At 28.8% G+C, this 72,089-nt stretch overlaps 4 protein-coding genes across 6 annotated transcripts; 3 read left to right on the top strand and 1 right to left on the bottom strand.

Annotated features, from left to right (window-relative positions):
• Window positions 1-14,144: 14,144 nt before the first annotated feature.
• On the top strand, window positions 14,145-20,145 carry LOC126900121 (uncharacterized). The gene is made up of 5 exons (XM_050675615.1): window positions 14,145-14,299; window positions 14,841-14,988; window positions 16,972-17,121; window positions 19,452-19,580; window positions 19,845-20,145. The coding sequence occupies exons 1-5, from the start codon at window positions 14,297-14,299 to the stop codon at window positions 20,003-20,005; spliced, it is 591 nt and encodes a 196-aa protein (XP_050531572.1). The 5' UTR covers window positions 14,145-14,296; the 3' UTR covers window positions 20,006-20,145.
• A 13,559-nt stretch (window positions 20,146-33,704) lies between these two features.
• On the top strand, window positions 33,705-35,785 carry LOC126900119 (facilitated trehalose transporter Tret1-like). Of its 3 annotated transcripts, XM_050675610.1 has the most exons (6): window positions 33,705-34,323; window positions 34,480-34,516; window positions 34,576-34,828; window positions 34,917-35,135; window positions 35,192-35,446; window positions 35,524-35,785. In XM_050675610.1, the coding sequence occupies exons 1-6, from the start codon at window positions 34,014-34,016 to the stop codon at window positions 35,743-35,745; spliced, it is 1,296 nt and encodes a 431-aa protein (XP_050531567.1). In that variant the 5' UTR covers window positions 33,705-34,013; the 3' UTR covers window positions 35,746-35,785. The 3 variants fall into 3 exon arrangements, with proteins under 3 accessions (XP_050531567.1, XP_050531568.1, XP_050531566.1); XM_050675611.1 differs by lacking the exon at window positions 34,480-34,516 and having other exon boundaries at window positions 34,572-34,828; XM_050675609.1 differs by having other exon boundaries at window positions 33,705-34,516.
• A 1,739-nt stretch (window positions 35,786-37,524) lies between these two features.
• LOC126900118 (zinc finger protein 3-like) lies at window positions 37,525-63,038 on the top strand. Its single transcript, XM_050675608.1, has 5 exons — window positions 37,525-38,019; window positions 50,389-51,219; window positions 51,623-51,974; window positions 52,131-52,330; window positions 61,986-63,038. The coding sequence occupies exons 1-5, from the start codon at window positions 37,740-37,742 to the stop codon at window positions 62,180-62,182; spliced, it is 1,860 nt and encodes a 619-aa protein (XP_050531565.1). The 5' UTR covers window positions 37,525-37,739; the 3' UTR covers window positions 62,183-63,038.
• A 5,740-nt stretch (window positions 63,039-68,778) lies between these two features.
• LOC126898305 (hexokinase type 2-like) lies at window positions 68,779-70,373 on the bottom strand. Its single transcript, XM_050672247.1, has 3 exons — window positions 69,639-70,373; window positions 68,919-69,566; window positions 68,779-68,832 (listed from the first exon to the last, which is right to left on the bottom strand). The coding sequence occupies exons 1-3, from the start codon at window positions 70,371-70,373 to the stop codon at window positions 68,779-68,781; spliced, it is 1,437 nt and encodes a 478-aa protein (XP_050528204.1).
• Window positions 70,374-72,089: the final 1,716 nt, after the last annotated feature.

Below are 72,089 nucleotides of genomic sequence, written 5' to 3'. Positions count from 1 at the left end.
TAAACTAATATTTTATAGAGCCGTTGACACGTGTCAATTTACTTCTATTAACGTGTACCAATTACCTTTATTTCGTTTTTTTAAGTTTAATTTACAACGTACATAAACTTACATTAAAAATTAATTAGTATTTAGAATTTTATAGTAATTACAGATGTATTTATTTAGAATTTGTATTAATACAGAATAAGTAAAATATTTTTAATAAAATGAGTTATGTTAGCGCTATCTAGTTTATAACATTCGTTTTAGTTTACAAATGGGGTGTGGATTTTTGGCCGCCAGACTACACCCTTATCATTTGCGCTGACTTTATAAGTTCAGTTGTACGATGTTAAAATACAATATCTGTATTTTATTAAATTTTATAGGAGAACCGCACAGGCACGTAGATGTGGTTGGGCCTGGCCCCTCTTAGATTTAATGTGGCCCAGGGCCTACCCCCCCAAATTTAAAATCAAATTATTTTTACTAATTATCAAAAACGTGCTAGGCCTTATATACATTGAAATTATTATTAATTTGTGATTACTATTGGGTAATACAGTTATTATTATGGCTGTATTTTCATTTTTATATTCATAGAAAACGTTATTTGAAAAAGATAACGTTCTAGACGTAATAATGATAATAATAATGATGTTCACATCATTATTTTATTTATTTTTCACAATTTAAAAAATTCATCCCGATAGTGAAGATGAAAGTATTTTTTTTTTTTTTTAATTATAGGTACTATCCATTTTTTATAATACTGTAATAATTAGTATACTTTATATGAAAACAATTTGTTTTTAACCAACCAATGGTAAAATTTTGAACTTGTAAGATTTATAGTATGGGAGGATACTGTTTAAGGAGGAGTGGAGGGAGCCCCCCCACAAGCTTTTCATGGGAAACAAATTATGGAAAATGATACAAGTGCCCAAAATTGTTGGCCCCTCCAATAAATATTTATGGTTACGTACCTGGAACCGCATCTAGGAGAGATACTGAGGGTTGTATATTTTAAGGGCGCCACTGAAGAAAACACTATTCAGCAATATGAAATGGTTTGGTTGGGTTTAAAATGATTTGGAGATCCTTTTTTTTTACTTATTCAAATTAAAAGAATATAGCGATGTATGAAAAATGTTTACGCATGTTAAGTAGACGCATGGGGCAGATGACCTTGTTGAATTCAAAAAAATATTGTAATGTTTGTGCACTTGTTATGGAAAAAATTTAAAATATATTAACTTAACAATGACAAATATTTGTTTTAAATCACATTTATATCTTTTTGCAAGAATAATAAAATAGTAATGTTTTACGGCGTGAGGTTATATTTAAGATTGAATAAATAAATAAATAATTTTTTTATTGTAATAGCTAAAGAAAATCATCACGAAGGAGTAGTATTTGATATATTAAATCGTATGAGGGTAGTACTAGGAGGGATTTTGGAATAAAAATAAAAAGGGAAAATTTTATTTTTCATTATTCGTACAAAGTGATTTAATTATCATGAACCAATTAATTAATCGACAATTGAAAACAATATTAAAAAATTGTATTAATTAAGAATTTTTATTTATGGTTATTAACATAATATAACAGTTAAAATATACACTGGAGGTAAGATTGTGGGTATTAATATTTTTAACACTATTTATTTCTCGGACGCACTTTTCTTCACGCCTAAGTATAAAAATAACATACATTTCCCAAACTCTGGTCCATAATAAGTTTTTATCGAACAGTTATTTTCTTAATTAGATCATTATCTATGTTGCCATTTGAAAAAAATTAAGTTGATACTCCTATCAGTTACAATGGGCGATTCTAAAAAGTTTTAATTAGCTGATAAATCAAGAAATATATGTAACCAAAAAATTTCTCCATTTTATTTTATTTTTTGATTATTTAAGTGATAAATGGACTCATCTACACATAAAATTTGTTAATATAAAATAATTTGATTATAACTAGCTCAGTTATTGAAAAAATAAACCTAATAATTATTCAGGAGTATACCTTGTCATTAAGATCGATTTTCCCTAATCAAAATTTTTACTCTTTTATTATTTTTAATTAATCGGTAGATTAATCAAAATTTCTTAATTTCCTCTTCATTGTGGAAAAAAATTGTTATACATTTTTTGAGCATTACCTAAATTAAGTTAGGTATGTTTACTTGCTCCTTTAAAAAAACATCTTGTCCCAGGCCTAGTGCAAAATGACTAATTTGATGACTCAATATATCAAGTGCTATTTCTACCAAATTTCAAGCCTTTAAGAGATCCAATTAAAGCGCAAGGGTGACAACTTGTTCCTTACTTCCCTAATGCAAAACTATTAAATGTGTAAAATAAATTGCGACTTATTACCATTTAAATAATTTTTTTGTTTTATTAAAATTTATTAAAAAAAATGTTATTTTAAACAATGAGCACATATGTTGTAGTTTGTCTATGTGGCATAATATTAATATTAAATTTGTCAGGTTTCAATCTGTTTTTATATTTGAAAACAATTTATTATAAACATTCAAATTATATTAATTGTTAAACTAAAGTGAAATACATAAGTTACAATCAATATATTAAAATCGTACCTAGATTTAAACAAAAGTGAATAATTTGAATGCAATTTGTAAAAATCAATAACACATTATCCAAACCAATTTAATTGATATCTGGGTGTCCTAAAAGTGGTATTTTGTTGGTAAATTAATTTGCTGTATTAGGTCAGTGACTATGTGTCTAATGACCGTGACATAATATTGTTTGCATATCAAACTTATAAAACTTATTGAAAATACAGACAACTGTTATAGTTAACAAGATAATAATAACCGATTTTTAGATTCGTGTAAATATGGAAATAAATCTTACAAAATTCAATAAAATCACTTTTAGAAGGAAAAACAATTCAATTATAGTATCAATAGCAAAGCGATTAAAAACAAAATTACAATCAAAGACCTTGGTGTTATATTAACCTTGTAAGTAGGTAAAGGGTCAGATTTATAAAAAAAATAATCCAAATAATAGGTAAAGACACGGTAAATGAATACAAAAATTCAAATGCCATTTACTATTAAATTAAAAACTCAAACATTTTATTAAATTAAAAATATGTGTTACCATTTAAAAAAACAAAGTTGACCCCCCTCCAAGGCATAAGGGATGAACTTAAAAAGTATTACATAGTTAAAAATTCAAGAATAATGTGTAACTAAAGATAATAAAAAAAAAAATGTTTAAATTATTATTATTCTGCAAGTAATTGAGTGGGTTATGATAAAAAAATCACCCTGTATAAAAGTGTCAGTATTTCTGGAACACTTTAAAAAGTTAAATAACTTTTGTGAAAAAGTTGTCATTTAATTCCTCCCTGTGGGCAGGAAAAGGGTACAAATTTATAAAAAAGATATATCAAATGATAAGTAAAGACATTATGCATCATTAAAAAAAAATTATATTGATATAACCATTGTTGAAAATATTATGGCAGTTTTAAGTAAAAAAAAAACTCAGCAAATGTAGAAAATGATGTGAACAATTCTTTTTACTATATCAAATATGTTCATTTTTAAATTTCTGTTTGATTTAGGTTCAAATATTTTTGTCTATTGAGAGCATGAAAAATAAATAATTTTTTTAATCAGTATAATCAAATCAATCTAGCATAACTATTACACTTAGCATAAGTTAGACACAGTGGGGTCGTGGCATAGTTGGGTCCAGTATAGATGATATCTGACAGTGATTAAAATCACTATCATAAAAAACGCTTCGATGCAAATCTGTAGATAGCGTTTAATTTACAAAAAAAAAATTTGTCAAAAAAGTAGGTCAAATGAGAGCTGAGAAAATAAATGATAGCAACAAAAAAAAAAAATCACATAGTAAAATAATATTAATATAATTTCTTCTCACGAGAGGAGACTACAGTAATGGAATCCTTGATATTTATTGAAGTTTTTGAATCTAAATGAGATANTTGATATTTATTGAAGTTATTGAATCTAAATGAGATAAAATTTTTTTTTTTAATATTAAAGTATATTACATTAGCTTTAATTTAAGATATATATAAAAGTGTCAGTATTTCCGGAACACTTTAAAAAAATTTAAGTTTAATGAAGTTAATTTTTGATGAAAAAGTTGTCATTTTGAATCCCTCTCTGTGAGCAAGTGTCAAATTTATAAAATAAAATACATCAAATGGTAGGTAAAAACATTATGCATCTATGAAAAAAAAATTATATTGATTTGTTAATTTTTGAAAAATGTATGGAATTTTTTTGGAGATTTCCGCCATTTACGGGGAACGAGTGGAATTTTTCAATTTTTGAGGGAATTGTTTTTGATTAGATACGATTTGTGATATTTTGACGTATCTTTGAAAAAAAATCGATTCGGTGAGAGCTGAGAAAAAGTGGTAACAGACAAAAAAAATAACACATCATAGTAAAACTAATATCTTTTCAGCTTTGCATCAAAGCTAAAAATATCGAAGTATGATATAGTATTGTTCTAGTCTATCATTATTTAAATAATAATTGCTCACCTTTGATATCATGAAATAAACATGTAAAAAAAATTAAAAAATTCAAATTTTCACAAACTTTATAATTATCTAAAACTTTAACAACAAAAGATCAATAAAAAATTTTGTTATCCAATTTTTGTTTTTAGTCTACTTTATAAAATGGTTATTTTGAAATTGTATTAATTTTTATTTTATAATAAATTAAAAAAACATCTTGATTTATATTAAAATTTTAGTCTAAAAGCTTAAAAACATTTAAAAAAAAAAGTACTGCAATATAGATACTAAACCAAAAGTTATAGGATTTGTTAGAAAATGTGAGACCACTCTGTATACATATCATTTTGGTGTTTGTTTTGGATATAAAAAGTTTGTCGTTGGATTTAATAAAATGAAATTATTGCGTCGCAAATGAATGTACAAAGTCAAGAGTTGCTTAATTTAGATAATTTAACTTTTTGGGCTCTCTTCAAATATCAAATTAAATTATAAATATAAATCATCGTTAAAACAATATATAAATAACACGTGGCTCACATATTATGCGAGTTACAATTTGATATAGTTGGTTTGTTTTTAATTTTACTATGATTTTTTTTTTTTAGTTTCGATGCGTAACTGATTTTCTCTGTTTATACCTATATCCATTTTATAGGATATCATTTTTTTGAAAATGTGATCCTTTACTTGCTCACGGGAGGGATTCATAATAAGACATTTTTGAACAAAAGTTAACTTTTTAAAATGTTTCAGGAATACTGTGTTCTTTAAACATATGTTAAATTAATGCTTATTTTACGTACTATAAATTATTATATATATAAAGCTTCTATGTGCAAGTGGCAGTCGAATTAAATAAAAAAATAGGATTTAATTTTTCTTTTGGAATAATCCACCAATTTTTTAAAATTAAACTTTATCTACAAATTTGCATCTAAGCGTTTCTTATGATAGTGATATTAATCACTGTCAGATACATCTATACTTATCCTAACTATGTCACGTCTTCATTGTGCTACGATCCCACTGTACTAGAGTTTTTTTCTTAATTCTTTATGGAAATAAATAATTTCTCATTTTATTTAACCAAAAAAATAAAATCAAAAGTAGTCCAAATAATGAAACCGGTTTTCTAAGTTTGACCACCCGTATCTTAAATTAGAACATGTAAGATACTGTTGGTGTATACATAAACGTAACTGGTCTAAATGGGCCTCAAATCAATAAAACACTGTAATCTTCTCCTTGATTCAGGTATAAAATAAACCTTGATAGTGGTTCTGGTTACTAAATTCCACCCAAGATTAAATAGAAAAAATTAATTTCATAAAAGACTGTTCGTTTTTCTAAAATGTGTATATATATTATAATAACGTTTAGACTAATATTTTGGAAGTTATTGACTTTAAAATATAATGAAAGTGCGGGTCTGTTTATTTTTATCACTAAAGCCTAGAGATAAATTAGAAGTAGTGTGGAACATTAATGCCACGATAATGAACCGCTCTATCAATTATTTTCTTAGATAGATCATTTTCTATTCTGTATGTTAGTTAAACATATATGTTTTCGTTAAAAAAACTGAAGTTAATAAAATTTTAAGGGAGAAAGAGGGAGATAACACAAAATTGTTTTATGAAAGTAATAGAATATAGAAATATTATTAACCTCTGAAAAGAAAAAATATTATATTATTTTATATTTTTAAAGATATTACGCAATTCTTAATTATATATGTACACAATGTTTTATACGTACATTTCATGTTTTATTGTTCATGTCAATTGCAGTTGGGTTTACTAACTATTATATTATTTTCTAACAAAATTTAAAAAAAAAATAAGATCTAAATTATAATTTTCACTAAATTTTTAGTTCGTTTGATAATAGTTGTCAGGAAGATCATTTATTGGTCCAAAAACTTATTTACTTATATTTAAATGAATGTGAAACATTTCGGCCGATATTTATATTTATGACTGATGTTATTAATATTATAGGTTAACTTATAATTTTGTAGGTTATGTTTGCGAATTTAAAATTCATGGAGTCCTATTTTTAGCAAATGAGTCATTCAATTTTCGATTTTCTTTAATTTAAGTAAAAAAAATTTAGATTAACCTGGGGATAAAAATGCGCACTTTTTTGTCTACTGCATATAAAACTTATATTATTAGGTAGATTAAACAATATTATTTTTTTTAAGTTAGACGAACTTTTAAAAAATACAAATTAAATATTGGTAGTAAGATTATAAAAATATTAAATAAGTAATGAACTGAAATAAAATGCAAATTAATGCGTATTCTTATCCCCTTTATTTCAAAATAAGTATAAAATATTTACTTTAAGAGTTAAATTGGAATTTTATGCTGAATCAAACATTTTTCATTAGTTACATAACAAAAATTCTGTATCAATATAAAATTATGGCATTGCTCAATATTGATTCATGACAATTTTCTATATCCAATAAAAAAAATTCAAGGCTTATAAAGTTATTTTATAAACTTAAAATAATAATAAACTAAAGAGTAAATTATAACTTAAAAGTATGACAAAATTTTATAATGCCTTCGATTTTATATCTATGGTTTTTGAAAATTAAAAAAACATGAAAAGTTATCTAAAATTTGATATTTGAAACTATTAGTTTATAACTGTAAAATTTAATTAACTAATTCAATACTGAACAATTATCCTGTTTGGAATTTTACCTCAAATTATTCTACATTGTTTCTTATATCAAATCCCCAACCTTTAATTTGAATAATTCGTTCTTTAATAAAATTATTTTTTTTAAATGTAAACAATTAAGGGATAAATTTCAACATTATCGTAATATTTCAATGCGAATATTTTAAAACTAAAAATTTCATAAAATATTTGAAATTTGATAATGGTTGAAAGGCTGATATATATATATACAGGGTGTTCAGTAAGTCAGAAAACGGGTTTCTATTGTGCTCATTGTTACAAACAATGAGAACAATAGAAACCCGTTTCCTGACTTACTGAACACCCTGTATATATACAATAAATATATTCATACAATCGCAATTTGAAGACCATCAATAAAATGTATTTTATAATTCAATATGATGAGAAATGTACAAAATAACAATTGTGTATATAAAATATGACAAAAGAATAAAGTGTTGAAACAATATTAATAGATTTATCAAACATTTTGTTTAAGCTTTCGTAAAGTAGTACAACGATTAAAATGCAAATATTATGTCAGCTTATGTTTAAAAGAGAAAATAGCAGGTCGGGTGAAGTGGGACGCAATATATTTTAAGGGACTTAGCTCGTTCTATTCGGCTCTGGATGGGAAATTTAGAAGCTGTTGTGTTATAAAAGAGAAAAATAAGGCCACCGTTTTTCCTTTGCCATGTAAATTTTTCAAAAATGGAAAAGGCCGTTGGGCCGATAAGTATGAAAGTCTCTTTATAATCTGTTGAATCGTTTTAGAGCTTCCACAAAAATCTTCAAGCCCCGCAGGCGTTCTGTACATTGTAGTATCAGAATCACTCAATTCACCACATCAAACGACCGTTAGGGGAGACTGGGGGAATGACATAACTTTAAACATGAACAATAAATTCAGTTTCTTTTGAACCGGGTTTAATTTTTTTTTTTATGTTTACCAAAATAAAATCTCCATAAAATTTTTTTTAGTTATTTGATAGTTATTAATTTCTTAATTGTTAACATAAAAGAGAAATGTGTTCGGTTTCATCTAAGGTTTTGGCTAATGTCATACATTGATGGGCCGATAATAATTATCAGATAAGGACTTATTGAGTTATAAGCATTTTAGTGCTGATAGAGCATGCATTATATATATATACACTAGATGAACTGTACCCGCCCACGCAACATACTTACTTATATACTAAAATGCTTGTGATTTAATAAATACTTACGTGGTTATCAACCCATCAAAATTTTTTGTAAGAAAAGAGCTAGAAAATTGTTATTTTGAAAAAATTAAAAATAATTATTTTAATTTTTTTTAGAAATAAATAATAAAAAATGTGCTTATAACGTACTCAATAACTATAAAAATTATTAAAAATGTCAATTTCTGTAGGTATACTTAGTATATACATTTGGTTACTCAGTTGTTCAACTAACCTTAAAGAAAAAGTCACAAATATTTTACAAATTTCGATTTGTCACTTAGTTTGGAAGTCAATAAAACCAGCTAAATTATGAAATAATTGTCTTATACCAAACTCACAAAAAACTGCAATAAAAATAGATTTATAAAATGTATAAATCTTTATAAAATATTTAATAAAACTAAAGTTTTATCGAATTTTTGAACTTTTTTTATTCATAATTACACTATTGTCAGTGTTATTTGTCATGTAAAAATAAAAAAAGCATGTATTTTTGAATTTCTCACAAAATTTTCTATTTATTGGTAGTGATTTCATAATTATGAGATTAACCCAAAAATAATTACGATAGAAATTTTAGTTTTTTTATGAAAAACGTACATAACGCTGAAAATTATTTAATGCTTAATTACTAATTAGTAATTATCTCAAATACTAGTGAGATGAAAAATCTGAAATCAGATTCGGCGGAATTGGTATCAAAATTCTATATAGATTTCATCTAAATGGCCATTGTTCTGTGTAAATTTCATCTAAAAACCAAATTGTTTCGGTGGTTCAGTTATGAGATATAGTGATGCGCAATATTACCCTATGCACGTTATTCTCCCGGTCTCCTCTAAACGATTTCGACCAGCTGTCCATGGGAAATTGACTATCAAACGTTCCATAAACGCAATTACGATTTCCATATTGAAAACTACTTTTTGCCCATAGAAATTACATAAACAAACGCCTGTACCGCAGTTTACAACCTTTATGATTCTTTAATTTTTTTTTTCATTTTTGGTACTACAAAGGAAACTACAAAATAATATTTTGGCTAGTAAATTAATGTTCAATGAGTTTTTGAAATTCATTATTTGGTAATCACACTTATATTATTCATATAAATACATATTAGATCAAATTGTGTCATTCGACGTATTTGAATTCATATCATATACCAAGAGAATGGTTATGGAAATGAGTGTGCTCAGAACTAACTAGTTTTTAATATTAATCTATTTAGTAACGTATAGTGTTTTACATGCTCTAAGTATCAGAGTAGTAAATTTATTATAGTTAGCAATAATTTGAATAATTTTATACATAAATGGATTGATGCGTTTTTATTATAACTAGAAATAGTAATTTTTTTTTAATGTGTCATTGACGATTCACGTGAAAATTATTCGTAGGATTTATTACGTTATTAAACTTGATCACATAATAAAGATGAAATATTCAAAGTCAGTCATCAAACACAATAATGTCACCAATTTCCCGTGAAAGCTTTTTAATAAATATTTGCTCGTTTGTTTTATTGTGTTATTAAAAAAATGACGTTTTTTTATTTTTAATAATTTTCAGACTTAAATAAAAGTAACATAAGGATGAGGGTGCAGAGTAATGTAATTTAAAAAGTCGAAGTAGGAGTATTAAACTGACTAAATTTTGTCTTTGGCGTGGGCGGTGTTTATTAACTTAATAAATGTCAAAAGTGAAACGGAGACGTAGCATTCTTCCCTTTTGTATTTTAAATAAACTAAGTTGGTTAAATGTTTCTGTTCGTCGATAGTTTAAAATTCGGTCTAAACTCATTTACGCCCAATTGGTATTTCCACGTATCATAATTACATTTTATTTGGATAAAGAGTGCCGGATTAACTTTTCGGCATAATAGTAATTAAATACAATTTACTTAAATAACCAATAAATCATATTAAGTAACTCGTTTCAACGTTTTTAAAATTATTTTTTTATTTTTAAAGACGTTTATAAAAAATGTGTGAACTATATTCAAACCCCTCTCGTATATTTATTTCTGTGGAATTTTGTGTTAAGCGAAAGATAGTTAATTTAACTACCAAAAAATAATAATTATAATAAACATTCTTAAAAATATGTTATTGATGTTTAAAGTTGAAAAAATAAAAATATACCTAAAGTTGACTAATTTTATTTATTCATTTAAAACTTTATTTTATCGATAAATAGTTAGCGTATCATAAAATTGAACATGGAGAAATATAATTAAAACTTTTATTTAATACATTCTCATGATTATTCATCGAAGTATCTCAGAGATTTGTATAGATTAAATATTTCAATTATTACAATTTTATAATCATATTTAAATGATTATAGTTCTATTCACGAAATAATTAGTTTTTCTATCAGTCGATACACTAAAATTAAATATAATATTTCTAGAACAACTTTTAAAAAGAAAAAAAAATTTCTTTTTATAGCGTATCAAATAGATATGATTAGATAAAAAAAAATATTATTTTTGTAAAATTTTATAAAAAATTATTAAAATAATCTGATTATTTGTTATAAAATTGGTTACTAATAGCAAAAAATACAATGTTATGATTTATAATTCATGTAAGCTATATGTAAATTATTAATCGCCAAAATATGTGTAAGCTAATAAGAAAGCCATAAAATCAAATTATTTATGCGCGACTAAAAAAAATTGAAACGTCTCTAATTATTTTTAAGGAGATTTTTCCTTCCCTCTTGATAAGCCACACCCAAAGAAAAACCTCAATCAAAATTGAAAGAGAAATTTTATCAAGGGTTTATAATAATGTTTTATTAATACGAACAAAATAACTATTCTTATAAATAATTATTGTTCAAGACAAGAAAAAAAAATAATATATTGATAAATATATCATTGATTCAATAGTAATGATATATTTATCAAATTGAACAATGAATTTATTATATAGATCGAGGTTTTTCTCTGGGTGCATTGACAATTTCAACATATTAATATTAAAATGCTCATATTTAATTCTAGTACAATAAATACAAGTAATGGATTTTTAAAAATAATTTCTATACAAAAGTATTGTAATTTTATAACATTGTAATACAAGTTTTAATTTTGGTAAATAAAACGTGAAAAGTTCAGTAATATTATGATTTTAGAACCGCGAGGCCTTAAATATGATTTTGAACCACGACTTTTGGGTAACTGCCGTCTCTATTGCTTTCCTACTTTTAAGGCCGTCCCTGCCTAGAGGTGTAGTTGTAGTTAATTTTTTATTTGTTTACAATATAAAATATAATACTAATAATGTAGTTTTAACAATAAATACTAATATTATTATTGTTTGTATTAATGCAATATATAATTGTTATAAAAAATAATTTATTCATTTTTATATAGTAAATAACTATTTAGACAAAAAACATAAAATTTAGGAATGATAATTTTATTTTTGGCGACGTGAAGCAATTATTTTTTAAAAATAAAATTCAATACTGTTGCGTGATATATAAATGAACACTTTTATGAGTATTATTATAAAATACTTAAAGCACTTATAACTTATTATTGATATAAATTTAAATTTACATACAAAAAACAAACATGATAAATGACAATAGTCCTTAGTAATTAATTAAATTAAGCTTCACTAAAGCAAATATAAGAGCTCAAAAATGTGTTTTTAGTTTTATTTCACTAATATCAAATTGATACCCACCACATTATAACGTTATTTAAAAATACAATGAATTATGTGGATGTATTAAATTCACTAGTATTTTATTTACTTAAACGTCACAAAAATATATTAACCTTATGGTTTTCATTTATTTAAAAATTTTACATAAAAAACGCCTATAAGTAAAAATTATACTAAATTATTATAGCTTTTAAAAATACAATATTTTCTAATGAGCTATTTGAATTCGAAATAAAACTTTGTGTGCTTAGCTTTTATTAGACAGGCTCGTATTTAGAAAAAATGCTGCCAGGGGCAACACTAAAATTTGCCACACCGCATTATTAAAGATACAACATTTTTTCATCATGATCTCTGTGATGACTTTCGTGTAATTTTTCTGTTTCCCTGTTACTCAACATCTTTTCGTCTATAGTGTCCTTCGTTACATCTTCCTCTAGTGTCATATTCAGTAGTCTTTTATGCTGCTCCCAGGTGTTACACTCGAAAATCGTACCATCATGGCTGTTTTGACAGTACCATCATTGCAGGAAGCTGTCACTTTTCCCTTTTTTTTTTTTTATTATTGGCCTTCACTTGGACCTCCTTCTTTTCCTCTCTTTCACTGATTTGTTCAAAAAATTTTCTTTCTTTGGCCACCGTGTCTGCTGGTTGTTACTCCATTAATACAAGCAACGCTTTCTTAGAAAGCGGTTCTATATGCCGACCTAATCCTCAGTGCCATGGCCATTCGGCACTTTTATAGGATTGCGTATCCTTTATGCATATACGGTCTACCCATATAAGTGCTCTGTATAGGATAACTGATCTTGCTACCATATCCAATAGTTTTTTTGTTTTCGGTCAAAATGCCAGTTGGCATTAGTTTAGATAGTTTTTTGGTTGTAGCATCTGCTCTTATTGCTATTTCCAATGTGTGTTCTATCAATTTGAGTTTGCTGTCAATCTTTAAGCCTAAATACTTCAATCTTCTATTAGACTCTGTCTCGGCTCCTGCTATATCTAACTTTACTTTGTTATGCTTTTTTCTATTGGTTATAATTAGTATCTCTAAATTATGGGCTACCAGTTTTAGTCTCGTTTCCTTGAGCTAGTTTTGTATTCTTGCAGTGGTTATCTCTATTTTGTCATTAATTTCAAATGCATATTTGGCTTTACAAACTACCGTAACATCATCTGCGAACGCCAGCAGTTCAACGTCTGATTGCATGTTGACTCACAGACACATTATGTTCCACATTGTCGGACCCATAGAACCTTATAGCACTACAGTGTGAACTTCTATTCCACTTTTGTTCCCCTTATATTGTATTTTTCTTTCTGAAAAATAGTTATTCACTATTCTTCTTGTTGAGTATACAGTAAATGTATGGAACGTGTGAATAAAGGGATACATAGCTTTTCCAAATATTGTCTACATATTTATTGTGAAAGCTTTATTTTAATAAAATTATAGAGAATAATAATAGAAAATGTTTGCATTGCAATAAAAAAATGAATCCTTCAATTTCATGTTTTGTTCATTGCGCCATATTGTTAAAATTATAATGAATATTTCTTGTTTAATTAATATACACGGAAAATTAAAAATTTCTGTCTAAATTTGTTACTAAAAATAGTGGTACATGTTACCAATGAATATGTTTATAATAATGTATATAATAATTGTGAATATTAATTAAATGAAATCTGTGTTTCAATTCATTTTACAATAACTTAATAATATATTAATATAGGTGTAGTTTAAATGTTTGGTAATAATAAGAACCCATAATTAAATAAGTAATATTTATAAATTTGTTACATTTTCCAATTTATGTTCTAAAAGCAACATTTTTTTTTCAATTTTAATAAAAAAAAAGTATTATCAAGTAAATTATTCTCTAATAGTGAGAAGTATCAGAATAATAATTCAAGTATATTCATATACATTGCAAGTGTAATTAATTATTTTGTATAATAAAAAAATGTTTTTTATAAATATCAATTGTAATGTCTTATTTTAGAAAAATATGTTAGAACTTTTATAACTACAAAAAGTATTTTTGATAGTGACGTAAAACTACTTTTATATATATACATACAGCAGTATAATAAACTGCTTTGACATTTAACAAAGTAGTATAGCTACGAATTCCAACATAATTAACAAAAAAACTCATCATGGTACGTAACAATAGTTATTAGTAATTAATTAAATTAAGCTCAATTTAGACAAAGAGCTTACTTTTTTTTTTTTTAATTTATTTCAGCAATCTCAAAATCAATTATCGCACTACTATATTTTTTTACAATATAATTTATTATTTCGTTTTAATAGAATAACAAGATTTAATTTTTGTCCACGTCATCATACCTACAATGTGAATTTTCATTTATTTTTCGAAAAATAGTTTTTTGTTTTTCCGTCTTCTCTGGCACTAACAGAAGCTTTTAAGAGTTGTTGTTAAACATAAAAATTATAATATAACAAAAAGTAGTTAAAAAAAAAACCATTTCGAGTATTATTTTTCAAATTCTAGTTTTTGGTTTTAAGGTCATAATCTGAACTGTTTAACTGCAAATTATCAAAAAAATGATTTTCATTTAGAAACCTTATATTCACAAGTTAAGTGAATTTTGTTAGTTATTGTTAATTAGTTGGTTTATTTCTTACTTAATAAAATAAATAAATTACTTTTATTACATTGCACATTATTTTTTATAGCCTTCAACTGTTATATTTGTTATTTTATTGGTTTTCATACAAGGGAGTGAGAAAGTATTAACAATAAGCGATGATACACCTAATTTACCAAGCTCAAGTTCACAAGATGAAAGTGTACCTATGCTAATAGACTCAGAAATCATAGACAGTAAATATTAACAAATACATTTTTTTTAAAAATTTTATTCAAGCTTTTATTTAAAAGCTATTTATTTTCTTTACTTTTCTTATGCTTAGTGTCTGTTTTATTTCTTATTATGAAACAGAAAGAAAATTACGATACTGCAGTATCGTTTTATGATTTCCAAAAAAAGTATGTTCTAATCCCTTCTTTTACCGATTAAATTTTATTAATTTTAATTTTATAATATAGAATTAAATTTGTTTAATTAATTTAAAAACTAGAAAATTATTCATAATCATCTATAAAAAGCAAAGCATTGTCGTTGAAGCTACTCCTCTCTGTTTGACGCCAAATTCTTTAGTAAAACAATAGACGCACAGTTCATGGATATATTCTAAATAATGTTTCCTTGGGCTTCCTCTTGGTTTCTTCCTAACTATATTTCCTTTGAATATGTTGATATAAAGTCATTGTGTCGGATGATGTGTCCAATTAACTTTATTATTCTTGATACAACCACCTTCATCATCTGACTTTCTTCTCATACTGCTTCTAACACTTGTTTATTTCCTTTCTTGTCAGTCCATTTTGTCTTTGCCATTTTTCTCCATATTCATAACTCTAATGCTTCTAGTTTGCTTTTGTCTTGCTATTTAATTGTCCATGTTTCATTGCCATATGAATGCATACTCCAGATAAATGTTTTGACGAGTCTTTTATGTATGCCATTGCTCAGATATTTATTGGTGAGAAGCTGATACTTGTTTTGGAATGCTTGTATTGCCAATGCCATTCTTCTTCTGATGTTTGGTGTTGATTTGTTATTGGAAGCTATGATACTTCCAAGGTAGCAGAATTCTCTGACCTGTTGTAACCGTGTATTATCTATTTGTATATTCAGATTGCAATTTGAGTAATTCTTACTATAAGCATTGTTTTGGTTTTCATATAATTTATTTTCATTTTAAAATTATCAAGTGCACTAGAATTTTTTCCATATTATATTTGTCATTTTCAGACTCTGCTAAGATGACAATTTCATCCGCAATGCGGATACAGTGTATATGCTGGCCATTCATTTTCACTCCATTTTTTTGCTAATTGATTTTTTATGACATCGATATTAGCAGGTACACAGCATTGTTATTATCAATGATAGTAAGGTACATTGTTGTGAGTTTATAAATACACTAACTGACAATACAAAAAGTATATCTATTGATAGTTATAATTGATAATAAACAATCTGTGGCTGTGACAGCAATATCATAGAAAACCAATTAGCTACCTGTATTTATAATCCCTTGTATATTATACCTGTATATTAACTCAAAAATTTGAAACTTTGAATGATTATATCTAATAAACGAATTGTTATATCAAAAATCCAAATGCCATTTACTATTAAATTAAAAACTCAAACATTTTATTAAATAAAAAATATGTGTTACCATTTAAAAAAACAAAGTTGACCCCCTTACAAGGCATAAGGGATGAACTTAAAAAGTATTACATAGTTAATAATTCAAGAATAATGTGTAACTAAAGATAATAAAAAAAAAAAAATGTTTAAATTATTATTATTCTATAAGTAATTGAGTGGGTTATGATAAAAAAATCACCCTGTATATATAAATATTTGTATGTGTAATGTGATTCTGTATAAGTAATTAAATGAAAATTTTGTCCTTATATTTAATAAAGTACGTTTTTATTATTTTTTCTATACTTTGATTGCAAATTTTGAAAAGACTTATTGACTTGTGTATATTACAGACATTTTTAGAGGGGTCAGGTGTGGAATTTAAGGGACATTATTTAATTTTTCTGAAAATTAGATTTGTTCAAAATATTTTAATCACACAAAAATAAATGAAGGCTTTAGGTTGACTTATATCACTATCACTCTAATCTTCCTCTTTACACATATATGTAATAAAATAACTCTAATTAAATTAGTTAATCTTATGTTATTTTTTACACTTTGAAAAATAATTTTTTTTTTAGCTTGTCCAATATGTCTTGACGACATGAAAAAGCGTCAGGATATTACGCTGGTCGATGAGTGTTGTAGAAAGTCATATCATGCATCATGTTTAAATACATGGAAAGAAAAATCAAATACATGTCCAAGCTGTCGAGGAAGTCTAAATCAAAGTGAAACATTTTTACTTTATTTAAATTAATTCATTAAGCAACTATATATCGTATTGCATTTTATAGTAGTATAATGAAGAGCATATTTTAAAATTAGTGAAAGGGGTTATTAAACAATGCAATTCTAAATTTTTTAAATGTTCAAATCGATTCGACACAAAACACAATACAGACTGATTCAACAATTTTGTTCTTATAATTATTTTTGTACGATCAACTGTTTATTGTTTGCAACATGTTCAAAATTTAAATGTTATTTTTCTGTTTTAAATTCATTTTTTTATGATGTCACATAAATTAATTTTTATTCAATAAGAAAAGACAAATAAGATAGTAGTAATAGTTTATGATACGCTAAATGAGAGATGAAAATAATAAGATTATTAACGACAAATTTTTATTTGAAATCCAAATCTATAAAAAATCTAAAACGCAAACGGTTGATTGTATAAAAAAAATGATATGAGCTAAGATGTTCGTAATTATTTTACATATTTATCATATTACTAAGTTAAAAATATGGGTTTTCATCATTTAAGAAAAACAGTTAAAGTATTTGATCCTTGAATTTATGAAAAAAAATGGTTTAACTAAATATTATTGTAACAAAGTTTTTCTTTTTACAAAAATTTAAAACTCTTAATAGTTTTTGAGCAAATGAAAGTTTTACCGAATTTGGATCACTTTGTATAATATATATAAGATTTAAAGTAACTCAATGTTAGACAAACGTTTACAAATCTTAGCCGATCGAATATGAATAAATCATTCCCGACCGTCTCAAATTCGCAAACGTTGACAAACTTTAGTAAAATTTCGTGAAAATTCGACAAACTAGCAGTTTGTTTACAATGAAATAGAATACATAAAACATAATTTTAGATTTGAAATACTTTGAAGTTTAATTGTTAAAATTATAGTTATGTATAATAGTTATTTCAATAGTTTCAAAAATGATTTAAAAGTATGCCTATAAAGAAATTATAAAGAATCCGTTAAGTAAAATGATAAGAAAGGCTACAAACGTTACCAATAGTTCAAAACTAATAATTTAAAAAAGTTCAAGTTTTTCATTGAAACTTCAAACCCTAAAATACTCAAACTATATGCTTTGCTAAAAATATATAAACTGGGTAATAATATAAGTACTATTGTGTCAAATATTACTGTTCCAACTTATAATTTGATTAAATACTTAGTAAAGGGGTTTTCATTTATTTAAAAATGCTATAGCATTTAGTTAAACTTAATATTAACTTAGATGAAAAATTATCGGGTTACGCTTTTCAATATAATGATAAATTGATTTCTTTCAACGTAGTAGTATGTACAGCAATGGGAAATTCTTTATCGCCATTTTTAGCAGAATTGTTCATAAGTAAGGTTCAAAAAAAAAAACTTGTACTTTTTTCGAAGTTTGGGTTAGGTATGTGGAGGAAATTTTTGCAGTAATAAACAAAGATTTTAATACGGAGATCTTCATACAACATTTAAATTTTCATCTATCAATTAAATTCTCCTAAGAACAGGAAGTATAGTGAAAATTACTTTTTTGGTTTTATATTAATTAAAAGTGTAAGGGTATTTAAATTTTGAAATTTATCAGAAAAATATACTTATGGTCAGGTACATTCCGAACAATTTGAACGACAGCTGGAAACAAAAAATGGTAGCTTTTAATAGTATGGTTTACAGATAATTAATATTCCAATAAATAATGTAATTTTGATAAATAATCGGGAGCTATAAAAGAAATAGTTTGATAAAATGGGTATGGAGAAAACGTAATTTAAAAATTAGTTCGAACACAAAAGTGGAATGTATGGGTTAGGGTTAAAATCGCTTAAGAAACTAAAAATCAAGAAGTTGATAAATCCTGTGGCTTAAAATTTATTGATAACACATAATTACTCCATTAAAACTATAAAACTAGCTAAAAACGTAAATATTTACAAAAAATTTATTATAAGGGAGGCAAAAGAAATGTTTAAAATCAAGAATAATTGAATTAGCTATACTTAAAATGCTCATATTTGTACACAAATAGATTAACAAACATAACAATATTTAGCTGGTTAGTCCAATAATTAGAAATTCAATTTATTCTATCTATCATAAATGTTGAGAATAATTTATAATAATTTATAGAACTATAGTCCTATAAGTTACTATAGATTTTACTTTTATGATGTTTTTGCACTATTTTGTCAACTAAATGTTGATGGGACAAATAAATAAAATTGAAAATAATTATTGAGAAATTTTATGTGTAATTGTAAATTAAAATTATAAGGTTATCATTCAATTAATATAGATTCATATTTTTTCAGTATGTTCTTTATGTAATGCGAAAACAAAACTTACTACAAGATTGTTCTGTTGTGGAAGAATCTATTGTGACAAATGTCTTTATTATAGTTATAGAAAAACGTGTCCATGCGGAAGTGATATAGCAAAAGGTACATTACAAAGAAATATAAAACAAATTAATTAAATGCATTCGTAAATCGAATAAATATTAGTTTAAGGGTAAGGTATTTGAGGATACAAGAATGTAAATTTTCTTTTTAAATGATTTTGTTGGTATTCTTGAGCTAGTAGCATTTTATTGTTTAATCTTTTGTTTTTTTATTGTAAGAAAAAAATATTATTTTTATAATAAGTTGCAATGATACTCTAAAATTGTAGCTTTATCAAATTTAATTGGCTCGATAATATTTTAGGTATTCCTTACGATGGTTTCCGCAAATGTTCGGATTGCACAAACGTTGGGGTGAGAAGCTTTTCTCATCGCTGTCCACATACTTATTGTGAGGAATGCTTTAACAAAATGAGTAATAGCCCTATGAATGCCTGTCTGCATTGTGGCGAAAAAGAACTATAAAATCATGTTTAAAATGTTTAAATAAATTCTATAACTTTAAAATATTTGTCTTATTTAAAATTATTAAATTTTTAAATTCATTAAAAAATTGAAATAAAATAAAAATTCAATAAAATTTTAATAAGATGATTAAAAACTAATTGGTAACTATTATTTTTTCTACACATTTCGTGCATGTATGTACCGAAGGAAAAAGCTTATGTAGGTTTTCTCCACATTGTCCATATAGATATTGTTTTATGTGCTATTTAAGAATAAAAAAAATACTACAGATTATTGATTGAACTGCGGTATGGAATCAAAAATCGATTTATTTTCTTATTTTTGTTAAACACGATACATAAGTATAACAATAAAAAGGAAAGTAACAATGTTAGATTCAGCAAAGTGAAGTTCGATGCATGTTTTAAATTAGTATTGGTTGATATCTGATAGTAATTAAAATATCACTGTCGTAAAACGCTAAGATATCGCGTGCATATGAAACAAATTTAAAAAAAATTAAACATATTTACCAGCAATTGCAAGATTTTTAAATTAAGAAGTAAATTACTTATAGAGAACTAGTCACCGGCACGTTTATCTTTTATAAAACTTATATTGCATTTGCTTTATTTTGAAATAATTTAGAATGATGTAAATAAATCTGTTACTATACAATAAAATACAAAATTTATTGATTATTAGCTTTAATAAGTCCAAGTCCCAGTTACTCCTAAAACTAGAAATTTCGGATAATTTTTTTCACCTCTAAGTACATTGTATTAAATTAAATTTAATATAGTATTAAAGAAATTAAGGATTTTGGAATATATTAAAACATTGAAAAAGTAAAATAAAATATTACTCCATGATATTTTTTTGACCCAGCATTATTTAAATATTTAAGATGATTTCAAAAAAGTATAATATCTGTTAAATATTACAAGATTATTGACTTAAGAGGCCGATTACTCATAGAAGACAAGTTGTCGAAACGTTTTTTATCAATCGTCAAGTACACAAAAACGCTTTAAATTTTATTTATCTTTGAGCGGATTAGACATTTGGTTACCATACAAAAAATTACAAAATCGAATATTTTCATCAAAAATTGTATGGTTTTGGACTACAAAATCATATATTTCCTAGAAATCTAGATTTCGGATACTTTTTATTTTTTCATCTTAAAGCACATTGTATTAGCTTTAATATAATCTAGGTTTCACAAATTGAAGTTTTTTTGGAACATTATAAAAAATTTTAAATAAAATTGTAGTCTAATAATTTAGTAGTGGAAGTATTAAACTAAGAATAAAAAATAATTTTTGGTATGATTTTGGTCAGCAAGTTAAATTTCTCAATAATCCGTCGTCCAGTATTAGAAAAATTATTTCGAAATAATGTGAAAATTGAAAATATCAACTATTTTATAAGCATTGTGATTTTTTTTAGGACATTTCCTTTTATTACGGGGAGGGAAATTTTTCAAAATTTCTGATAGCTTCAGCTAGATAGGCTTTGTGATCTTTTGTCATGGTAAAACTTTTTGGCTACACATAGAAGTTAATAAATACTTGTTATGTTAAAAATATATTATTACTTTTTTTATTGATTGTACTGTAAAACTACAAAAAACTTTTAGCTTATAGTAGAATAATAAATAAAACTGTGAGAGGGACAATTTGAATGGATATAGGGTAACTCAATAATATAGTTATTATGTAGTTTNAAAAACTTTTAGCTTATAGTAGAATAATAAATAAAACTGTGAGAGGGACAATTTGAATGGATATAGGGTAACTCAATAATATATTATTATATTATAGACGATTCGTTTATTCTAACCCATTCAAATACTTGCAAAATAGAAGAAATATTGGAAATTTATATTTAGTTTCAAGTAATTTTTGTCCATCTCTTATATCCTACAAGATTTTCAAATATAGTTTTGATAATGGAAACATACATATTTAATTGACTTATAAAATAGAAAATCATCAGTTTAAGATTTAACTTTTATAACAGTAATTTGGGATTTATTAGCATTTTTTTATCTTGGCAAAAAGTACAATATTATGACATGTCAAAAAGAAGTGTTTAATCTTTTATGTTCGAAAAATATTCACAATTACATAAAATTAAATTTAGAGATGATTAATAATGAAAAAAAATTAAATTTAAAGGTTTTAAATTTAAACTATCAACTCTTCCAAAAATGTTCAAAAATTTCCAGAAATTTTAGATACGAGCAATATTACATTTAATTCTCTGTAAAAAATGAAAATGAAAAAATAAAAAATGTTTTCATTAAAGAAATCAATTCTCATAAAAGTGATGAATTTTCGTTAATTTCTAATCACATTAATTTTGTTCATTATTGAAAAATTTATGATTAATTTATATTAGTCAACACAGAAAATATTTGATTAATATATTATAGCTATAAATGAAATGTGAACTAGGTCAAATTTGTAGTTGACTGATAGGTCTATCAACACTTCTAGTTATAAATATATATATATATCCAAAAATCAATAATATTAGAGTTCCTTGAATAATAAATGTACGGTTGTTTAAGAATACTAACTAACAGATATATTTAATATACTCATGAATCTAAGTTTTGCTGTTCAATAATATTATCTCTGTGTATAAATACTCATGTGCATTGTTTAAACATAGACAAATTAAATTTTTAAATTGTCTTAATTAACATGTCGATGAATCAACCTCAGTTTTAATAATGCCATTGAGAATAAAATATGTATTGTGTCTATTATATACTTAAAAACTTAACACGTGAATTAATATTTTATTACTAATACGAAAAGTAAACTATTAATCGCTGTTGGAACTTCTGAATTTGTTGGTTGTCTTTATAGAAATTTATATTTTGCATAATATTATTATCTTTAAATTTATTTATAATCGTTCTAAATCACAAACATATAATTTTATTTTAAATACTGATAAAAATCGTAGATACACTAGAAAATTTTTACTATTTAAAAAAAATTCATTTGCAAGTTTATAACATTAGTTTAATTTTTTGTATGTCCATGTTTTGTAAAAAATTTAAATGGATCGTCAAGTTACAAAATGACGGAATCATCTAACAATTAAAAATACTTTTTTAAACATAATGATCTGACAAATCTACGTACTGTTTTTATATCAAATTGTCAGAACATCATGAAATAACCTATATACGTCATTTTGCTAAGAATAATAAGGATTCCATTAGATTAATTTATAGAAATAATAATAATTGATCAATGTATGTATGAATTAATTAATGTAAAGAATCATTGAAAAACAAAAACAAACAATACAGTTTTTCTTTTTTAACATGGTTCAATAGGGTGGCCCTCAAAAATCGAATGTCTTTTTTTTTTTACGCTACCCCTTAGTTTTATTTTAATGGTCAAAAAAATGAGCTGTGCAAAATTTGGGACCGATCCGTTAAGGTTAACCCGTGCCCCCGGGCCTATTAAGTTGAGTCGTAGAGTCAAATTTAATAGAAATAACTGATCTATGTCTCATAACTTTTTTTTCTCTTAACTTAGAATTATAAAAGTAAAACTCAAGTAAAGGAAATTTTACAAGAAATTCAAAAATAATAACTTCAATGTTGTTTTCTCAATAAATAGCCCACAAAAACACTACATGCAGTAAAAAACATGTAAAAGTCTTAAAATACGTTATAACTGATTTTGTTGATTTTTAATTATTTATTTTCATTTTATTTTTTGGAAAACGCATATTCGTTTAAAAAAAGATTCTAGAAGTTTAATTTTTTATGCCAAGTACGATAATTATATTAGATTTATTATTTTATGGACAGTTAATTAATGATTAATTACAAACCTAACAGTTTAATTTAATTGTTATTAACAATTTTTAATTAATTTTTTTTTAAATAATAATAATAACTTTAAAAAAAATATTTTAACAATAATTAAATTATATTATTATAATATATGTATATATATTATAATATATATATTTTGATAATGTACTTTTTTTACAATTAGGGAATTTTTCCGATAATTACTTACTATTTGTAAAACGTATTGTTTCTGTTCTTCATTTGTAGTTAATATATTAATGTAGTCTTAGATTAATTTAATGCCACGCTAGGCTGTATCATTAATGATTCGTAATTTACTTATAGTATTTAAAGCATTTATGTAACTGTTGTTCGCACTCCAAAATGATGGATCAATTTTCAAAAAATCAGTGTTCAGATTAAATAGTTGTAAATTTGATGGTAACTTACTACCAGTTATTTCGTGGGAATAATTACCAATAAGATAAATATTAGTTCGTAATACTTTAAAAGACGCTAAAAGTATTGTACATTTGTGATTAAAACGTATCATTTAATATATAATAATAAACAGGTAAAATATATTTAACGTGTTCACAAATTGTCTGCTGCATTTATACGACACAAATTATGTCAGTTGTCGAAAATAACTCAAATATACTTATCTTTAATAATAATATAATTGGTACTATCTTAAAGTAATTCAGTAAACCAAAATTGATATATTGATACGACAAAATGTAATAACACAATCAATTTTGTTAAATTTATACATATTTTGTATTTAACATAATAATGTTTTTTTTCCTATTCATTTGAATGTACACACGAAATAGCCTATTTTTAATGTTAAAATTCTTGTAGTAATTAATTAATTAAAAAACTGCAATGTCATGCTGAATTATGCAACTAGACTAAAGATTAGAAGATGTTATGATAACTCGTCGCTTATATTAAGTCCTTTTATTGGTTATCATTGTGTAAATGACAAAAGGGTAATGTATTATTGTAATCTGGAGATTACGCTGTTAGATAATTCCAAGACAAAACACGGGCGTCATCTTGTACTGATCATTGAATGGCAGCTAAAATGTTGATCCCCAGTCGGGTTAATTACCACCGAATAACAGGCGACAACCCACACCCCAATCTAAACACAACAATACACTTGTCACTTATTTTACACACAGTTCGGTTCATTCGCCGGAGGCGATCGTGGAATGCATTGTTGTTTGTCATCATATTATATCGTATGAATTTTATGTTTGGCGTGTAAAACATCGGGCAAAATTTACTATCAGCCGATTTTACAAAGTACGTTTGCGGGGGTGGAATAACATTTGGAAGTTTACATTTCTTTTTTTCCGACGTGTTGAGCATTTGTTTTTTTGTTTACCTCTGTATCTCTTTCTCCCTCTGCTGGTGAACTGAACGGACGTTGAGCGAGAAACAACAATGGGATTTTTGAGAACCACAGCTTTTGTAATACACGTAGGGTTGTATGTATTCACAGCCAACAGTGGAGATTCAGTAATCCCAGCATGTCAAGATAGGCGATAGATGACCTTTGCAGCTGACTCGTTCTCACGGTAGTTTTCCACGCGAAACGTACTCGACCATTTTCATTTCTGCACACACAGCCTTCTCCCTCCCCTCACATAGTCTTTTCGAATCCTGTGGTCGAAGCCACCCATCATTCATTGCTGTACCCTTTTCCACTTTCTCCTATATTCTGTTATTCCTCTAATCTATATAATATGTTTTTATGTCCTCATTGCGCTTTAGAAACCGTTGCAAAACACTCATCAAATAGGTCTTGTTTTAATGTTTTGAATACAAAAATTGTGTAAGGAACAACGAGTGAAATGATTTATTTCCTCACAATTTACAATCTATATGATTTCATTACATTTATCGATTCCAAAGTAAATTTCAAATAAATTATTTCATTACATAAATGCGAATGAATTGATAATTTTACTCTGATAATTACTTCTACTTTAACAGAATCTATAATCATCAAATTAAGGTAAAAACAAACTAACACATCTTGGAATGGTTCATTTAGATTACTTAATTTAACATAGAACGGTTTTTTTTTAACGTAAATTGATTAATATAGTTTTAACGTATTGTACGTAAAAGAATAAATAAAATCGTGAGATTTGAAACTGATTAGCCTGAAATTTTTTTTATAATAAATTAAAAATCAGTGGTATAATATTATTTTGAAATTACTGTTAGCCTGTGAATTTTTTTTAGATAATTGACAAATTTATTTGTTGAAAAAATCAAATACAAATAATTCTCTATAAAAACTAACAAATGGGCCGAAGAGAGAAGTCTTGTAAGTTTTAATTTTTATTTTACATAATTATTTTGGAACAAGTAAAACACATTTGTAGATGTGATTAACTGTTTGTGAACTCGTTGTGGTTGCTTGTGTGCGTGAGTATGTTTCTTTATTGGCTAGATAAATTGCTACTGCCTAAAAATCCCTTGCTTGGAGTTTTGTAATCACTGGACCGCATGATTAAAACGACAGCCTACGACTAGAAAGAATTTTTCATCGCTATACAAGTATTATTAAAGAGTAAACTCGGACATATGTATGAGTGTGTTTGTGTCTGAAACTATTAAAGCTAATGAATTAAACGGTCTTTGTATACACTAATAGTACTACACAAGCAGTGCGTGCGTGGTTGTATGGCGCCGACAATGAAATGTCTTTATATTCGAAAATTAAATAGAAATTTATTACCTACGCTCCTCTCGTCTTAAATACTTTGTTATTTAAGTCTAAAGCCGAATATTCTGTTTCCTGACGATTTATCCACTCTGTGGTAGAACATTAAGATATAAAAATATTTAATAACTTTTATTTCATATTATTCCTACTAATAGTGTCCCCTACACTAGATTCTGCTAAATTTTATAAAGACAGTATCTAATTTACAACTAATACAGTAGCGTATCTTGAGAGGCTAAAAAAGACAAGCTTCCTCATTAGTCAAACTGAACAAATATTTTAAATAAAAAACGATCTAAGAAGTCACTAAAAATTTGTTGACATAAGCCTCCATTTAAAATCACTACTACCTGTAAGTATATTATTAGGTACTTCTGAATTCTTCTTCTATCATGTGGTCGACAACTATCAGATCCTTTCACCGTTCCAGTATTCGATAAACTCTTGTCTTCGTCTCGTAATGCGTCCCACTGACGGCCAATCTTCCCAAACCCGATCAACAACTCAGGCCCTTATTACCTTGACGACGATGTCTCTTAATGTTGAGGGACTCGTATCTGAGAAAGAGACAATAATCTCACACATAGTCAAAACAAACAGTATAGACTACTGATTTAAATACTAATAATTTAAGAAAATTAAAATTAATTTATTTCGAATCCACTTAATATTTTGCTACTTCACTTATTTCATTTAAATTATAACAGCCACTTCACTTTATCAAGCGAAGTTAACTTATATTTATTTTTCATCCTTTTAAGTGATATAATGATCTATTGAATTTGAATTGAACTTGAGGTAATAGGTGATTTGAACTTATTAGAAAACTTAAATACACAAGTTTTTATACCGAAATTTAGACATTAAATTTTAGCTCGAATGACAAAATCAATCAAACTTTTTAAAAAAAATTCTGTCTGGTTTTCAAGTTCTGTTCAATATCTTTAGTTCGTTTCACAACTAAAATATATTTATTGGCCATTGGAGAGTAGACGAAAATTTTGTAGGTTAACTATCATTTTTCGGACAATTATTGTCTATATAAATGCTCTATCAATTTGTTATTTTTTTTTTTATCGTGAATATAATTTTAACTATATTTTAGTTGGGCAATATTTCAATACGGTAAAAAGAAGTTCAATTTATTTGTTCATAATATGTCTTGTGAATACTAAGAGGTTTGTGGTTGAAATGTTGGACAAAAACTAATCATTCTACGCGCAACTTCAGTTGTTTCGGGGTCGGACAGGACTTATTACTCAACCGGGCCACTTTTACTCGAATATTATTATCTGTTATCTATTTTCAGTTAACTTTGAACCCGAAACCATTTGACAAGTTCTTGTTAGGCGTGCTAGCCATACACAACATCGTTTAGTTGCGGCGTTGTTACAAAACGTGACACGTGGCGATAATCGCAACACGATTTGTCAACTAACAACGGCAGCAGAGTAACTAGACTCCATAAGTGATTTAAATGCTGTAACAGTAGTGCGTTATTATTTACTTTGGCGTGACAAATCGGCTGGCTAAACGACGTTTGTTCGACAAAGAGGAAATGACCAGATCTTATCATATTACAGATATACATCAACTTCTCCCCTTTTACGCAAAAGCTATGAAATATATCGTCTGCTAGAAATTCCTTTCCCTCTCTCTGTTTCAATTTCGGGCAATTCACGAAGCCACGGGGAAGTACAAGAATCTTTCAGTTTACATTTCCGTGGTTTTAAACAATACGTACAGAAAATTCGACGAATTGTACATTTCAGATACAATACAATTTAAAACACTAAAAGGCATTGTAAATTATTTTTCATAATTAAAATAAAAAAAAAATTACTGTAACAATTCCAAAGGGTATTGTAAATCATGATGATGGTAGCGGTCAGGTGCTATTCGGAGGGTATTTACAACAGGGTGTCGCGGTCGACGGCGGCCTAGACTTGGAATATCGTTCACTATTGTATTAAATGTGTATACACCATCATGGTAATAATAATTATTAATACAGGTAGATGGGTATATCGGTAATCTGATGAGCACGGAAACGTCGGGTCGCGTTTAATTATTCATTATTACCGTATAATGTTTGTGTGTGTGTTTGCAGTGTTTTTCTGTTGTTGGTCGGCGTGTCGTGGGATTTGCGTGACTGAGACGAAGAACGGCAGTCGTACATACAATATGTATACGCTATATCAGTATGTAATTTTATTTATTTATTTTTTTTTTTAGATCACGAAGACTGTCGTGTTTGTGTAAACACATCCGTAAGTATATATGTGTAACGTTTTACCATCGAATCGCATGTGTGTACAATTCAGCAGTCTACAGGCGTCGGTCGTATCAGCACTTTGAATTATTTCACCTTTGGGACTTGCGATAACGTGTCTAATGGCATTTATACGGCCACGTCATTATGTTGATTTCGCTCTCCTTCACTCCACCGAGCGGTGTACTTTTTCCCATACACGCATTTTGGCTTTAATTTTGCTTTTTGATAGTGCTCATATACACTTATCCCATAGTCATTAGAACGTCATTATCATTAACAAAGCTCGCTGTTCTATTATCCAGCCGCGGATCTCTTGCGGCTCTTGATACACAAAGTAAAGGGGTGCGATTGGATTAATTATCATATTATCTACCCTCCACTGGATGTTAAGATGTCCAAAAAAATACACTCACGTGCATACAAATCGGCAGTAGAAGGCCTCGCTCGCGCGTGCGTGCGTGTGGGTGGGCAATTAGTATAATGATTTTTTTGCCACATCAACCCAACGTATATGTAAAAGTTTCTCTTTGTGATTTTTGTTGTTTTAATATTATTATTGTTGCCGACCCTTTTTTACCTCGTCGCACGACCTATTCATTAAGTTAAACCAACCGCTGTTAATTATATAGAACTTCGTCAAATTACTTCTTGTTAATATTATTCATGTGTACGTTTTGCTCTCAATCGAAGCTTTCCGTTATTTTACCGAGAAAATACAAACTGTGGTCGAAATCATAATTCGCTAATATCAGGTTGTACTCTGTACTGCAGTAATTGCACCATCGGTCAAGTACAAATTAACATAATAGGGATTGTTTACTTTTTAATAATTAAATAACACATATGTATTGCAGTTGATATAATTTGGAATAATAATTATTCCAAAAACTTTCAGTGAATTCGATAATTATCGAATTCACTGAAAGTTTTTATACATTGTTATACGCAATTTATCGATTATTGATCAATTTTCATTGATTATATTATCATGTCAACAAGAGTAATTGAATTATTTGCAGTTAAAATTACAGTAATAATAAATTATTATTCAATAATCAATTAAAGAAGACATATTAAAAAAAAATTAACAAATCTACCAAATATTACATGATTTATGACTTTAGAATTTTATTACTCATAGAGGACGTCGTCAGAATGTTTTTCCCTTTCTAATTATACATAACATTAAATAAGCTTTAATTTGAAATAATTTAGAATGATGCAAATATGAAAAATATTACACAATTGGCCATTGCTTTCCAATATTGTGTAATTTTTTGCTGTAGTGCCCGTAAACTCCTAAAAACCCAACCTCAACTAGATATGTTTTGTGGTCTTCTGACGTTTCGTTGAGTAAAATCAATTCTGTAGGAGTGTAAGTTGTAGAGTATAAAGACATGAAAAAAAAGGCAACTAATAGTATTTCAACTACACATCGATACTAATAAATATTTCTAAATCTTAAGGAAAAACTTTATTATAATAACTAGGTACCTAAAATATAAGTTGTAATGAATATACTTGAGTACTTGTTTTACCTGTCATTACTTGCCATTTAAAGTTATAACTTAAGTTAAAACATTTTTCAGAGGAGTATCTTCAAGTTTAAAGTACTTTTTATTACCACCAGTCTTAACCAATCTTTGATATTTTGACTAATATTTCTATTTTCAAGTTGAAAATTTAAAAAAATCACAGTAATGCAAAAAAAATATATTAATAAGTAATAGAAAATGTTATGATGACATAGAAACGCAAAACATAATTGTAATTCAAAAGCCAAATAATTTTTTTTAATTGCGAATTTTTTACTTTAACGGTATATATCTTATATAAGAATAATCATGGAATGGTTTTTTTAAATATTTTATTATACTTTAAGAGCTCTATTTTGATATTGGTCAAAATAGAACTTTCGGATATATTTAAAAAATTGAGGTGAAAAAAAATGTTATAAGTGTCATGGGTGGCTTAGCACCTATGTAAACCATGTCACTTGTAAACTCATCCTGTACTTAGGCTTTTCATTAAATTTTTATGAAAAGTAAACCAAAAAAAAAAATCATATTGTATCTAATATATTTCACTAACATTAGGGTCAGTTTTTTTAAACATTATAGTAGTTTTAAAATGCAGAAAAATAATTTTGGAAATCCCATTTTTTAAAATGGCGTAATTTTGAGATATTTTTTTAAATTACTAAAATGAGGGGGTATTATAAAATTTGAGCGTTCATAGGTTCAACTAGATTAAAATTGATCCAGTGAAATCTATGAATTTTCATGGATAGACTCTTNGGGTATTATAAAATTTGAGCGTTCATAGGTTCAACTAGATTAAAATTGATCCAGTGAAATCTATGAATTTTCATGGATAGACTTAAAAAAAATTATAGTAGAATTATACTTTCTCAGAATTGCCTCAAAGCTAAAATTTAAGAATCTGTAGAATTACTAAAATGTTAAGGTAAAGAAATAATTGGAATATTAATGAATAGATCTGGAATGACTAATAATCCATAAAATTAACTTGATTTTATATATTTTAAGTATTACCAAAGACGTTAAATATTTTATAATTTTATCTGAAGTCCTTAAAATTTAATTTCAAGTTGCCACGTGTAAATTTTAAAAATGTCATATTTATACAGTAAACTGTGTATACTAGTTATAATAAAAAATTGATAGAAAGAATACAACAAATTCAAAATTATTAAAAGCCTCAATATAAATATAGCAATATTTTTCTATGATTAAATAAAAACAACTAATAAGATATCGTCTTTAAAACTTTCTTTTACATAATTTTTTGCACTTAGTTGCTTCCTGTTTTATATGACTCAATTAAAATCGCATGCATATCACATATTTATTTAATCTGTTTTATTGAACTATGTAAGTGTTAACTGGGTACATTTTTTTAAGTGTTTGAGGTTTATTCGTAAAGGTTAACAATGTACACACAAAGGATGTATGCTTGTATGCTGTTAGGGAAAATAATGTTAAGCAGATAAGTAAACTTAAGGGTCGACAATGGACGATTGTCGTTCATTTATTTCCTTTTTACTGCGTAAAAGGGACTAAATTGTAAAATAGCAAAAGTGTAGATGTTTCTTTTTTTCTACAAATCGAACGAACGTGATGCCATATATATTCAACAACCGATCTGATAAATTATTTAGAGTCGAATAAGGAAATTTATCTGGCGAGAAGCGACGTTACTAAACCTATTATCAACGCCATCATAGTACTTAAACGGGTAGCCTTGACAAAAAAATAAAATGATACTTAACTTCATTTACACGAGTACTAATGAAATATTGATCAAATACCTACAGCAAATTACAATTTCTAATTCTTTATGTATTTATTATAAAATGCACAATTATAATTCAATGATGTAATACACAAAATTAAACTTTACGGCAGAGAAGGCAACTGTTATATCATTAGCGTGGATAGTGCAATACCACTATTCATTTTATAATTTGCATAATATAATAGACTATGTCTGTATACTTGAAGGGGAACGCAAAAGACACTTATTGGTGACAAAGAGGTGTAGAGTATCAAATGACCCTCTCGAGGAGAAACCATACATTTCACTATAATAAAGTTAAAAACGATTATTGTTTATGATGAATTTGGATTCAGTGGGACTGATATTGCGGGTTGGTTGTTGTTTTCTCTACAAATCGTCTCGGTTGGTTTTTACATTTCGCTTTTTTTATCGTTATATGCGGTGACACTTTCTATTCAAAATAATATAAGGTATGTAGTAACTTATGAGTTATAAGTAATGAGAAAGAGGCGTGGTTGGACAATATCAGCCAACAGTGTTGAAGTCATTATTTACACCCAACCCTCGATGAATTTAAATGCGACCCTTGCCGTTCTAAGAAAATCATCCCTTTTTTTAACTTATCTTGCATGCACATAATGTATACATATAAATGTGTGTGTATAAATATATAGTTACCAAACGCTTTTACTGCTGATCCAAAAATCTGTATGCGTGGCTTGAGCCCTTGGAAGTAGATATTACTGAGAAATTCAGTTACCGCATTCGATATGTGGTCTCTACCTACTTATTCAAAATTATACCATCTATGCTTGTTATGAAAAATAAAATAAAAAACCTTTTGCAATGCTATTTGTCCGTTCTTTCGTACAGCTCGTTTTCACGTATTTGACATCGCGCGCCCCTTCTCTTGTGAGCTGAAACTTTATCACTTAACCAACAAACGGCCAGAATTCCTTAGCCCCTTGATATGAAACTTTATACATATTTTTATTTCCTTGGATCTACATTTTATGACAATGATATTATTATACCAGAAACTTTGAATCAAACACAATAAAAAATAAAACTTTTTCCTTTTCCCTTCATTTTTATTATAAATTGAGGTTTACATCAAGTAATACCACAGTTAAATTACTTTGGATTATACTAAAAATGAATACTTTATTATGATGGTAAGAAGTGGGTCATCACGAAGAAGTTAAAAAATTCCATTACTAGCTTTTACATTTTATCAAGGGTATATTAAATTGTTTCATATAAATATACCTGTCATTTTTGAAAAAGCTCTTTTATTTACTCTTGGGCTTTTATTCAGAGTATTTTAAACTTAAAAATATTTTTCTTGCTTATGAATTGTTTGTGTAATTAACATCAATGTCCATATGTTTAATTGTTACTTTGTACTTTATTATCATTTATATAAGTGATGAAATACGCATAAATTTTGAACTTAAAAATGAAATATTAATTATTTTGTTCAAAATAAATCAATTATAACCAAAATTTGATTAGTCCTGTGTTTAAATGTTGGCTGATTTTGAGTGAACCGTTACCTAGGAAGTAATAATCATTCATTTGTTTTAACTATTTTGAATGAAAAATGTTACATAGATATACTCTCAAATTTTGCTTTCAAGATGACATAAAGTATTAAGTTTAGTTAAATTTATTCTCCAGTGAGAATGAGATCCATTAAAGATTTTTACCTTCAAAGTCTGGCTGCCATTGTTGGTGAGAATAAAGGATGCAAATATTTCACTTTATGTTATCTAAATAAATTCCATTACAACTATTACTGTATTGCTTAACAGCCTCCTTAGGTGCACTGGCTTTAGGTACTTGTATAGGATGGTCTTCTCCAGCAATTAAAATGCTGGAGGAAGGTCAGTTTCCATCACCTTTTCCTGTGACAAGGTCCAATACACAGACATATGGATCAGTATTTGGAATTGGCGCAGCTTTTGGCGCTCTACCCGCTGGGACTGTAGCAAAAATATTTGGTCGTTGTAAGAGCATGGTCATTTTCGAGTTATTTATGTGTTTAGGTTGGCTATTCCTGACCATACCGAGAGCCGTATGGATGTTGATTGTTGGACGAATACTCCAAGGCATAGGAGTAGGTGCTTTGTGCGCCGTCATACCTTCCTACGTTGGTGAAATTTCCCAGGCCAGCGTCAGAGGTAACCTTCAATCAACATTTATCTACATTTTAGCTATAAGCACACCATGCTTATTTAGCATTGTTTATTTGATCTCATTATATTATAATATTTTTAGACATATTCTTTTTAACATTTTATCTTTAACTATTATATTAAAGCTATTCATATCTTTAGCTATTATAAACCCATCATTTCGTCATTTTACTAGAGGGTAAGAATAGAGAAATAACAATTTGACTTTTTTACTTTATAAAATTTTTTTTTAGGTAGATTGGGCTCCATGTTTCAAGGATTAACTGTGGTTGGTATTATGTTCGCCTACGTAGCTGGTGCCTTTTTGCCTTATGTATTCTTTAATGCCGCTTGTTGTGTCTGGGCAGTAAGCCACATTGTAGGAGTTTTACTCATTCCGGAATCTCCGTATTATTTCCTCAGCAAGAACATGGACGATAAAGCAGCTCTTGCGCTAAAAAAATTACGAGGAACAAACGCTGACACCACTCAAGAACTGGCCGAAATAAAAGTAAAAAAATTTTATTAACAAATGAATTGGTTATGACCGCTCAAGATAATGTGATGCTAACTCTAATTTTTATTTTTGCTATCACAAGAAAGCCAGTGAGGAACAAACTAGATCGGAAAAAATGTCATTTTTTGAAGTCATGTCGAGTAAAGTGAACAGGAGGGCTTTGTACATCGGTGTTGGCTGTATGTTTTTCCAACAAGCCAGTGGTATCAATGTGGTAGTTTTTTATATGACCGGTATTTTTGAGGATACCGGCAGTAACATCAATCCGAAAAAGGCTGCTATTATTGTTTCTGCAGTTCAGGTTGATTTATTTGAAATCTTTGGTCCTATTTCTTAGTAATGAATTTTTTTTTTCAGTTGCTTATGACTTTTATAACAATGTTAGTGATAGATAAGGCTGGTCGTCGGAAACTATTGATATTTTCAGGTGTCATGATGGGAATCAGTCACATAATTTTGGCCCACTATTATTTTCACTACGAACGAAACCCTTTACTATCAGAGTCAATAGCTTGGATACCGTTGGTGTCTATTGCAATGTTTATTTCAGCTTTTGCTTTGGGATTTGGTCCTATACCCTGGGTAGTTATGGGAGAAATTTTTTCTAATGAAGTAAAAATTGCAACTCTTTTTTCACTTCTAAAAACGATACTGTGAAATGATAATATATCCATGTTTTTATATTCAAGGTCAAGCCATATGGTACCAGTATTGCCACGGCCATCAATTGGCTGTTGGTGTTCTTGGTGACATACTCAGCAGAGTATTTGGCTAAGATTGTGGGTAACGGTGGAACGTTTTTGATTTTTGGTTTATTTTGTTGGATAGCTGCAGTATTTTCTTTGGTACTAGTACCTGAAACTCAAAACCGCACTCTTGCTGAAATTCAAAAAGAACTGGCTGAAAAATAAACTTTATTTATAATTTTATATTTAATTTTGTAAAAATAGTTTCATATAGTAATCGTTACATAACTTAATTACTAAGTTTGTATTAAGTAAACATTAATGATTTCTTAATTGAAATATTTAGACCTTTTTCTTTTAAATACGTAATATAGTTTAGATCAATTTGCATTACGAATAATGAGTGTAAAATAGTTTTATATAAAGCCTAGTTTTTATGTACTTCTATAGATAATACATTATTATTATTATTTTAATACTAAAAACTTAATATATCAACGATAATTTTACTATTATTATTTGTAAATTGCAACGAAAAATGTTGAGGTTTTCTACTACGAGTGCTTGTATAAAAAAATAGGTCTATATTTCACTTTGATCTAGATTTCTATAATCAATATTACATTGTACAATATAAATTATATATTATGATATATTATAACATGATACCCATGTTTTGAAAAAAACATTTTTTACCTATTTGATATTAGTTATTCGTTCTAACGGTTTTTTAAAAATAAAATCAATTTTATAAGTCTGTAAATAAAAGTTTTATTTTTTGTAAGTTTTACTGCAAAAGTTTGAACTTTTGTTACTTGTCAATTGCAATTTTCAGAACAATTTCTCCAGGAGTTTGTGACAACTAACATTTATTGGATTCAGTAGTAAAATTTTCTTTGTGTTAATTTTTTCTTATATAATTTTTGCACTAAGATTTAACGTGTGTCACATAACTTGCTAACTTGATTATATAAATAAAAAAACAAAACATTTATGTTTTTATAACACTTAAATTTTAGGATACTAGATGAAATTTGTTTATTAATAAATTCGTAATCATGAAAATTAATGTTATTAAATTTAAAGGTTTATTATGTATATATTGTAAAATACATGAATTTTCTTAAAAGCTACGAACTCCATTCAGATTCAAATTTTTTATTTTAGCTCGGCTATTCTAACTCAAAGTTTTTCTATCATGGTAACAAATGATAAAACAATAATATTCATTTAAAATAATACAACTTTTTGATTATCAATGTTTTTTTAATTATTGTATGATCACTTAAAAATAATGTAATTTTTACATAATGCATGTAAAAATTCAGTAGCATATCCATGGGGAACTATTAAAGCTAGCCCCAAAATGACCATGTTATCTTTAATATAGGTAAAAAATATTTTTTTCGGTATTAGCCCCATTCATTAACAATTAAAAAGCATGGTAACCGTAATGCACAATAATATTTCTAACTAAAATGTTTTTTTTCGTCAAAAGTTGATTGGTTTTATATTGTAAATATTCAACCAGTATATTGTTTATCTACAATATGTTAACGTTTATTTCGAACAAAGTTTATCGAGTAGAGAATAAAATTGACTTTTATGTTTTATCCTACAGATTTGATGAGAACAACAGTGCGTTAAATTATTATAGTTAAGGGTAGGTAGGTCAGTGAAGAGTTAGATACGACGACAAAAAAGATAAAGGTTGATAAACGTACATTTCATATGAAATACTGTACAGCAGCTTACGGTAAACCGCATACACACACACACACATATGTGTATAGTAATGTTGTATAGAAGTTTGCCATATTATACGTATATATAAATAATAATAATAATAATAGTAATAACTGTGCAGGGAGAGAGTAAACCTCTGCGACGAAAGGTCCGCGTTGCGGTTAGTCAAAAGCCGTTTCGTGGGAGGAGTGTACCAGTAGCGCCGCCCCACGACGACGGGCCTCTTGCGGTGCCACCGCCGCCGTGCATTATCGTCTGGATAGGATTATCGTCAACCGCTGCCGTCAACGGTACAACCGATATCATCTCGCGACATTTATATATTTGCCGTTACGGCCGACGGGCTGCTGGTGCGACGTTCCGCCTGTTTCAAAACATAACCGTTCTTATAACTTTGTTTGTACAACAACAGCAAAACCAACGGATTTGACGAACCGTCGTACCCGTCTTTATTCGGTCGTGGCAGCCGTGCGATGGAAGTATCCGTATCCGCCGCGCCGATCGACTTCAGCGTGTCCGTCAAGCGAACGCCACTTGACCGGTGCTCGTCATCATCGTCGGTGGCGTCAACGGCGTCTGCCGCAGGCGCCGGTGGATCACCACAACCGATATCGGCACAACCGCGACCGCCGACCGGTTTGTTTGAGTTCATTCAAATGCACAACAATTCGGCAACCGTCGGCGGCACTACATCAGCCAACACCGGAAACAGTAGCGCGTTTCGTTTGGTAACTCCGAAATCGAAACATAATGGTAAATATTTTTATTAATTACACAGTAAATGTCCGATATCTAAATAAAATCCTAATGAGGACTTTTGTTGCCGATTCCTCATATGACTTTAGACTTGTTCAACCACATCTAATTTCTCAAATAATTAGTTGTTAGTCGATAATTACACAATTCAAAATTCATAAAAAAATCTATTTTTCTTTAAACTCACTATTATTGTTTTAATGATTTTATAAAAGGGTTGTTTAAAAATAGCTGTAACGAGTTTCACTTGTTGTTTTGGGCTTTTAAATTTGTGTGTCATACACAAATTAAAAATAAGTGTCATACTTATTTTCAAAAAAACGGCCTAGACTTTTCATCGAATCGTTAAAGAAAAAAAGGTATTTTTATAAAATGTAGAGATTCTCTTATTAGTAATAATGTCGGTTTTTGATTACACACCAAACAAAAAAAATAAAATTATAATTATAATTAAAAAAATAGCTAGAAAAAATGATTATAAGTTCAACGCTAAAAGTTTCCAAAGTTTTTATTAAAATATAGCCACTCAAATAAAACTTGCATTAGGGTTTTTTTATTTATATTTTTAGCAAAAATTGTCCATAATGAATTTTACTAATAAATGAATAACGTCTCAGGCAAATTTAAAATAAAAATTTTAATCAAAACTTGAAAATTATAATAGACAACATTTCTATAAAATTAAAATTATGTTATATTAAATATTGTTAACAAATTCATTGAAGTAAATGATTTATACTATAATGTAATCGTAAAGAGTAAATAGAAGCTTTAAAATTTATGTTACATTAAAATAAAATATAAACGATTATTGTAAATTTCTTAATAATTTAAATTCATACATTTAAAATGTTTTAAGAAAAGTATGAATATTATTGTTAAGTTAAGGACAATATTCTAAAGTCAATATTATAACTCAAGCATAATTATGGATGAGTTAACCTGTATAGTATTTTTTTTCATTCTTACAAGATATTGTATTTAACTAAAAAGTGTTAAATAAAATTAAACTGTCATATTAACTGAAGATACCTAAACGATAATTAAAGTAATTATTTTATTTCCAAGGAAAAATATATCTTAATTTGAATATTGAATACGTTGTTTTAAGTATGACAATCATTTATAGCAGTTAATGTGTTTATTAAAACATAGTAGACCTATAAGATGGAAAAAATAAATNTTTTTTCATTCTTACAAGATATTGTATTTAACTAAAAAGTGTTAAATAAAATTAAACTGTCATATTAACCGAAGATACCTAAACGATAATTAAAGTAATTATTTTATTTCCAAGGAAAAATATATCTTAATGTAAAAATCTAAAATATATCTTAATTTGAATATTGAATACGTTGTTTTAAGTATGATAATCATTTATAGCAGTTTATGTGTTTATTAAAACATAGTAGACCTATAAGATGGAAAAAATAAATTTATTCTTATTAGTAAAAAAACTTCTAGAATTAATGTAATTGAATTCAGAAGCAACAAAGTTTACTTACCGTTAATCTTTGACTAATTATTTTTACTTTCAATTAAGACAATATTTTAATTAATTATGAAATTATAATAAAATAATGATGATTTATTTTCAAGATTAATAAATTTAACAGACTAATATATATTATATTAATAATATTTTTTGTTTTGAATATCTCATGAAATTTCACTGTTTTTTTCTATTGAATTAAATAATAAAGGAAATTAATTGGGCCTTTCAATTAATAATAATTTACTGGATTTGTAAGTAAAATATTTTCAAATTGTCTAATCGTCAAACTTAAAAATTACCATAGAGGTACTTTTTCTTTTCCTCGGTCTCTCAAAAATAATGATAATAAAAAAAGGTTTTCATAAAGAACTGAGTAATTCATTACTAGTGTTGCGCGTTGTATTCGGATAAGAGTACAATTTCTAAAGTTATTTGTCGGTTTAATAAATCTTAATAAAGCGGATAACCATAATAATAAATTTGCATCGGATTACACCCGTATAAAAACACTATGGTCCGCGTTAATATAATATAACTATGTATTGTCTATTGGTTGAATTAAAAACACAAAAATTAATAGCGTTTCTCTATTAAGACAGTAATAATAATGATAATAAACGCAGCACACACCTTTTAAAATCGTTACGCCACTTAAGCACCGGATTCGGATTACTGCGGGGCAAAATGACCTTTTTAAGTACCGATTACAATATGTTTTAATAGATAAAAAATGATTTTTGTCTATTATATTTCCTATTAACATATATGAAACGTTCGTGTTCAGCAGCAATTCATAATTATCCGTTCAAAAATTACGTCCGGTGCCATTAAAATCATCAACACGTTACACGGAGAAGTTACTTCATCAAAACGGAATAACATTTTTAGAAAAAAAGTAACAATTTAACAATTTTTCTCGTAGCGACAACCAGACACAAAAACTTTCCGACTCACTTTATTGTGCTCCGATAAAACTTAACATTTCATTTCAACGTTATTAGCGTATATCGCGGAATCCATTTCATTTTCAAATTAAACTCTCGTTGCCTTTCACGAACTTTTGAATTTTACATTTCCGTAGGAATTAAATGACGATGACGATTACAGGGAAAAGTTTAAGTAAAGTACAAAGAAACTACGCGGTCTTGCGTCAATTCGAATAAAATTTAGCTCTTTGTCTAGTCGGTCGAAAAAGCGTTGATCAAGTGATAGAATATTTTAATAAGGCCCTTGATTTCCAACGTTTTTGGCGACTAGGTTAAGTAACTGGCCACCTCAAAACTGAACACATACATAATAAATAATTGATTGTCCAATAAACGCAGCTCGTCTGCCAGCACGTTTGGCTGTTATTCCGATACAAAACGGATTACTGGGTGCCTTTGGGATATTGTTGACGCTACAATATACTTAAAAGGTATCCTGACGTTTTATTCAATTAAAGCATAAAATATGAATGGACCGCAAATGGACATTTTAAGCCGGCCAACACGATCATCAGTAACTACCGACAGATCGGCTTTATTCGTAAATATCGAGTATTTTACTGAGTGACCGGATTTAATGTACTAGGAGTACAGTGTGTATCCCCTAAGTCCCTGGAGTTGATTGGTCGTCGGTACGTGCTTGGAACGAATAAAGAAAAACCCACCGCCGCTATTCTTAGCCTGTAAACTGGGATTGCCGCCGCTTTTTCAATTTAAACGGTCGACTGTTGCAATATTGAAACGGTGAAATAGAAAAAAAAAAAAACTACCAAAAGGATTTTCATTGCTTTTAAAGAATCGCGATTTTTTTTTTCTCACGGAGTTCCCACTTTACGGACAACACTCGGTTTTTTTTGGAATGGTTTACATTCAACATAAGTAACAAGCCAAAATCGCCCGAGAAAGAAATAAGAACGATCAAAAATAAACACAACATTTTACAACTTTCTGCAAACTAAAATATAAACTGAGATGTTTCAAATAAGTAATATTTTAAAAATCCAAAACAACAAGTAATGATTATCTTATTTCTAATAGTGGTATACGACAACGCGCTGTTTTAGGTCCTCTGATATTTCTAGTATATATCAATAAACTTATTGGATATTAACTGAATTGGATCAATCTTTTATTTTGTCAATGTCACATCATTTTTTTATCAATGATATAAATAGAATACATATATATTATAAATATTTTCCAGTTCTAATAATTCACGGTTTCATAATTATCTTTTAGAACTCAATTCAAGCAAAATTTGCATCATGGAATTTAGTATCATGATGTAGTAAATCTTCATATATTGATAAAAACCGTAATAATTCAAATAAAAGCAATTGTAATTTATATTATTTTAGCACTATAACAATATTAATAATTTCCATTATAAAAATAATAATAATATGGCAATAGCATATAAAAATATAGCTGTAAAATCAGTTAATTATGACAATAATCTATCGAATTTAATGAACCACTTATTTAATCAAAAAATAAAAATAATATTGATACTCTTTTTCTTTCGGTTTACATGCTTTTCACAATTTATCAATCATGGAGTATTTTTTATGTTCATCTTTATATGATATAAGAAGTGTGCTTAACTTTTTTAAATAACATTATACATAACTAGCTTATTTATTCGATAATTATCCATAATCATAATTATCGAATTAAGAAAATCTATCCTCCAGCCTAGATATAAAGTTTTAATAATCTCTGAAATATTAGCCCATAAGTTGTTTTTAACCAATCATTTTCTTAATAAGATCATTATAAAATAAATAATTTAGTTGATCATGTATTTTGCTATTTGAAAGGGTTTCAACTTCAATCAATTTGAGACCCTTATTAAGTTATAAGCAATAAACATAACAAAATACTTCTCGAATGATAAATGTAAAAAATGTATGTGACTAAAGAATATAACAAAAAATTATCAGTACTATTATTATTTTTCAATTAAATAAGTGATTCGTTAAATTTTGACGATTCTGTATATTCATATGATATTGGAGCTTCGGGAAGTAAGCATATTTCAAATTTTCAATTACTCGAAACCTTTATAAACTCTATATTTCTGTCTAAATATTATTTAAGAAGCACTCTAGGGTACTGATTTTTTTTTATTTAAAAATTAAAGTATTTTAATATTTAAAATTTAAATTACACGTTGATAAATGAAAAAATTACATTACTATTAAAATATAATAAATAATATATATTAGTAGATGGATATTTAAAAAAATATTTAAAATCCGCAATCAAATTAGAGTTTTTACGTTCATATTTATGTTGTAATTCAACTCTATTAATAGATTTATTTAAATTTAGTTAATCAAATCGCTATTTTTGCTATTTATTTTTTTATTTTTACTTGTATAATTAAATTTATAAGAACTCCTGCTTCCACAAAAGCATAGATTTTGGAGACAATCATTGTACTTAAATTTATTTTCAAGATGACCGAAGTAACGCACACGATAAACCATGAAGAACAGGCAAAATGTATAATCTATAGTCGTTAATAAATAATTTTGTTTTCTATTTTTGCATTTATTTACATATAATTTGGAGTAATGACACAAAATGATAAAAAATGAGGATTTGTGTGTTTAAGTACTTGACACTAATTGCTGTCAAAAGAGGTATTCTGTTTATTTTTCCAATTTCAAGAATACTTCGAATCAATGCTTGTGCTAGGTTAATTATAATGTTTTTAATTATCAGTGATACTTAATATTGCACAATGTAATCAGCAACATTTGTATTTTGTAAAATAATTAGTCGTCTAACTTTTAAATTTTCAGAGAAATAAATGAATCATTTTAAATGATTACTTGCAATGATTTTTATTTGTCATTATTTGTGTAAGAAAACTTAAATTTTTTTTTCTACTGAAATCTAAATAATTTCTTTATTATAATTAAGAGATCACTTCGTGCGTATTTCAAGTACAATGTAAACGTTCGATTAAGCACTTTATTATTTTTTAATTGCACCTGCTAGTCTGATTTGATTACTTTATTACATATTTTTATAATATTCTACTGATAACAGAATCTTTAAGTACCTGTTCTAGTTGGATTACCTGTTGTGTCACAGCAATTTATTTTAACTTAAATTATGATATTAATAACTTAATGAATAATTAAATACTATCTCAATACATCTGTGCAATAATGTTATATATATAAAAAAAGTTTTTTGATTTTGTTTATATATAAGAAGAATCCTTATGAAAGGTATTTTGTATTTTGCATAGAAGATATTTACTTTATTTTACTTAATTGTTATTATTATTGAGTACAAAGATGCTGTTAATTTTGGAAAATATTAGCTTAAATATTTAAAACACAATTGGGTTATAAATGGGACCACTGAAAACAATTATAGTAAATGCGGTTGTTCGGAATCGTCAATAATTGCTCTGAGCTCTGTTATTATTAATAAAGCTTTATTATGATTGTTTTTTATATTAACTTGCAACATCTGCCGCACAGTGAAGATAAAAAATGTGTACTGTAATAATGTCAACGTGAGTCACATGATACTTGAAGTGATGTCAGTGTCCTTAAGGGGTCAACTTAATCCTAAAAACTCTTTTCCTCTACCACGTCTCCGTGGCTGTGTACGGTTAATGAAAATTAACTGGCCGAGTCTTCTATACGTTTTCAGACAGTTTTTGTATCACACTCACTGTATGCGTCGAGATAAATTAGTCCGTCAAACCGAATTTAATGACAAAGACACCGACAAGCAACAGAACACACTCAAAATGTCAGTCTACTATTATAGTTGTTAAATTTATAGAGCGACTGTATTTATAGTGGAATTTTGACTGTATTTAAGAAATTATTTTTTATAATTTCAAGTTGTTTACTATAAAAGCTATTACTGTCAATCTTTAGTCAATGTAAAGCTTCAAAACAATGGCCCAGGAGATTATGCCAATAAAAACATTAAAATATTAATGCAATAAAGATAATGAAGTCAGTCGTAATAAATAAAATTGTTCCAAATCAAAGAATTTTCCTTTACTTAAACATCAATATTAGTCCAACAAAGTAATAAATATCTTAATAAAAAAACTGTTTTTTGTATATTTAAAAAAATTGTGCGTTTATAGCGCGACATTATTAATATATACAATATAAGAATTATATTAATTAAGTATGATTACAATTTTTTTATTGCAGATTATATTACACTACAGACGAAAAAAAATTCTAAAAAAACCTATGCTTGTTAAATTATATTGTGGTATGTTTGTGAAAGTGTGTGAGTGAATTAAATAATAATCACGTAGTATTTAATCAAATGTATTACTATACGCCCTTAACGGTTGCCCTTATGCATGAATTTCAATTAAAAACAATTAACGCCGACAATAATTCACCCAAAGAATAATAAATATCACATTATCACGTTGTGTTGTAACTTTTGAGGGGGTGCGCTCAATAATAATCGCTGCGGAACGGGTGAAAGCCGCCACAAGGCCCGTCGTTTTCAGGTCACGCGTTTAAATGGCTTTGGTGTATAATATTGCTGCATTACACCTGCTAGAGTAGTTTAAGGTTTGCTACCAGATTGATCAATATTGCGTCTTAACTTTTCAAGTGTAAAATTTATGCCGATTTTGTTTCTATCAATTGCACGGGCTTACTACGAGATTTGGTTCACTTTAGTAACACTAAACCGAAATGTAGATAATAAATTTTTAAGTACACACGCCTCATAAGTTTTTAAAAAAGCAGTTCAGGCGGCACGGTGAAAACATCAGGTGCGCTTGTAGTCCGGATCACTCCGGACTAATGCTTCTTTCCATATCAACAGGCTATATAATCCAACCCCGGCACTTATTATCCTCTCCTTTTCTCTTCGGGTATTATAAACTCTTCTTTAGTTCGCCTTCACTTATCCTTGTTATTAACGCGAGTGTGTGTGTATGTGTGTGTGTATTTGTGATGAGAGAGCAAAAGCTATTCGACGTAATTGCTCATCCAGTTTACTTGCAAACCCTACGCTCGTCTAAACTGTTGCTGATATAATATTATCATATTATCACAACTAGCTTTTGTTGTGATTATATTACTATTATTATAGTCATCCGGGTTTTAATAGCTTTCTGTGATATCGAAGATGCACCTGGGTTCGTACAGCGCAATCATGCAAACAGACCAACGATTAGCTAATATTTGGCTATGAAAGTGTATTCTCACTTTTGATAGATTCTGTGGATATTAATGAATATATCTTAAAGTGGGTTAAAAAAGTCACCGGTGTACAACTAAAGTCAAAGAGAATCTCGAGAATAGCGCGATGGGCTTGTAAAATGTTCTTTATGGGTAGCCGAGGTATGTGTACTAGATTCGGCTATCATCGATGACATGTTATTGCTTTGACGTTATCTATCCAAAGCCATAGCGTTAGTTGAATGATCTTCGATTTCATTCTTTCGGGATTTTATGACACCTATGCCGTGTGTATATACGTATATATTTGTCAAACATAAATAACACAGAGATAATAACAAATCCTAAACCATGTCATTACACAGATAAAACAATCAGTCTCGTACTTAAAAAAATCGTATATTTTAATGACTTCGAAATACTATAAATTATGTTTCATGATAGGTCCGTTTTATAGAATTCAGAGTTATTATAATCAACATTTAATTTAACTTAAAAATTTGCTTACTGCTTAAATAATTTAATAACAATTAATTAAATTATGTGTCAAATCATTGTCACCCTAGACGCTTTGAATGAAATTAGAACAAAAGTACTACTAATTTAAAAATAAATTAATCACGTTGCACTTTTTGCACTCATTGGTTGATAAGTTATTGTTACCATGTTTTTTTAGTATTCTCAACTATACTAAATAATTGAGAAAACGTATAAATTATACGTTTTCTTTTCGGAGTGCTCAGAGATCTTTGAATCCGCATTTTTATCTTTGAAAGTATGTGCCCGTAGAAGAGTAGGAAATAAAAACGATTTGCTGTCGACGCTTTAGGTAAGAGGGGAGTCAAGTGGAATCTCGTGGTAATGACATTCCGGGGTATAGTGAGAGTCGAACCACGGACGGTATTTGTAATTAAACGATGGTCGACTGAAGGCCGGGCAAGTTCATTTATATTTCGGTAGAGTGGTGTAATTACTATCCGCCATTTTTAACTTCCATGTACCGTGAGCAATGCCCAGATTCTGCCAACGACTTTGCCTTATATACTTCTAAATTCGAGCAGTACGGAGAATGACTCCTTTGCATATTTAATAAGCAGACATCCGCCACCGTTCTTGCCTCCTGCCGTGGAAAAGCATGTATAAATTATGATTCTCAGATTGAAACTAATTAAATCAGACGTTTCAGTAAGACTATTACGCTCAGAGGAGTGCAGAGAAATCAAAATTTCTGAGCAACAAACCAGTGGCCATTATAAAAAGCCGTGTGATACTTTTAGAAATCGGTAAATAAAATTGTTTTATACTAGAGATAGGCTCGAATAGTGTATAAATGATAACATCACATATTATTATATGGGATGGCCGAGAGGGATGTATCACAATGGAATTTCAATTATTGTGGCTCAGAAGATTATGTGTGATGAAAATTAAAAGCTTCTGCTCAGCACTGAAGATAGGGTACAGTACATATTAACGTTATATGGAGCGTCCCTCTTCTGCGGTAGGGGGTACCGTTTGATGTTTTGGGCAAAAAGGGTGTTATTATTATGATCCAAAGACATTTAAATAATCGTTAAACGACCGGCCTACTGGAGGGAAAGAAATAATAATAATAATAAACCGGAGAAATAGAATTTGTTTAAAGGCTTTCTAGATCATTACTTTTCGCCGCTGGGGTTAAACGCCCCGGCCGTATGTGCTGTGTGTCGTCGTTACCCTTTTTGGATTCGTTACAACAAAACGCCCCCGTGGCCTTTGTATGTTGTTACGGTCCGGCGGAGGGTACTGCGGGGCCTTGCGATTTTCGAAACAGATGTTTTTCTTTTCGGGATCACTCCCCTTGTGCACATATATGACTCGCCGACAAATTGCCTACGACCAAGATTATTCACGCAGTCTATTATAATCGCGGCAGCGTGAAATACTATGATAATAGCCCTGCCGTATCAACTAATATAGCGTATTGTGTTTCGTCCATTTGTTTGTAATTATGACATCGATTTCTTCTTGGCGCGATTGAGGGTCATTTTATTGAGCTGTCGTCGGGTCAATGGACTAAACGTAAAGGACCGCGACAGTACTGAAAGTGCAAGAGTTGTAGCCGACTGGGCCATTAGTTGACGGCGTGACGACCAATATTATCTGACATTAATCGCCAATGAGTTTGTAAGCAATTAACATAGAGGAACACGGTACTCGACGTGGCTTATCATACGCCGATAACAGATTAAAAAATATCTATTAACTGTCGTGGGTACATTGTGTTACACGGGTTTTTTAAAAAAGATTTATTATGTGTAAATAAACCAAAAACGTCAAAGCCGCCGCTCAGAACAAATACAGGGTGAGTCTAAACCGCTGTGGTTCGTTTTAAGCTTAAAGTGTCATTATGTACTATTTTTATTTTATACCGATAACGTTTTAATGACTCGATAGGTTATATAGCTTGTGTACCTTAACTGTAAAATTCGACGATAAATACGACAAAGGAGTGTTTAGTGTAGTTAGTGAAATGTGATGGATATGAATTTGGAATGACTTTTTAAACAAAAGTGATGAATAATGGCTAATGGTTTAATTATTGGTCAATCTAATACGTTAGAATAATATCAATCAGTGCCATCAATTTTACTATATAAATACAAAATCATTGAACAACTGTGTGATAATATAAAATTATTTAAATTTTATTGATTAAAATAAAATTTATTTAAAATAAATGCATAAAAATACGTAAATTCCATCAAATAATGCATTAAAAATACATACAGAATGAATCTTTTAATCCTAGCCACACTATTTCTTTTAAAATAATAATTATAATAAGAAAATTATTTTTTAGTTTCATTTTATTCAAAATTTATCAATGATTCGTCCCTTATACCTCATAAGAGTGTCCATTTATTTTTAATGACAACATTCATATTTAACTAGCTTATAAAATAAAAAATGATCTATTAAGAAAAATTATTACAACTTTTTTACTAATATTTAGGAAGCTATTAAGATTTGTATAACTGGGTGGGAGGAAAAGTGAGCCGAAAAATGTCTAATGATAAATATTGTCTTACCTGCGCCTCATTTCTGGTCTATATTTAAAAATGATAATAAATTATTAAATATTGGGTCAAAAGTTGTTATCGACTAGTCATTTCTTTAATTAGATTATTTGTTATGTAATAATCTAGTTAAATATGTAAGTTGCCTTTTAAAAAGTAAAATTGACACCCTTATAAAGTGTAAGAGATGAACTAAAAAAATAATTATCAACTGATAATCGAAGTATATATGAAATTAAATATTACGTAAAATAATTTTTTTTTAACGATTATTATTTTACGATAATTTTAAAAAAATGACCTTGTAATATATACTTATAGAATCGTTCATCATTTTATGGTAGCCTCGAACTTGTTGAAAAACTTTTTGAATTATAAAATATACAAGTGTTTTATTTTATATTATTAATGAACTCACTAAAGTATTAATACGAATAAAAGTAAAACTGGGTATTTATTTATTATAATATATTATTGATACATGTAACAATTCGTATATAAAACGCGAATGATTAAAGTAAACTTCTATTGTATTCAACCCTTTCCGATCGATTAATTCAGTCAACGATAAATTGTACTTAATATTTATTGGATACGATTCAGGTGAAATAATATACGAGTGTGCAATACAAACCGAAAGTTATAATTTATGATACAACGACGTCGTCATTGTGACTGATAAAAATTATTGATGGTTTGTTTGCACTTGGTTCAATACATTGTTTGCTCAGCCAACGTGACGGCCACCGTGTAGTCACACGCGACAAAATATTATTCATGTGTGTTAATCCCATACAACCTCTTGCTCTTCATACCCAACCGTTTGAAAATATTCGATTCCACCGCCTTAATGTCAATATTGGCACACCCCTGGAAGGAAACGCTAACAATGATTGCCTCGTGTCCTAATCGTAAAACACGGAATTGGCCACTTAGCTACCAGCACTATATACGTTGTGGTCTCTGTTGTCAAACGATTACAATAAAACAGCCATTGCGATCGGCAAGAAATCAATAAATATTATGACATTTTTCATTTTGTACCTATGTTTGCTAGAATGAGAGTGCGTGTCATGTGTATTGTAGGGGATTATACCTTAAAATTTATGTTACTTCGTGGTTCAATACTATAAAAACTTTGTCAGAATTTTTTTTTAATTACCGTTAAAGTATATTTTGTTTTGTGACATCATTTTTTGTTATCATTATTGTAACATTATTCTGTAAATTTAACATTTTTAGACAATTTTCTGTATACTATTTAAGTTTGCGTATGCAAACAAAAATGAAATAACACAAACTATGTTAATATCATACACAAGTAATTGGAATTAACTAAATATTAATTATTTGTTTATTATTAATTAATAAAATCTTAAAGTTTGAATTTTACATATTGAACATTCGTTTTATATGATTAGCAATGTGTAAAACGTTAAAAAAGAATACAAAAATTAAGCTTTATTAAATAAATTTAATATTATTATTTGGTTTTCCGTGAAATAAATATTAAAGATAGTTTAACAATTAAATAAGTCGTCTAAAATAATGAAAAGTAGAAATCAATTTTTAAATTTGAATAGTTAACTTCGATTAATTTATATATATATATATATTTTTTTTGTTTTTAGATTGTATTAAGTTTGGTATCAGTCGACTCGTCGAAAAAAATGATGAAGGTCAAACGTATGATCGTTCTCGCGTAAATATATTAAATAATAACAACAATGATATCATAAAAAGTTTAAATCGTCCTGATCCGATAGTCGATGTTAGAGATAATGACGAAAATGCTTTTGGTACAACTACTGCAAAAGTGACCAGTCGATGTTCGATAACAAAAATATGGTCACCTCAAAGAAGTTCACCATCTTTATCCTCGTCATCTGAATTGTTGGATGTTGAGAGTAGATCGGCATCACCTGATATCGATGTCGTTTCTAAGAGAACACCATCTCCAATTCCAAGTACTGATGTCATGATGACCAGTACCACAATAAAACCAACAGTAGCCAAAAATTCTGAAGCTTTTAGTGTAAGCGCATTACTTAAACCAGATGCACCACGGTCACGACACCTATATGGTCACAATAACGACCGAATTACCCGTCAACCAACCAGTATGGTGGACACAATTTCAGTGACTAGGTCTTTTTTACAGCAACACTACCCTACTGCTGTCCAGTTTCCAGATTTGATTGAAGATACTCGTAAAGATGGAGTCCATCTACATCCAGCAGCAAGTTCGCTTCTTCAAAAACATTTCTCAGGCTTTGGCTTTCACTCACAATTTTATTCGGCCGCTACTAATATGCTGAACCAATCAATATCACCAGATCAAAATGGCAGCGATACACATCCTGACAACAATCATGATTTATTGACTAGTTCATTATATTTGAGCTTAGGTGCTGTCAGAGCGGCAGCTGCAGCCGCTTTTGCCCATCCCTTGTCTAATACAGGTATATATGGTTTAAAATAACTTATTTTTTAATGTTTTAAAAATTTTCTTTTTGTACAAATTCTTATAAAAGTAACATTTTTGGTCTAAATTTTAGTCGCACCGCATGACTTTTGAGGGGAGAGTCCAGCTCGTTTTAAGTCTCCCCTAAAATATATTCATGATAATAATTATATAGGAAGTAGTATATATGTATAAAATAAAAATATTCATTAATTAATTGCTCGCATCAAATAATTTATCCACCTAAAGAAAAATCTTACGGATTTTTTCAATGTCAAATATTGCATCTGTATGTAATTGCTCAGAAAATATAATAACATTATTTATATATCTATTTAAAATACATGATATAATCAATTATTATTACAATTTTCTCACATAAAGCATAAATCTTACCCTAGGAATGAGTTCAGCGGCTGTTAATCCATTCAGTCAACAATTATCGACTAATTCTACTGAAGATATGATTAAGCTCCGACAACAGTTTATGACACCTAGTAGCAATCAACCTTTAGCCGCTATGCCACCACCACCTTCATCAGTGGCTTCAGATGGGCATCTCAGACACCATCACATGCTAATGAGAGGAACTGTATTTGGTGATGTTTACTCATGTATCAAATGTGATAAGATGTTTCCTACATCACATGGTTTGGAAGTGCATTCTCGGAGATCTCATAATGGTAAAAGACCTTTTTCTTGCGAACTTTGCAATAAGTCGTTTGGTGCCGAGATCAGCCTCAATCAACACCGGTTAGTTTATAAAATATTTGATTAAGTAAAAACTTAACACATCGAATAAACTATTCAAATTAACCTACATTGCTCACAAAAGAACTACATCAAAATATTTCTTTCTTTTTTCATGAATAAAATTAATTTATATTAATTATCTGGGTCTATTTATAGGTGGTTGTGTTGTAGACGATCCGCTCACAATGTAGAAAAGCTATTCGAGTGTAAACAGTGTGGTAAAACATTTAAAAGATCATCTACGTTGTCTACACATTTATTGATTCATTCAGATACAAGACCTTATCCGTGTCAGTTTTGTGGAAAACGTTTCCATCAAAAGTCAGATATGAAAAAACACACGTATATTCATACAGGTGAGTAGTTATTTTTAGTTCATTAAAGAAAGCAATATAATGAAAGTAATGCTGTTAAAACTTAAGCAGTCGAAAACAGATGACAGATTAATGAACTTACTATCGAAAAATGATTAACTTAGGGTGTGTTTTGATGTCGTATAACTTTTGGTAACTAATTTTCTGGACGGGTGACGTAAAGAGCCGTCAACTGATCCTTTTCCTTTGACAGCTATTAAAACGAGTCAATTAAATCAGCCGCATAATTCCTTTCTTACTCCAAACACGTGTTATCTCGCCCATAATCCTCCCACTTGGATCTCTTTGAGACGAAGCCTTTAGTTGTTCCCGGGGAGTCAAACTCATGAAGAGAGGGAGAGTAGTTTTAAATTGGAAACAATTAGGTAATGGCAACGAGACGCTTGAGGGAAAGAAGAGGTGATATTGGGAGGAAAACTCTCTGCTGGTACTTCTCTGTTTTATATCGTATAAAACAGCTCCTACCCATCTTTACAAAACCTGCTGGTTTGTAGGGTTTACGCCTATTTACTGATTAATCGCTTAACAAAACGGCAGACGTCTGGCACCGCATAAGTCTTGTGAAACGATTCGCGTGCGCTATTAATTGTCATGAATTCCAGCTTCACTTCATCGAGAAATTAATCGTAATTTACTGTTTAATAATTATTAAAGAGAAAATGATCTAATAATAGTTAGAGTTTTTAAAACATACAAATATAAAATTATTTGTTTCCAAAACTAACTAATAATGTGACTATAATACAAAACTTTTAAAACATCTAAAACTAGAATATTTAAAATAAGCAAATATATGTGTGGTATGTGATTTTTTGGTAATTTGTTTGTGGATTTTTGAGATTAATATTTTTTAGTTTTAAATTAATAATATTTATAATATTGTTTTAATTTTAAATAATATTAGCCACAAGTGATAAATTTTTATTATTTAAAGGAAATAATTAAGAGTCTTATAAAAGATGAATTGCAACATTAATTACTTTCGATAACCTGACTAAATTATTGTTATTTATTGTCGATGTAAGGGGAACAGTAAGATAGTCTGAAATAATGTTTAATGGGAACAGAAAAAAGGAAAAAGTTTTGTATATTAAGAACCAAAGTTATTTACTTAAATTAAATACAAGCAAGAATATGTACACGTTTTCTTTTTCCAATTTTGTCTACTGATGTTGTTATAACTACCGTAACCGTGACAAAGGTTCTCGTTTTACACATCCAATTAAAAACAAGAGGGAAAAAAGCTAAAGAATTAAAAAAACACTCTTAGGGGACTAAAAAAAATATATAAAGAAAATTAAACAAGAGGGCAAATCACCAGTAATTCTGGTAAAAAAAACCCTCCCTTGCTTGACCGACGTATTCAGTTTGGAATTTTTTTAATTCCCTTGAAGCTTCATGATGTTTTAAGAAATTTAGCTGATTAAAAAACAAATAAAAAATGATATTCTTCGCACTTTTTTTTCTTTAATTTAACTATATTTAAAAGCTGTTGCTTATAATTATTTTTTATTTTAAATACGAAGAAAAAAGCATGGTTCAAGTCATGTATTCGGTTTTTATTTAATCGCTTTTAGGCTACCATTGCAATAAGCCTTGACAATTTTTTTTTGTATTTTTGACATTTAAAGAGTACCCTTATCTATGTATTAATTTTTTACGATTCAAAACAAATAAACCTCCTACAAATTGATAGTGGTTTAAATTGTTATTGTATTATTCGCATTGGTGGTATTGCAATGATGAGTTTAGGTTTTAGATAAAACTAAAGAAACAGTGCTTCTCGAGTGGTCGTGGATTTTGAGTGCTTGAGAAATGTGGCGGCGTCCGAATCCATTTAGAGCGAACAGAAATAATATTTTTTCAAGCAGAATTCGCGTTCAAGTGGACCACGCCGCTTTAATATAATCCCTCGTGCTTGAACAACATCATGTAAAAACATATAGGAGCCGAGTAGATTGATTTTACGGTAAACCTTCTGCCAAACTTTAACCTCTCTTGTTCACAGTCTCACTTCACTTCTCTATATATACCTGCCTAATCTAATTACAAGTAGTAGCACTGTAGAGGGTATGAATTTGTTGTGATGTACTTTAGGGCGTATTCCCTCTCCCCACTACTACTACCGATAATATAACACATGGCCTCCTAACCTCTCCGTGTAGTATTTTTTCCCGACAGCTTTTAGATTTTTTTCTCATCTTCCATTTCTATTTTTATTTCTTTTTCCACACAAGAAAATCTCGTTAAGGATATAAAATCTTTCTTCAACCGTCATTTCTGCGTCTTTTGTTAGTAGTGAGATTATATCTACTATTTTTTGGTCTAAATCGTTGAACAGTAAGATCGCAAGTTTAACGAATCTCTTTATGTTCCTTTTAATATGACACTGGATGCAAGTTCTTTGTTGCTTCGTAGAAAATAAATCTAACAAAATTACTTTAAAAATAAAGACAATAACAGACTGGTGTGATCAAAAGTACAAGGGTCGACATGCGAGCTTTGCTCTCTCGCAACATAATATATATATATATTATATTGTGTACTCGTGCCCTCGTGTCGACAAACTGGAAAGTGCCCGCCGACGCCACCTATTTTCTCCCCCTATAGCTTGTGTTAACAATAATAACACTTGACTGGAATTGGCTGCCTTCATCGTCCCATCTGTCGAACCGCTCAATCTCGATGTCTTACTTGGTGGTTCTGCGTCGTAATAACTATGTTTTTTTGATATGATCAATTCAAAGTTTTTCGTTTCCGGTAGATTTAATTATCTTTTTGAAGTTAACAAACGGTTGTAATTGAAGTGTCCATTATGAATACCAATCTTATTATATAATGAAAATTGGTCACTTGTGGCTAATAATATTTAAAAATTAAATTGTATTAAAAATATAAAAATATTTAGCTCAAAAAGCCACAAAAAATTACTAAAAAATCATGGCTATGTATTTTGGAAACAAAGTTGTCATTATCAACGTTAAACACACATTGAAACCCCCTTTTTCTCCTTTTTCTCCTTTTTTTTCCGACCGACATTGTTATAGGCCGCCCTGGAACTGCCGTTAGGTATTACTTTAGGGCGGCCCATTTCGTCTCTATAATTCACACCACCGCGTTGTGAATCAGTCCGAAGTTAATCAAGAGCTGAATCACAATGAGATGCCCCCCCTGTTAGCCGGATCACAGAGTGGGAACCGTATGGGAGGGTTGACAAAATAACTCACAACATAAAACACAGATAACGCAAAAACAAGAACCTAAGGCACCTGCCTAAACCAGCACCTCAGGTCCTCCATAGCCAGGTGGCGCGACTGCCTGTCTCAGGCGTTTCGCTCCTCCTTCTTTTTCAATGTCTGGACGAGCTTCCACGCCTTCTGGTTCACCAAATTCAGGTCCACCATGGACTCAACTCGAAATGTGGACCCTAGCCGGGACTCCAAAAAGTCCCGCTCCAGGGCCCTCGCCTTATAGTGAAACCCCAAACGAAAAAAAATCCTTTATATACTCGTAGTAACCTTATCAACGAGTGAAATTATCACTAAGTAATGTTATTACACTTGGCCAGTTCACACAAGTTTAACAATGAATTTTTCAGTGAATCGAGATCCTAATTAATTAAATTGGTCTTATTTTTAAATATTTCAATTGCCTCCATTATATTAAGGTCCTTTGTAGTTATTTACGTTTTTAATTAGTTTTATTGTTTTAATGAAGTGATTATATGTCAATAAATGTTCAGCCACAGGATATTTATCTATTTCTTATTTGTTTAGGTTATATTAACATCATAGTAAATATACCTTGTAAATATCTGTAACATCGAAATTGATATTATTAATTTAGCTAAAAGATTTTAAAATGAAACAAAAAGTAAAATTTTTTAGTATCTTACGGTGTAGTTTTATTTTTGAACAATTGCTGTAAAAGAAAAAAAAATGTTATTTTTAAACGGGTATTTTTTGCTTTCGGCAGCAAAAATTCGTTGTAATATTATTATTATTATTGTTATTATAAGGGTTATAAGAGCTGGAGGGATGAAAATTGATAATAAATAAAAAAAACAAAACCGAGGGTCCTACACATGCATAGTATACCGACCGAATGGCGTGAAACAGTGCGCTTCTACTAAATATCTCAAGGGACCTCTGACCCGATCGTGGCGTTAATTATTAATGGGCTTTTATCACACTGGGGACTTGCCTGTGAGGGCAAAAACTGTTAGGAGAGGAATAATAATATTCATAATTGTGTCTGTATAACGTCACTAGACCACGATTTTGCTGGAATAATGTTAAAACTATCTTTATAATATTGTAATTTTAGTGCGTCGATTAAATTTTAAATGATTGCGAAAAACACGCGAGAGGTAAAAACACTAGTTGTAGTGTTTTATGACTCCGACCTGGATTTATATTTAGTTACATAAAGACACGTTCTAATTTATAAACTAATGAGTTATTTTATGTTTAGTATCAAACTAAATACGTCCGATATGCACAGAGTTTTTAAATTCATTTTTAAATATTTGGTCAAATATTCAAAAACGAATGCGTCAGCCTTAAAGAAAACAGATTCGGTATACAACAAGCTAATTCCCGTCCCACTGAGAATTTACAGGAAATTCATTTCGGTCATCGATACTTATCAGAGTATCAGTGTAAAAAGTTCTCCCTCTTCGCTAATAATACGCATTGTCCTATGTGGTATAGAATTAAATCTAATATACAAGAGACGGCTGGTGCACACGGCCTCCAGGGTAAATGGATAAACGACTCGATACACGCCACGGTTAGAGTAAGTGCATTGCAACACCAGCAACCGAATCTCTTGTAATCCGTTTAAAGTAATGATTCACGGGCCTAACAATCACGAGAGCAGCACGTGTCGTTCCACAAGCATCGAGGGTATCGATAATAATTATTACTTTTTTTTTTGTAGAGAATACTGAAGTAATACATTTTAAATTTAACTTTTTTAGAATAATTTCTATCTAAATCAAATTTTTACTCATAGAAATAAAAACCCGTTTACAAAAAAGAGTTTTTTAATGAAACAAATCGAAAATATTTTTGGCTTTATTTTTAAATATAGTATAATATAACAAAATTAACCGAATGAATTACTTCTTCTAATTCTAATCATTAATTGGAAATTTGTATTTATATATTAATTATAAAAATTTCTTTTGTATAATTTCTATATAATTTTCCATTCGTTTTAGTTTAAATGGCTTAGAAATTGTATATTTATTTACAATAAAATTGTATTCTATCTTAGTTTATCACTTGAATGTCATATTTGGTATATAATTTATTTGAATAGTAATAATTGGAATTTAAACGTAAAAGGGGGACATAAATTTTCATTTTTATATAGTTTTCCTTTCTGGTAGCTTATGAATGATGTCTAACTTACTTAAGTTGTCAATACATGTATATTTTATCGTTTTAAACAAGTGGTAGTGTTTGAATAAAAACCTATTGTTTGTTCAGCCGTCGAAACCATTGTGTGTTAATCAACTAAATCCTGTTAAAACGCATAGAAAGTGACGAAGGTGTCACGTTACTAAGTCTCATTAGCTCACTCTGTGGTATAGCTATCGAAAATCGCGTTACCTCTACCCCGAAGATATTCACCCTCCCATGTCATCCAAAATACTACGTGAGTACACAATCGTGATAATGATAGTGATAATAATAAAAACGATGTGGGCCACCCACCGCCCTAATAGCCGACTATTGCAGTAGACAAGAGTAAGGGAAGAAATTTGTTCTATTGTCACGACCCTTCTGTCAGTGATATTAGCTTTATTGCTCTGTCCTCTAGCTGTAGTATATGTTATATATATATATACTTCTCTGTCGACCCTCTAACACTGGTCTGCAAAAATACTCGTACGTACCCAACCATCAAGTGAACGATATAACTCAGAAAGACATTTATTGTAATACATAAATCATCACAAGCGCCCTTCGAATCTAACGGTTTAATTTCATCTACACCAGCGTTGAATATGAGATCTCCGAATACTTTTTTAAGGGGATTTTTTTTTTTTGTGATCAGGATAATCTTTGCAATCGTATTCAGCGACTGCGTTACACTTTGCATATTATCGCGTAAATAGTTTCTACTGTCAACTAATATACTGTAATCATGGCAATTAATTCCTAACAGTGGATTATTTTAAATTAAAAACAATTTGAAGTTTCTAAAGAGATCTGGTCATTGAATCCATTTATAATACGGCTGAAAAATTCATATACTTGTTTATGATTATTACTCGAAGAGTAAATTGTACGTTCTAATAGTGTACGACCGAAAGGTATTCGAAACTCTCGGATTTAATCGACGTCAATTTGTATTTATGTACATAGTTTATAAGGTAGTTGAGCAGGAAAGTGTAAAACGATGAGGGAAAAACGATTTGCGGTGACATTCCTATTAGTTTAGATAAGGTGAAAAATCGCAATCGATTGCCAAGGGAGAAAACAGTAGAATAAGGGAGATGCTCGTTATCGAGTATATCTTAACCAACGGAATCTTTTAGGGAAGATAGAAAAATATGTATCGACATTACCCGTTACGGTAAATAAAATATAAGAACATTGCTTTAGAAGCAATATTTACCGGGTTCGGAATGCTGAACACGTACAGAATTTGATAAGATGATGAACACATTTAAAAATCGCAGGACTTTATTACACTGTAAGGATCTTTCAGTTCTTATTTTCTCTCTCCCCTTTTCGTACTTTCTGTGCCATTGTACGCATACAGCGTTTATGTGAAGTAAACTATACTCAGAGACAAGAGAGAAATTCGTGAACATGTTCCTTATGTATGATAGAAATCTTGGAATGAATCAATCAAAAAAAAGCTTCCGCCATACAATATTCTCTTTTATTCGTTCACAGAATCCCTTTCAATTCGTCATAAATGATTCGAGTTTTATTTTACTTTGTCCGATATTCAATCTATAGCCTATATATATCTACAACGTTTCTCTATTTATTCTATCCACGTCTATGGGCAATCATTTTTTCTTCACACCCCAACTATTAGCTTTTTCTTAAGCATCTGAACTCCATTTCTCTTCCCTCAAGGTTACCCCACCTCCTATTAAGGCAACTAAACGTAACATACGCTGTCAAAACAAGTAAAATCCGATACTAGTGTCCTCGTGTCAAAAGCAGTGAAAATTTGATAGACTAAATAAAGACAGTTGTTGAAAGATTTTACTGAATTACAACGAAACCTTTTAAATTGCTACTGCCATGTATAAATTTATATTATTTTGGCCAGTTAAATGAATACAAAAATAATATTTATAATTGCCTAGTAAATTAAAATAAATAGACGACAAAGATGAGTTAGATGAACAATCGTTTTCGGTTATTTTTATTTTTACCCCGTACACTTACATAATATTATACTTTTTTTCCCAGTACGCCCCATGTTCAAACCTCCAAAAGTCCCGCGGGACACCTTTACCCGCATTTCAAAGTAGCTGTACGGTTTTAAGATTCAAAACGAAAAGTCACGCAGCTTCAGCCTTCCTATACATACATAACACCACCACGGACCGAACTACAGCATCCACGTCTACCATCACTCTGATGATTGGTTTTCTTTTTTTTGGGCATTATTATTATTTTTTCAAAAGAGAATGGTCTACCCTCACGGCGTGAATTATGTTGAAACATTCTCGATATTATATACAAAAGATTTCAGATTGTTTTCTTCCACGAGTGCTGGATGAAATATTAAAAAAAATTTTCCAAGAGACTATACTTATCCGCATGCATATACATTCTGATTATAGTCGTTACGAAACCACAAACTTTAGTTTTTGGTTTCATTGCGTTTTTAAACTTCTAGCAGCATCACCGTTAAAAGTTTCCGGTGCATATTCTTCAGTTACTTTAATTCACTTGTTAAACTACCATTTTAATGTATAGTTAGTGGTACACATAGCGTCTTTTATGTAATAGCTCCTGGGTGACTTTAAAAGAGTTTCTGAATTTTAAATAAGAAGTGCAAACTTACTGTGTAAATAAAAGTATGACGATGCCGTAATGAGATTGCGCACTGAAATTTTATTTCGGTGGTTTAAGTTAATTGATTGGTTACCTAGAAATAGCAGTACTAAAGCTCGTTATTTATATCAATAAACATTTTTAACTTAAAAGTTCGACATATCAAAACGTCCATTTCTAGTAGGAAAATTAAATATTGGTGTTTCAAATGAAATTATATAATAATTAAAAATGAACGTCAGATCAATAAAAATATATTTCTGTATTTATCATTTGTTTTACTCGACATAAACTTTCATTTTTATAGTAATTATTTTACTAGTCTTGGAAATCATATCAATTATATGTACGATGATATAATGTTACGGCTATGACTGGTGGTGTACAGGAGAGCACACGTTGGACCAAGTGATGGCTCAGAACGGAAGAGTACAGGTCCGTGTATAGGAGTAGTGCCGCTGCCCGTAATAATAGAAACCTCGGTTTGCTGCAGTGATTGGCCGTGCACGGGCTCCGCCCATTTTGGCGGTTTTCTTTCTCTGTTTCTGTATCTCTTTTGTCCTCGCGTGGGCCCCGACTAGCTATGAGCGCATGCAGAGCGAGGTTGATGTGTAATGGTAACCATAGTAACCGCCACCACGGTCGTCGCAAATTTTAGCAAACTGTATGAGTACGTGCGATTTTATAAAGCACGACTTCATTAAGGGCACACCATCACACCCTTCAATCACGCCGTTCGCCCGAAAATCCCCGGGACTCGTGTGCGCTTGGTCTCCGAGTCCGTCACTACGCGTAGGCACATATATCAAAGGCGGGTCGCACTGAACGTCAAAACCACAGCAGCTTATCGATTGCACGACGTTGTAGTGCGATGGCCGAATACATTACATTTAATATTAATGTTACCATCTATAACTCACAAGAAACTATTTACTGTCGCGCTTAAAGTTTATTATCATGTTTAATTGTTATATCACCAATAAAAACTTACGGTCTATGTTTTGACCTGTATGAGATGTCGCATATACATGTATACTGTTTTTATATATTTTCATAAATACTACACGAATATACATGTGTATGTTTATATATATTTTTATCATTAACATATCTACTTATTTAAATTGACGATAGTATATTTATTTTAACTGATATTTCTATTTAAATACTCGAATAATTCGCATGAAAATGTTTTAATATTTACGCAGTCAGTACGATCTAAACATATTTATCAAATTAATTATTCAAAAATGTATTATTGTCGGGTTATACTACAAATTATGTTATATACATATATGTTATATGAAATTCTGTAGAGTCAAAATTAATATGCGAATAATACAATTCGTAGCTAATTTCTTGCCTCTCTCTATATATATATATTTCAAACAAGCATTAATTGTGCTTTAGTGTTGTTAATTTCAACGCAGAAAGATTTTAATTAAATTACTTGAAACTTTCAATACATCGAGTTCAAAGTCGTTATAAATTTGCACATTATTTAGTTGAATTTACAAATGAAGTTTATTTCAAGTGTGTAATATTTAAATTATTTTAACTGTTTTCTCTCCAACCTGAAGTGTTCATTTTTTTGTTTTTAGGTGAAAAACCACACAAGTGTCAGGTTTGCGGTAAAGCTTTCAGCCAGTCGTCAAATCTAATAACACACAGTCGTAAACACACTGGATATAAACCGTTCGCTTGTGATCTATGCGGCAGAGCTTTTCAACGTAAAGTAGATCTGCGTCGGCATAAAGAAACTCAACATACCGACTTCCGACCAGCGAGCATAACGTAAACGGAAGCAATTTCCAGTTAGAACAATTTTATTTATTTATAATATGATATTGTACATAAGTCATAGCGGTAAAATAATAAATCATTCATTTTTATTGTAATATATCTATTAGCATACTCGACTGGATGGTATTTATATACTAATACTATAACCTATTTAATTTATTTATAAATCTTTGTAAATTTTTTTTTAACTGCAGTGGAAACGTTTTTATATTTGTTATGTATTATTGGATACTCCATTTTTTTATTTCCGAAGAATACAATATGAGTTCATATAGTTATGGGGCTGTTGACATTGTTGAATTAGAATAATATCTTCAACTCTTTGAACATGTACAAAATCCCAAAGAGTTAAAAATATGTGTTAACTTAGAGTTGTTAATTTTTTGAGAATAAAATACTAAGTATAAACAAACGAAATTCATTCTATCAACCTTAAGATAATATCAAGTGAAGATTACACTCATTATATAATTTTACATGCATATATATAAAAAAAGCATTATTATAATTTTTTTTTTTTTACATAGTTTTGTGTAAATAATGATGTTATTAGATATTTATCTTTGTATAAATATAACGTATAAATGTATGAACGAAACGTATTTTAAAGTTCTCATGTTTTTGTTTTCCTATTTTTGTTTTTTCATTATTTATTTATGTACCTACCTATTTTCTACACATAATAGTTACCTATATTATTATTCATGACTGTCATTATTGTAATATTATTATTATTATTATTATTTAGCTATTGTAAAAGGTTGTATGAAGGTAAATCGAAAATAATTTTTATTTTGCATTATAGTTATATATTTATTGATCAATTTTGAGGTAAAATAATAATTGTTAGTTAAAAAAAAAATAAATGAATTCAACTCATTTCTTTTTGTTATTTATGGTGTTTTTATTTCTGTCCCTATAAAAAATGTCGTTTAATTGATACTCAAAAGTGATTTCAACAGTTATTTCATTCGAAATTTTTCTAGAAATAGCGATATAAAATCCTGTGCTAGTTGTTTCCTATTACATTTCAAATGAACAGGAATATTTTTGTATGCATATATTGGTTTTTAATTTTTTTTTAATAATTCGTTAATTCTTATTCTTTATTTATGTTTAACGTCTTCTCTAAAAACAATTATACTTATTATACTATTATAACTATTTTTTGTACCTGAGAGAACGAGACAAACATAATATCCCAGCGCAATGCAATCGAACCTACACAACAAGGCACGACGCGTTATCGACTAAGCTAGGAAGTTTTCTTCAGATTGAAAAGTGATTTAATTAATTTATGAATAGCATTCAAAAAGTCATGATGTACTAATGTCAATATATAAGTATGTAAATATATGGGTATAAAAATATCTACACATGGTTTTTAAATGGAAAATCATATTTCATGTTATACTTAATGCACCAGATGCATGTGTGGTGTAGTGGACCACTTAGTTTTTGTCTTAACGTTGTGTTCAGATGTTCCTGGATGGGTGACCATACAGAACAATAGTAATACACACCTTGTTCCATACCTTCAATGGATGGATGGCGACAATTGTATTTATAAATCAAGCGCTCCGTTACATATAACATCCGCCTACAGGTGAGTTTTATAAAAGCAACTCGACTTTTATTGTTAAGCTTTCGTATTATTTTATTGTATAAAAATATGTATTGAAATATTATTTATTTTGAATTATTAAAATTAAAATACAAAAGTCTATTGTACTTAGAAATGACCATGGTCATATTCGACTGTTATGACTCTATGACATACAATATATCTAACAATTTTATTGGCTGTAAATACTTAAAAATACAAATTCTTTTTTTTTTAATTTTCTGTTGTCGTAGTAAGAAAACACATGGACCATTTTAGAAAACTATTATAAAAAATTGTTTTCTCCAATACGAGGTCATCAGAAGAAACAAAGTTTTCGATGAAATAAAAATAATATTGATTATTTTTTTTAGTTTCATTTAGATACATGATTTCTATATTTATTAATCATGTAATTTTAGTATTCATTATTTTTTATTCAAGTATTTTTTATACCTTATAAGATTGTCAACTTTATTTTTTTAAATGGCAAAGTACATTATAATTAACTTATTTATTAGAAAAAGATATAATTACACTAATAAAATACAGAGTGATCGTTTTATAACAAACCACTCGATTACTAGTTAAATAAATACAATTTTGGAAAAACAACTTTTAATTTCATTTAGTTACATATAAATTCTTGGTTTATCAGCTAATAATTACTTTTTAGAATCATCCCTAATAGTTTAAAGGTGTGATAACTTTTTTGTTAAATGGCAACTAATTTATAAAATAGGAAATAAGTATTAAGAATATGTCTAACTCATAATAATTTTTGGATCAGTAGTTTAGATGAAGTTATTAACAATTTAAGACAAACTCCAGGGACGGACTGGGAGGCCAATGGCTAAGGGTTTACAATAGGCATGTTGGTCCAGCTCGCTTCATAAAATATTTGTATCACTTTATAAAAAGAAAAGATGAGCAAATAACTTAATTCTTATGACACATGCTTAATAATAAATCAGTTAATAATTAATAAATCAAAGTAAGTTATTGAGTTATTACGTATTGTATTAACAATTTTAAAGGCTGAAGATGTGGCATGGCTGTTATTATTTTTTATTACTTTATTTTTCTTCACAGCACTTCCTAAGTATAAAAGTGTTAATAACTTCAGAAATACTGGTTCATCGTGATTATTCATCACTAATTTTCTAATTAGATTACTATTTAATAAGTAAACTAGTTAATTATGTATATTTTCATTAAAAAAATAAAGTGTTTATCCTTATAAAATATAAAAAATACTTCCAAATTGATATATTGTGAATAGTATGAAATTAAAAATAACCAATAAAAATTTTTCCAATGTTGTTATTATTCGAATAAATTGATAAATTATAAAAATATCGTCCTGTATATTATTTTATTAACTCTTAATAATGTTTATTTTTAGATATTTTCCTATAAAGTAGTATGGTGTATAAATTAATTTTATTATTGTTATTTGTAGTAACTTATTTTTAAATTATATATTTTCGATTTCTATAATTAAATAAGAAATTTCACAAGAATTATTCCTTATTTTTCAATTTTACTTTTATGGCTTCAAGAATCTTTTGTATTCGTATGCGTCTTCCCAATAATATGCAAATAAATTGGCTAATTGAAATAAATTCATTATTATAGAAGAGAGTTTTTCAGTATATCATAATAATGGAGATAAATAAATAAAAAGCGTATTGTTTTTTAAGTATCATTATTTCATTTTTGTTCAATTATCATTACTATGTCATGTCATGAGCAATTTATATTTACATAACAATCCACATAACACGAGCAATCAAATAATGTAATGATATATTATGTCGTTACATTATCCTACTAAATGTTTCTGCATTGGTAAGTATGCAAATTTTTAAACCAACATTTCGCAGTGTAGCTACTTTTCTCAAATAATAATTTAATTATGGTAATTTAGATACGTTTCCTGCCATACTCTTCTAACACTTCAAGATCACCTTATCGGCAAGTGCATTTTTACAAGAAATTTACATTTGTCCCGTTAAAAGGCACGTCTAACTTTTCGGAGTCTTTCCTCTTTTTGTACACTATCAAACTCCCCTGGAATACATACGAGCCAATTCGAATTTTTGTACGAACAAAATGCAAAATAAACATCCCTTAGTAAAAAAGTCGCACGTACTAGAAAATTCAATTAGGCAAAAGAAAAGTAGCTTTCCGATCATCTATTTTAAAATGAATAGTTTAAAGCAAGTGTCCAAGTGTATTCTCTGCATTTTATCACTTTTCTGTTAGTATAGACCTTTTAACTGACAGAGATATATTAAAATTGCAAATTGAAGTAGTATTTAATGTTAATTGTTTTTTTTTACGTATAAGATAATTAAAATATATGTATTGTACCTTGTTTAAACATTAATTTTTTTCAAATCGTATCAATAATTGTTATCAAGATAATGAATTTAAAAACAAAAACAAAATTAGACATTAGGTTAAATCAAATGTTCAGAAAATATTAAATGCTTACTATAAGTTGATGATTTTTTTGAGTATTTGCTTGAAATAGTAATTGAAATAAAAACATATCAATATAAAAGTAGTGGTTAAAACGATCACGTAGTGAAACGTTAATAAATTTAATACGAATACTGCAACCTCTGGAAATAATTTTGACAAGTCTTTTTGCCGTAAATGAGATTTGCTGTAGAGTCCAGACATGAAATTGTAAACACGAGGAAACCAAGGTTGGGATAATATGAGCGTAAAATATTGGGTGGAGACTGAGTGAGTGTGAAGGGATGTTGGCAATAGTGTTAGCGTGTGAAACAATTGACATGGAAGCCCGCGAGTTCCCCAGAGAAATCGACACGGGGCCGAAACAAAATCCTTGCAATAATGAGGTCTTGCTCAGCGATAATATTGACCAGCTTTAGAAGTTTACTTATATATATATATATATATAAACATTGTTGAATCTTTTCAAAAAACCTTGTGCTTGTATGCGATGTGTGTGGTAAATTCAATTTCATATTTGTTGGTTTTGAAAACTCTACGCAGTAGCTGCCTCGTGTCCAGGATTTATAAATGACCACGTCTCTTTGAACTAAGCTTTTCAGGATTTATTTCATTTTTGTCATTATTTTTTTATTCTTGTTGTTATATTGATTGTTTTTTTCACATAAAAATTATAATTTGAAAAGTTTTCATTTAAAAGATCAGTCCATTCTTGGACTTTGATTGCCTACAAATTATTTGGATAACATAGAAAATTATTTTATTTAATCTAAGAACAGTATGATTCATATCAGAGTTTTCATTTTTTTGTTTCTGTTATGTTTAATAAAAAACATGAATGGATGTCACTGGATGGATTTTGCTCAGTTTTATTTTATTACACATATATGTATACTCTATGTATCTTAGTATAATAATATACGATGAATTTTTGGATGCATTTTTTTATGCCTACCGGTAGTGAAATTGGCAAATGTCTAAAACGGTTGCGCGGCCGTCGGATATAGATAAATTGTCGTCCTGGGAATCGTCGGGCGTTCAGCAAGATTACATTTTGATCCGATCATCGCTGCACTGTGTATATATTTATAGGTACATACGGCAAAAAGATATTATGGAGGCCGCTTCTCCTCTACCACCGTACCGGCAGAGTTCAATTTGAATAAAAATATTATATCATTCACCGTCCAAAAACTATTTGATTATGCTTCTCCGCTGACAGCCATTTACTGTCATTATAATACTCGTTCATATTTCCTTACGTTCTTCTCGCCCATTTGAGGGCATAATCATAAACGAATAAAATGATTTATGAGCCAACCCATCATAACCCCAGAGTGATTCTATTTTTCTGCCAAAATCAATTTAAACCGATAAGTTAATAGCTTTAATATTTTTATAAACTTTCTATTGTGTAAAATAAATACCTTAAACGATTGAAATTTAAAGGATAATATCAAATATCTTCAAAGTAATTTAAATTTCAAGTACTAATTAGTAAAGATAAATCAATTGTAAGTGTAGCAGTGGCGATCAAATGATTTTGCCACGGGAAAAGATGACAAACCTTTACGATAAAAATTATCATAAGAGATGCACCCCATACTTCAGAGAATTTTTATTTGTATTACTGTATCAAGATCTTATAATCGACTATTAAGTGTGCAAAATGGCTTCTTTTCTTATTAGCCTATGTCATATATTTAATTTATATTAGAATAGTACCCTGTTGAATGTACCTACGTATAAATAATAACTAAGACTCAAGATTTAATTTACTAAACTTTTGGAATTAATGTTTTTTTACTTTAATTATAATCAATAACTTTGTAATTAAATTATCATACATAAATTTTTCAAAAAATAAAATACATATAATCAAAATTTTACAAAAATACCACAATTGATATATCAATTGCATGACCCTAATACCCATTTGACTGTCACTGAGAATAGATTCAAGTTTGTTATGTAATGTACTTAAAAAATATAATTAAAGAAGATGCTTATGATTGTACGCTTTCCGAGGAATTCGTAAAGTGATTTTACCCAATCTCGTTACTCGGAAGCGCTTGGAATTGCAGTAATCGAGTGCGCATGTAGATTTCAGATGAAAATTATACTAGAGATACGTAGTAGGATAGGCATGGCGATGTAACTATGGGTCGCCTCAGCCGAGTCGTACCCAAGTAAATTTTAATGTATGTTAATTTATTCATCAATAAAACCAGACAAATATTCGGTGGTCCTAAGACCCAACGGATTTCATGGCCGCGCCAGCATTACCGAGTTACGACATTGAATCCGAAAATCGCTGAAATATTAAAACTAAATTACTCTTAGTATATTAAGTTATTTCTTCGTACTTAATAAAATGGTATAAATGTCCTGCTACCGAGTATTATGAATAAAATGTTGAGTATCATTAAAACATTTTTCACTATATTTTCCTTGGAATATGATTTTAGTGCTTTAAAAAGCACGTACCATAAATTAAAATTTTATAATTCTAAATTTAGTATCACTACAAAATATATGCAGTGCACTTGATTAAGCTATTCATAATAATAATCTTAAAGAGATAAAATTATATTTTATCATTTCTAATTTTACTATTATTTATTTTGGACTTTTTACATACAGCCGCTGCTAAGACTGCAGCACCTCGTCCGCTACCATCTTCGGATAACATAATCTTAATGGATTTACCTTTGACTAATTCATTAACTTTGTTTACCAATATTTGATGATAATAAGGGTGCAAACGATAAACCGAACCATCTACTCCGATAGTGATATTTTCCTCGTTCATTCTTTCCAAGAGTACAGCTAAACCAGCGGCAACTAATTCAGCCGATCGTCTTGATATACAGTGTGCGGCATATCGAATATTCAGTAGATCACTCTCAGTCACATTTTCAATTCCAAGTTTTTGTAAACATTGCCTGGAAAGTGTATATGTTTCGGGTACGTCACTTTCAACAGTGGAAATTACATTAGTAGTAATTGATTGGGGCACTAGGAGAATTTCAGGTACGTGACCATCAAAAATTAAGTTGTTTTTTGCCATATCCAATAGAAGCAATCTGAATAATTCTCCCAGGTACATACCGGAAACCATTTTCTCAAAAGTCTGTTGATTTGGATTGACCGAATTTCTGTTCACGGTTTTGTCGTATTTTGTGATGATATCGTCGAGTTCACCTTTGTCTCCGAAAGCACCCCATTCGAGATTGATGACCATTTCTTCTTTCGAACTGTCACCATCGAACATTTCAATTCTATCTATCTAAATATCATAAAAATTTCAGTAGACTAGTAAAAGTATGTCCAAGTAAAGAAAAACTCAGCCATTAATTACTTTTTCTAGGTAACAGCAATTTGTCCCGGTGCCTATTATTAACCCAATTTTAGTGTTAGGATCTTTCCATGCACAGGACATTAGTGTTCCAACAGTATCATTGAGAATTACACAAACTTTAATGTTGAGTCCTGAATGTTTTGCTATCGATCTGTTTAATAGTTTTACCACATCATTTCCAACCACTCCGTCGCATGTAAACCCTTTTGTCCAATTTGTCAATATAGCCGAATCAAGTCTAGACTGATAAATTGGAAAACTGAATGTGAACCCTAATGGCAAATTGATTTCTGATTCCAATTTACGTTTAGTTAAAAAATCTTTTAAACATTGAGCAATATAGTCAAATAATTCTTCTCCACTGCCGGCCATTAATTGTTTAGAACAAGAAAATGTTTCTTGATCCATACGGAATTGACGTCCTACGTCCAATTCTATGTTGAGTACGCGAAAATTTGAGCCTCCCAAATCTAGTGCAATGTACCTCCCTTGTTCATTGCCGGTTGGTATATCTTGAGCGTAAGTTTGGAAGCACCTAATTGTAGATGTATCATGAGTTTCCTTTTTCAAACCTAAGTCGATGAGGTTTGATAAAACGTTCATAAATACTGTTAACTTTTTATTGTTCATTACAAATTTTTGGCACATCTGTCGTACTTTTAAATGTTTTTGCCATGAAATCAAAGTGTTTAGACTACCATTACAAAAGTTCTCATTTTGATTTTCGTCGTCCATTTATAAATTTTTATATGAATGATCTATGATATGTTTAAAACTCAGTAAACTTAATTCTTATAATCAATATCGTAACTTTTTGAGAAATTATCTCATGTTTTTCTATATTTTAGTATTCTAATACATTTATTATGTTTATTGAAATTTCATTTATCATTCGTGTTAATATGTATAACATAAGGCCAGCAATTTAATAAGTTATACTTCATGTCCATCAGTTTGTTTAATTTTGAAAAAATGAATAATTTTTTTAAAATTATTTTTACTGTCAAAATATATTACATGTAATTAATTTTAATACAACATTTTTTTCAAACGTAATTAAATTACTTATTTAACTGAACTGACTCTTATAAAAACGTTAAATGATAATACATAAAATACTACAGTTGAGTAACAAAGTTTAATTGATTAATTGATAATTTGAGAAAAATTCCAATATTAGATTTTGATTTAATATTTATTTTAGATAGACCGCTAAAAACTTCAGCTGGACTCGCAGAAAGTCATAAACACGTATTATGACTGATTAAAATTCCAAACAACCCACTACTGCACTAGATCTAACGAGCGGTAGGGCAACTCTCGCCACCAAATTCTACAAGCGGGAGACAATATTTATTAACGCGAAAGTATGTGCGGCAGTAATATGTGCAGAGGGTTAGATTTAATTTCGGGACTGATTTCAAACAGTTAATCACTTTGAGACTATAGGGATACGATGCAATGCGCTATATGCTGTATAATAGCTCGTGGCGAACGGTTGTCTTAATATACCAACTTGATAGATGACCCCCCCCCATATTTGCACGGCATAGAATCACCGTTGTTCTTTCATAGTCCATACCGCTTTCATCCGGTCCTTACCCGAGTATCACAACCATACGCAGGCTATCGTTAAATGAAATTAATGATGAATAATAAAATGAATCCAGGGGAAACAATTAGAGCCGTTTAGCGTATGCAATTAATCACAATAAATAATTAACGTTAACCTATAACTAGTTTAAGAGTATTTTAAAAGTTGGTTATAAATAAATCTCATTCATCGTATATATGTCGAAGTTTTACGTTCTTTTGGTAATAATAATCATTATTAATATTATTTTAGGTCTCAACTCATAGAAGCGAATTGTCATATAAAGACAAAAAAATATACATACCCCTCACGATATCTTCCTTACAGGTTATTTCTCCTCAATCGGAGGAAACCAATAAAAATGAAAAATAAAATCACTACTTTTAAAGTTAACATTGTTAACGATGTAATATATTATTATGATGAACAACTTTTATTATAATGAAACATTTTAGTAGATAAATAAAAAATAAAAAATGTTGAATCTTTCTATTACTTAAATTATTGTTTAACGACAAAAACCAATAAACGTTAATATTTATTATTTTGATTATGTAATGAAAATGATTAACAATGAAAAATTATTCCCTAATGTGCAATCACACCGAATCAGTGCCAGTACTAACTCCTCTCCAATTCATAATGCATATGACATATTATTACTATTACTATTATTACTACTATGTTTATGAGCCCAGTGGCACAATGCAAAACACCATTAACTTATTGAAATTTTGTGGTGCGAAATGGCAAGTCAGATATATTCACAGCATCCATTGTAGTGTAACGTTCAGAATACAGTCCAAACATCATACACCATGTGTGGCACGTGCCGTGGCATTATTATGATTATTATT

This window comes from Daktulosphaira vitifoliae, unplaced genomic scaffold (assembly GCF_025091365.1).
Source record: "Daktulosphaira vitifoliae isolate Bord-2020 unplaced genomic scaffold, ASM2509136v1 Scaffold_2, whole genome shotgun sequence".
Taxonomy (NCBI): Eukaryota; Metazoa; Arthropoda; class Insecta; order Hemiptera; family Phylloxeridae; genus Daktulosphaira; species Daktulosphaira vitifoliae.
Note: the sequence above shows the minus strand (reverse complement) of the source record. Positions and strands in the feature narration are given on the sequence as shown.

What these genes read in the sequence shown, in the direction of transcription:
- LOC126900121 (XM_050675615.1), top strand. An exon ending in TCGAGGAAGTCTAAATCAAA is followed by an intron (nt 17,122 to 19,451) that starts GTGAAACATTTT and finishes ATATTTTTTCAG; the next exon opens with TATGTTCTTTATGTAATGCG. An exon ending in CGGAAGTGATATAGCAAAAG is followed by an intron (nt 19,581 to 19,844) that starts GTACATTACAAA and finishes ATAATATTTTAG; the next exon opens with GTATTCCTTACGATGGTTTC.
- LOC126900119 (XM_050675609.1), top strand. Translation starts at nt 34,014, where the DNA reads ATGCTGGAGGAAGGTCAGTTTCCATCACCTTTTCCTGTGACAAGGTCC. An exon ending in TTTCGTCATTTTACTAGAGG is followed by an intron (nt 34,517 to 34,575) that starts GTAAGAATAGAG and finishes TTTTTTAGGTAG; the next exon opens with ATTGGGCTCCATGTTTCAAG. An exon ending in GAGAAATTTTTTCTAATGAA is followed by an intron (nt 35,447 to 35,523) that starts GTAAAAATTGCA and finishes TTTATATTCAAG; the next exon opens with GTCAAGCCATATGGTACCAG.
- LOC126900118 (XM_050675608.1), top strand. Translation starts at nt 37,740, where the DNA reads ATGGAAGTATCCGTATCCGCCGCGCCGATCGACTTCAGCGTGTCCGTC. An exon ending in ATCAGCCTCAATCAACACCG is followed by an intron (nt 51,975 to 52,130) that starts GTTAGTTTATAA and finishes GTCTATTTATAG; the next exon opens with GTGGTTGTGTTGTAGACGAT. An exon ending in ACACACGTATATTCATACAG is followed by an intron (nt 52,331 to 61,985) that starts GTGAGTAGTTAT and finishes TTTTGTTTTTAG; the next exon opens with GTGAAAAACCACACAAGTGT.
- LOC126898305 (XM_050672247.1), bottom strand. Translation starts at nt 70,373, where the DNA reads ATGGACGACGAAAATCAAAATGAGAACTTTTGTAATGGTAGTCTAAAC. An exon ending in ATTGCTGTTACCTAGAAAAA is followed by an intron (nt 69,567 to 69,638) that starts GTAATTAATGGC and finishes TATGATATTTAG; the next exon opens with ATAGATAGAATTGAAATGTT. An exon ending in CTGCAGTCTTAGCAGCGGCT is followed by an intron (nt 68,833 to 68,918) that starts GTATGTAAAAAG and finishes TATTATGAATAG; the next exon opens with CTTAATCAAGTGCACTGCAT.